Below are 72,089 nucleotides of genomic sequence, written 5' to 3'. Positions count from 1 at the left end.
TTGGTTCAGGACATAATTTGTTTCCTTTTTTTTTTGTTCTAATTCTTTGGTGTGAGTTACTGATTTTTGTATGTTTTAGATTTTATATAATGGAATTAGGTTATGATATTAGAATTCAATTTGTTTATTTGTAGCAAGATTCAATTTTTGTTAGATGAAGTATCCAAAACTTCTTCAAAAATTTCCATGTATTATTTGTGCCTTAATTTATTCTTCTTCTATTTTGTTTAGTTGATATTCTTTGTTATGATTATCCGAACAAATTTTGATTTAGATCTTAAATAATGGATTTTGGGTTGTTTTACTAGAAATCAAACCATTTTTCTTTGGTTAGTATCAAGATTTAATTTTTAATGGTTTTACAAATTATATTTTTCCTCTAAATTTTCCAATCTTTGCTATTGTTTCGGAACTGATAGTGCAGACTTATGGCTTAAATTGTAGCCCAAAACTGCAGATGTTTTGCAGCCAGAACAGTGCTGAAATTTTGTTTCATTTGTGCAGACAGGTTCAGCTTAAAACAGTCCCCGAACCTTGGTGAAAACTGGAACCAGAACTACAGGTTTGCTGTTAAATTGTTGATCACACACAGTTGATTTTGGACGGTTAAAAAAACTGGGCAGCAATCGGTTAAACTTTTGTTTTGATTAAGGTTGAAGCATTGGATAAATGTCCGCAGGAGTAGTAACAAAATTACTTTTGTGTCTTTTCCATTTGAAAAAAACTCCGAACCTTTGTTCAACAAATATAACGAAACCAAGTAGTTTTTTTTCTTAAACACACATAGTCAAACTAAACAAGTCTTGTTCATCTGGCTTCACATTTCAGCAGCTGAGCAGCCCTAGCAGCAGCCTGAGCACAGTTTGCAGCATCCCTTTGCCTTTTGAGGACACAATCATTCTTTAGGTGATTGGTAAGCTGGGTATGGCTTGGCATTGTGTGAACTTGACTTCTTTTTTCTCATGCTTGATTTGTTTATGTCCTAGTGCCATGATCTGTAAATCAAAACTTTGTCATAGTGTTTTTCAAGGTTTATTAGAAGTTATAGAATGATATCAAAGGTTGAAAACTTGGAATAGGTCATACAAGACTATATTTTTCTTTCCCGTCTTTTTTATATATTATGAGATCGATAATCAAAACTGAAATGCAAGAAAAGATCTGAAATAACTAAAGCTATAGTAGAAGCTAAGAGGACTATATATTCAAGAAATCTTAATAATACGATTCAACTCTAAGAACAATAAATATGGACAAGTCTCTGTAAGAGGACTATATATCCAAGAAATCTTAATAATATGATTCAACTCTAAGAACAATAAATATGGACAAGTCTCTATAAGAGGACTATATATCCAATAAATTTTAATAATACGGTAAAAAAAAAAGACCCAAAACACAGCTGAAACCAGCTGTAAACAGTCCCAAAAAAAACCGATTCAAATCCAGCTAAAACCTACGCTAATTACCACTTAAAGCAGGCCCTCACACGCCTCAAAAATGCTGCTTAAACGGCACCAAAAACGACCCCCATAACAGCCGCGAACCTGCCCCTTCTTCCATAAGAAAACACCCCAAAACCACCCCGGAAACGGCCCAAAATAGCCAGTAATAAAAGATTTGAAATAACTAAAGCTACAGTAAGAGGAATTTATATCCAAGAAATCTTAATAATATGATTCAACTCTAAGAACAATAAATATGGACAAGTCTCTGTAAGAGGACTATATCCAAGATCTTAATAATACGATTCCACTCTAAGAACAATAAATATGGTCCAATTCATGTTCCCAACAAGGAGTAATCTCACAAGTAAAAATAATAAAAAATGTTAGTCACACTAGATTTGAGTACATTTTGATCTATCAATATGCTATAATAGTATGAAGTTGGTTTTCAATACCTGCTTTTTCGGTTACAAGAATGTAATCTTATTTAAATGTATGCAAATGTTAGATAGCCTAAATTTAAAAAATACATAATTAAAAATATATTAAAATAATAAAATCAGTTGTTTACCTCTTTTCAGCTACTCTTTAACTTGTTCTCTATTGACACTAAATTATGGTTTTGATTGTTTTCAAATAAAACCAAAAAAATACCTCTCTTCCCCTTAGTCATTCTTTTTTCTATCTACAGAAAGAATCAACTATAGCTATAAATACTGAGGCAGAGTAGAAACTCTCTTGGAGCAGTTTAGTTATGTTTAAACATGTAATTCAAGAGTTTATTAGGGTCCATGAGATGTAGGCTGGCAAGGAAGTTAAATAGATTGGACTTAGGTTATACCTGATGGTTCCAAGCTAACCATCTCAATATTTATAGGTATTTATATAATATCTTTAGTATGATTTTTGGCATTTACAATTCATTTATACCTTTAGATTAGCTTGTATGAAAGTGTAATTACAAATATGTTTTGATATAAAATATTTTACGAATTCTCTGAATAGATGGATATTAACTTAAGCCTAAATTTCTTCAACCAGGGTGAATGATAAAAACAAATGCCCTCAAATTCGCACCACACTCAACCTCAAGTTATTGCTAACCCTGATCCATAGCTACTTAACTTGCTCCTCCCCATCTGTTCTATAGGAATTCCTAACGATGTTAAAGAAGAAAAAATATGAAATAAAGCTCACCCTTTCTTTGATAGCTAAATTGTATATTTCTCTTTTCCTCGATCTTCGTTAACTTTTTTATTACTGTATCTACAGGAGAAACAAGATAATTAATAACGCGGACGCTGCATGTTGATTTCACCTTAAGATTAGATTTGAATCTAAGAACCATGAGATTTCTCATAATAGCCGGGCAGTTCGGGTGCACTAAGCTCTTGTTATGCGCGTGATCCGGGGAAGGACCGGACTACAACGGTCTATTATACGCAGGAGCGGCTCAAGCTCATATGTGGCCTAAAGCCAAAGTTTAATATGAGGCCTAATTTTTTTTTAAAAGATTATAATATATATTTATGTTTGAAGTCTATTCTTCTAACCTTTTGAAATGCAAAGTTGTTAATATTATTTTTATAATCGATCTCTTCCAAAATATCCCTTTTTTTTAAGGAAAACACGGAGATAATATTACTAAACAAAAGATTACATAGTCATTACATAGTCCCTGAGGACGTTACCATTGCCTAACTTGGCAAGGCTATTACAAACACCGGAAAGAAGATACTTAGTACTATTACTAATTCCATGCTTGTCCTTGGCTAATTGAGGATCAACAAAAAGGGTTGGACGAGCGTGGTAAAAATATTTAGTAGGGATAAAATTTCACTGCTTCCTTCGCCAGGAGGTGCACGACTACATTTCTTTCTCTGAAGTTATGTCTCAGAGTTGGGAGTTTCAACTGGTGCATTAACAACCTGCATTCAAATATAATGTTAGAAAGGATTTGGTTGTTTTCATAAAGGAGATTGATGATCTCCGTTGAGTATGTTTCTATCTCGATTTTGAGGAACTTCATTTCCTTTGCAATCTTTAAACCCTCATGCAGAGCCATTAACTCAGCTTGTATGGCTGATGCTGCATGACCTGATTTATGGAAACCGACGATCCAAACTCCATTGTTGTTTCTAAATACTCCACCTAGTCCAGCTTCTAAAGTGGTTTTTGAAAAGGCTCCATCAATATTTAACTTAACAGGGTTTTTCCCACTTGATCTCAATCATGATCTTCTTTACCTTGAAAGGATTTTTTTTTGTGAAGAAGTTAAATTCCCTAGCTTGTTGAATAACTTTAGCGGCATGAAGATCAAGGTCTAGGTTGTTAAAGTTGTTGTTGTTCCTATTTTACCAAATGTTCCGGAGAGAGAAAGGAAAAATGGTCTTCCAGTTTGTAGAATGGCTACTATTCTGAATAAATAAATCTTTTAGGTTGATCAGCTAGTGAGGGTTATTCTCGATAGGTTGGATTGGAATACCTATACTGTTCCAAAATCGCCTAGTAACTGGGATGTGTATAAAAATATGTTGCATGTCTTCCACATTTTCTCTACAAACCGTACAGGTGGCATCAATATTAATGCTAATATGGGCTAGTAACGCTCGGCATGATATACGGTTATGCATACATTGTCAAAGGAAAATTTTGATTTTGTTGGGACAGTGGAGGTCCCAAATCTAGTTAAGATGAAAATTGAAGTGTTATTGGGATTTAAGAGGTTGTAACAGGACTTGATAGTAAATAAATCATTTGTATTAGGGTTCCAACTCATGATGTCCCTTTTTAGGACCTTATTAGGTATTGGCGTTGAGGCAATATTGTTTATAATATTAGAAGGCAATTCAAAAGAGATATGAGAGACATCCCATTTGCCTTACTTAATAATATTTTTTATGGAAAGGTTTTGGTCATCCTTACTAAGAGGGCCATATATGGAGTTTCTAACGGTGTTGGAATTGTATATCCATTTGGAGGTCCAAATATTAATTTTGGAATCAATGTAGGAATGACATAAAGTGCCTTCATTACAAATTTTCCAACTTTTTAGAATAATCTTCCAAATGAAAGACGTGTTAATAATATACCTTTTTCTGGCATATTTGTGAGAAATAAGTTGAGCCCATGGGGTAGTAGGATTTTGCAAGAGTCTCCAAGTGAGGCTTGTTAATAGGACGATGTTTTTTGGAAGCAGCTGTGCGTATGCCAAGACCACCCTCAACTTTATTTTTCGTGACCATTTACCAGCTCACCAAGTATAATTTCTTAAAAGAGTTGGTAGATCCCCAAATGAAATCTCTTTGGATTTTATCAAATTGTTTAAGTATTTTTACTGGAAGTGAATTGTATTGCATGGAGTGGGTGGGAATAGCACTTAAGGTACTTGTGGCCAAAGTTGTTCTTCCAGCCATATTTAGGAAGGAACATTTTCAATGAGACAGTCTATTACGCAATTTGTCTAATAAAAATTGAAAATCTCTAGGTTTTGGATTGTGGTTTAAAATTGGGAAGCCAAGATATTTCCCAAATTCATGACTCAATTTTATACCAAAAAGGTTTGTGAAATAAGAAAAAATTGAAGGGGCAATTTTTTGAGAAGATGATTTTGTATTTTAGGTAATTAATGGAAAGTCTCGATTCTTGGCAGAAAAGGTCCATACAAGATTTTATGCATTGATCAGTTTTTTGTTAGCCTTTCCCATTAGTGTAATATCATCCGCAAATAGAACATGAGAGAAGGAGGGACCTTTATGGTTGGTTTTAATCGGATCCCAATACAAAATGTCTACTTGATGATTAATGAGTCTTGAAAGTAACTCAAGGCAAAGGATGAAAATATAGGGAGATAATGGGTCTCCTTGGCGAATGCCCCGACTAGGACTAAAGAAATCTGGTCTGGTACCATTTACTAGGATCCTCATTGAGCTAGTGCTAATATAATGCATAATTAATTTAGAAATATTTGGAAGAAATTTGAAATATCTTAGAGTTCTATAAACAAAAGACCATTCAAGTCTATCAAAAGACTTTTCTAGGTCTATCTTAATTAACATGTCAAAATTTAATTTTTTTTTTGAACTACGGAGATTATTCATTATTTTCTGGATAATAATAGCGTTATCACTAGCTCTTATATTTTTAATGAAGCTGGATTGAAGAGTACTAATAAGATATGGAAGGAAAGGCTTCACCCTATTGGCGATGATTTTTGTGATAATTTTATAGGATGTATTACAAAGACCAATAGGCCTAAAGTTTTTGAGGTTGTTTGCATTAGCAAATTTAGGAATGAGGCATATAAAGGTTTCATTAGTACCAGTAGGCAATACTTGGGTTTCAAACATATTATGGCAGTAATTTATGACAGAATTATCAATAACGTGCCAATATTTTTGATAGAAAAAAGGATGTATTCCATCTGGACCTGGGGCTTTGAAGAAGAAAATAGCCTTAGTAATTTTCACATTTGATAAAGGTATGTCAAGGCTGGTTAAATCTATAGTGTTGTGGCATGTGGGGTCTTTAAGGATGGCAATTTTGTGGGTGATGGATTTGAAAGTTGTAAAAGCATTTTGAAAGAAAGTGAGGGTATGATCTAGGATTAATTTAGGGTCTGTGATCCATTCACTATTATCATTAGTGAAGTACATAATAGTATTACGACGTTTACGATTAGAGGCCATTAAGTGATAGAATCTTGTGTTGGCATTACCGTCATTTAGCCAAGAAATTCTATAGCGCAGTTTCCAAAACTCTTGTTCCATTTTAAGAATATTGTTGTACTCTAGTTGTAATTGAGTTTCTAAGTCTTGCAAGAAAAAACTCATTTGGTATGAAGGAGAAGATTGGATCTCGTTTAGCCGAGCTAATAATCTTTTTTTCTTTTTAAAAATATCCCCAAAAGTATCATTTTTCCACTTGATAACTGTCTCTTTGAAAGTTTTGTGCGCACTAATAAGGTTATTACTAGTCCAACATTATTTCACAATATTAATAAAATCGGGGTGTCTACACCAAATGGTTTCCAATCTAAATGGTTTACCCCTATAATTCACATTTTTCAGAGTGAGTTGAATTAATAGGGGGTTATGGTCTGAATGAGTCTTAGAGAGGTGTATAACCACAGCCTTAGGAAATAAAGATAACCAATTATTGTTAACAAAAATTCTATCAAGTCTTTCCATAATTAATCCCCTAGATCTTTTTCTATTATTGGATCAAATATATTTGCATCCTTTATATCCTAGGTCCATAAGGTTACAATTGTTAATGCTATTCCATAAAAAGTTACTACGCCTACGATTGATGGGATTTCCACCAAATTTATCAATTACACTAAAAATGTCATTAAAGTCTCCTCCTAATAACCAAGGGCCCTTATAATTTTTTTGAATATTTTCAATATTATTCCATAATTCAAATCTATTTTCTAGTTTGGTGCTAGCATAGATAGAGAAAAATAACTAAGTAGTTTGAGTAGGGATTACCTCAACAGTAGCGTAAATTTCTTGGTTCCTCCTAACAAAGTTGTGAACTTTCACTATACTAGCATCCCACATTATCACCATTCTACTAGCTTGACCCTCAGCTAGAACCTCAATCATTTCCGAAAATGAAAAGTCACTCAAGAGGAAAATATGATCTTCCATACGTGTTTCTAACAGTGTAACCATGCAAGGTTTATGAGTATCAATAATTTTCATAAAATTGACACGAATATTATCGTTGTTACCACCACGTATATTCCAGATAATGATATTAGTTGGTCGATACATCATCGGTGCATGGTTGTTGGTCGAGCCATTCTCCATTCTTGCATGGAGTATTGGGTTCTTCCTTAGTGAGGGAATAAGTATCATTGCATGGCTCCCCACTGTTGGGTCCTGTGGTGGCTGATATCCATTGAGCATTTGTACAGAGCTGGGGGGCAACTGAGAATATACCTCTTCTTTTGCATTTCCCTGAAGAGATATACCTTTACTTCGTTTAGGCTTGAAAATTCTATTATTTTCTCCGATCCTAGTAAATTCATCTCTTCTACATTCCCTACTTGATGACCTTCTGGTTCTGGCATATTGGGATTGGGTGCTTGAGGTAGTCCATTATTTACTGGACGTGGTACATGAGCCTGACTCTGGGCATGATGTGGAGTTGTTGCCCAGGGCATGAATATTGGGTTTAGATTCGAGATCTCCCTTGGTGGGAAGAAGGGGAGATCGATTGTCATATTTTGTGGTTGTAGAGGGTTGAAGTATGGAGGCAGGTTCTACTGATTCCTCATTGCCTGGGCTTGGTTTGCATTCATTGTGGGGATTAGTGGGTGGAGAATATTGTTCAACTAAACATGGTTGAGGTAGTTGCTCATGGCCATGTGCATCCCCTCAGATACTAGTTGGGCTAAGAAGTGTGAGCTTTGGAGGATGATCACTGTCTCCTGACCGTCCAGGATCATGTTGAATGTGATTGCATGACCCATCAAAGCTTGTTCTATCCATGATAATGGTAGGTGGTCTTGGGGGAGGGGTGGTTGAATAAAGAAGATCGTTTGATTTCCTGGTTGATTGTTCAACTTTAGTTGTGGATTGGCCATTGTGTGGGCTCGTAGATGTCTTAAAATTTGCACTAGTCGGAATCTTCTCCTTTGAGAAATCGGTATTCTTGGCATAGTTGTTACAGGAGTGGTGGTTTATATTAACTCTAGTAGTTAAGTTGGTGGGAGGAGAAGGGGTTTGAGTAGTAGAATTATATAGGTTGGTAATGATTGAATCTATTTGCATGCTTTGGTTGCTTGTGGGAGATAAGATTTTAAAGGGATTTGGTGTAGTAGTAAGGTTAGGCACGTGTTGGTCTTTTTTGACCAATTGTGCAACTGAGATAGTCTTGTGGGACAGGTGTTGTGGGACACCATCTTCCTCCATGCAATAAATATTATCATTATCAATATTATTGATGATATTAGAATAGTTAATTTCATATATTAACGGATCTTTTCCACTTTGTAGGTTTGTGCTTTTAGAAGAATTAGCCTCGTTATTATTATCAGTAGAAGATTTAAACTTTTGCATGTTAGATAAGCTAGTTTCCTTCATGCAAGACACGTTGTCTTTTGAATTATTTTGTGGGGCCACGTCATTAACCCTTAAGTCTAAATTTATTTTTGAATTAGGAAATTCTTTAGCATCTAGTTCCATTGGCGGATTGACCAAGGTAGTAAATTTGTTTCCACTGGTAACTTAATTTAGTGTAGAGAGATCGTTATAATTAGTGTAGATCTTTGTTCTGCTCATACTTTGATTTCTAAGAGAGTTATTGCTAGTGTTAGGGTGTTGAGTAGAAAACTTACCTAGTATTCCATATGGAAAATTTGTGTTTGTACCTGATTTTTGAATTGCTTCGTTTCCCCTTCCAATGGCTCTCTTTTTCTTGGAGAACTTAACCGTCTGCCACACTTTACCAATGGCATCTTGGACATTATTACATTCATACAGGTGTGAAGTTGGGTTGCTTGGTAAAGTGTTTGTCACGGTTGGCGAAGCTTTTCTGTATTGGCACTTTACAGGCGCATGGCCTAGTCTCCCATACTTTTTACATAAAAAAATTTCGCCCTCATATTGGATGTGTTGTTTGTGATTTCCAATATGAATGAAGGGAATAACAGGTTCTTCCGGTGATAGTTCAATACACAGTCTAGCATAACGACCCCTTAGAGTAGAAGATGTACAAGCATCTATTTTTAATAATCTACTAATGGTATTTCTAATTTTTGCTAGTATAATACCATCGTAGAATTCGGTTGGCAATTGTGGTAGACGGACCCATACAGCTGTGAGTGAATTGTTTACTTTCGTTGCTACAAAGTTTGGTTTCCATCTCTGAATTGAAAGGAAGTGGCCAAAAATAAACCAAGGTCCATGATGTAAAACCTTGAACATGTGATCCTCACAGTTGAATTTGGTAATGTATCTACTCCTAGATTGATTAAAGAAATATTTTCAGAGATTTTTCAAATTTCTTGTATTTTCCTTTTGAGAAGATGGTGTTGGATTTTTTTAGCATGGAGTTTTATAATAATAGAATATTTCCATGGTTGATAGATACGTTCTTGTTCTTCCAAAGAAAGATGGATTTTGTGGTTTCCAATTGTACTTGAGTTTAAAGATGGCGGGTTTGATTCTTGTGACATTGAAGGGAGACTATCATATGGAGGGGTGTGTACATTAATTACGGAATTTTGCACACCTTCAATTAATTTATCTTTAAAACTCGAACCAGATTTATTGTGGTCTATGCTAGTGGTTTTTGTTACTATATCTGGTGGTTTGGGTGGAATTTGGAACATTCGGTCTTGATTCTCCATAGCAACCGGAGTAGGTTATAGCAAGTGTGATAAACTTGGCTTGTTTAGTGAGAGGCAAGTATGATAATCCTTTTCAATTAGCCAATCTTGAGACATTGTTGATCTTAGCTAAGATTTGTCAATTTTAATTTTGAAAAACGTATTTCCGCTGAGGAAACTATTATAGAAACTGATTACACTAATCTTTAAGCAATATAAACATTTGAAAAAATCAAGCCTTTTTATTCGGTTGAGTATATAGTATCTTCTAGTAATACTATTTTTCTTCTCAAATCAATTTCAATTCACACGTTTGAATAATTATTCATACTACCATTTTTAAATAAGTCAAACGGTTACTTTATTTACATATTTAAAAAAAATACTTTCCTTTTATATGAAAAAGTCTACTTTTATACTAAAAAATCTATATTTTATTCTATTTAAATAATTATATACCTATTGTTTCTAATTAAAAAAAAAGGCACAAGCCTTACTAGCTAAAGCATTAGAGTCGGTCCTGATTGTATGCAGCCTTACCCTGCATTTATGCAAGAGACTGTTTCCACGGCTCAAACCCATGACCTCCTGATCACATGACAACAACTTTATCAGTTACGCCAAGGCTTCCCTTAATTCTCATAATAGTTGGTCACCAAGAAACCATTCTGGATAACTAACACAGCGAAAGTTGCAACCTGAAAAGCTTGTTCATAAGAAAATAAAAAAGTAAAGCTTATTTAGACTAAGAAGCAACATGGGTACAATAATATACACATCTAACAAAAACAAGCAAGTACAGAGACCTAAATAGTCTTGAAGAAAGAATTCCACAAGTCAGTCGATCCATGAATCACCAACCACGAAATTTTGGTTGTCATTTCGTCACATCGCTTGATTTACTAGTGATTTTGTGTCACGACCCAAAACTAGCCCATGTCGTGATGGCGCCTATCGTGGAACTAGGCAAGCCGACTCATTTCCAAAACAAATCAATATTTTCATTTTAAAGATAATTTCAAGGTTATTTAAACATAAAACCTCCATTTAAAGAGTACAAATTAAAGAAAAACAGAAGTGCGGAAAAGAAAAGCCCGAGATCAGGGTATCAGTAGTCATGAGCATATACTATAATCTGCCTAACAATATCAAGGCTAACTCAGCCCGGAAAATAGCTAAATACAACTAGAGGAAGATAAGAGGGAGAAGAGCAGGGGTTGCGATCGCCAAACAGCTACCTTGCTATCTCCAAGAAAATCTGCAACTAGAACACTCAAGAACCGCTACCGTGTCTAGCTACACCTGAATCTGCACACAAGGTGTGGGGAGTAACGTGAGTATGCCAACTCAGTAAGTAACAACAATAAATAAAGAATGAGCAGTAGTGACGAACAATAAAGCATATAACGTTCATATCAGGAAATCTTAGTAAAATACCACATGCTTTTTAAAAATCAGGATTTGAATCAATTATCTAGTTTAAACCCAGTTCCAATAAAAATCATTTAAAGATATTTTTCCAATAATTTTTCAAACAAAGGCTCAATGCAAAGGTGAGAAAAAATGATAAAATCATAAACAGCCCCTCGGGCAAAACAACACTCATATACAGCCCCTCGGGCAAACCTCACAGTCACTTGTGCCACTCGGGCATACCTCACAATCACTCTTGCCACTCGGGCATACCTCACAATCGCTCATGCCTCCCAGTCACTCAGCACTCGGCACTCTCACTCAGTAGGTACCTGCGCTCATTGGGGGTGTATACAGACTCCGGAGGGGCTCCTTCAGCCCAAGCACTATAATTTGCACGGACAACTCACGTGCTATAATAATAAAGTATGCTGCAGGCGGGCAGCCCCTATCCACACTCGTTCTCACAATCAGGCCCTGGGCTGATATCAAACATGTTGCGGCGTGTAGCCCGATCCTATAAATATTCTTACAAATCAGGCCCTCGGCCTCACTCAGTCATAAACCTCTCAAGCCACTCAGGCATTTCAGTAAAATATGGCATTCGACCCAAAATATTTATATGCATGAAAATAGAGTCATACAACTGAGTTATGAGGTAAACAAGTACAAACATGACTGAGTATAGATTTTCAATCGAAAATAATGAGAGGATAGTAAGAAACAGCCCCTAAGGGTCCAAACAGCATTGGCGCAAGGCCCAAACATGGCATTCAGTCCAATTTACAGAAATTCTTTCTAAAACATATAAGTATCATATGGTTTCAACAAAGTATGCAATTTTACGGTTTCTACGGGACGGACCAAGTTATAAATCCCCAACAGTACATGCCCACACGCCCGTCACCTAGCATGTGTGTCACTAAAATAGTAGAATGATACAAAATCCGGGGTTTCATACCCTCAGGACTAGATTTATAATCGTTACTTACCTCAAACCGGTCAAATCTCTACCCCGCAATGCTCTTGCCTCTGGACTCGGCCTCCAAATGCTCCGAATCTATTCACAATCAGTACAATACCATCAATACGCGCTAATGCAATGAAATTCCAGGCGGCTGCCAATGTCGCCAGACGAGTCGAGATGGTTATTGCCCAGGGAGGTCAGGGGTCTAATAAGTGACCTCGTTATTTCGGTGAGTTCAGCGGTGCCTCATCTAGAGGCAGGGGTACTTTTGGTAGAGGCCACCCTCCCAGGACGCTTCATTCAGCACTCCAGGCATCCCGCGGTGCCTCAGGTGGTCGTGGCCCTCAGATGCATTATTCCAACTAGTTAGCCTACAGTGCACCACCAGCTCCTATTGGTGCACCTCCACTCCAGAGTTATCAGGGTGGTTACTCAGGTCTACAGGGTCAGTTTCAGGGTCAGCAATCGTAGTAGCCGAGGTTATGTTATACTTGTGGTGATCTGAGGCACATTGCTAGATTTTGCCCTCGGGCAACGGGCAGCTCACAGTATCACAGTTCTCGTGTCATGGTTTTGGCACCAGTTGCTGCACCACCTACTCAGCCAGCCAGAGGCAGGGGTCAGGCAGCCAGAGGTAGAGGCCAGACTGCTAGAGGTGGAGGTCATGCCATTAGAGGTAGAGACTAGCCATTTAGAGGCTGTCCCAAGGACGTAGTTCAGAGTGGTGGGCCCCAGCCCCAATGTTATGCTTTTCTAGCCAGGCCTGAGGCTGAGTCATCTGACGCTGTTATCACAGGCTGTTACAGTTTGCAGTAGAGATGCTTCAGTTCTATTTGATCCGGGGTCTACTTACTCCTATGTGTCATCCTATTTTGCTTCATATTTGGTTGTGCCCCGTGATTCCTTGAGTGCTCCTGTGTATGTGTCCACACCAGTGAGAGATGCTATTGTTGTAGATCATGTTTATCGTTCGTGTGTAGTCACCATTGGGAGTCTTGAGACTCGTGTAGATCTTCAACTTCTCGATATGGTTGATTTTGATGTCATTCTGGGTATGGATTGGTTGTCACCTTATCATGCTATACTAGATTGTCACGCCAAGACGGTGACCTTAGCCTTGCCTGGGTTTCCTCGATTAGAGTGGAGAGGGACTCTTGGCCATTCTACTAGCAGGGTTATCTCTTATGTGAAGGCTCGGCATATGGTCGAGAAGGGGTGTCTAGCTTATTTGGCTTATGTCTGCGATTCTAGTACGGAGGTTCCTTCCATGGATTCAGTGCCGGTTGTTCGTGAGTTTCCAGAAGTGTTTCCTGCAGACCTGTCGGGGATGCCACCCGACAGGGATATTGATTTATGCATTGATTTGGCTCCGGGAACTCAGCCCATTTCCATTCCACCATACCGTATGGCCCCGCCAGAGTTGAAAGAACTGAAGGAATAGTTGCAAGATTTGCTTGATAAGGGCTTCATTAGGCCTAGTGTCTCGCCCTGTGGTGCACCTATGTTGTTTGTGAAGAAGAAAGATGGATCGATGAGGATGTGTATAGATTACCGGCAGTTGAACAAAGTCACCATCAAGAACAAGTATCCATTGCCGAGGATTGATGATTTATTTGATCAGCTTCAGGGTGCCCAAGTGTTTTCGAAGATTGATTTGAGATCTAGCTACCATCAGTTGAGGATTAGGGCATCTAATGTCCCTAAGACAACTTTTCGTACTCGGTATGGGCATTGCGAGTTTCTAGTGATGTCATTTAGGCTGACAAATGCCCCAGCAACATTCATGGATTTGATGAACCGGGTGTTCAAGCCCTACTTTGATTCTTTCATGATTGTGTTTATTGATGATATCTTGATATACTCCCGCAGCCGAGAGGAGCATGAGCAGTATCTTCGGATCGTTCTTCATACTCTAAGAGACATCCAGTTATATGCTAAGTTCTCAAAATACGAGTTCTGGTTGAGTTCAGTTGCCTTCTTGGGTCACGTTGTATCAGCAAAGGGAATTCAGGTGGATCCTAAGAAGATTTAGGCAGTTCAGAACTGGCCTAAACCTACATCAGCTACAGAGATCCGTAGTTTCTTGGGATTGGCAGGTTATTACCGTCGGTTTGTGAAGGGGTTTTCATCCATAGCAGCCCCGTTGACCATGTTGACCCAGAAGGGTGCCCCATTCAGGTGGTCAGACGAGTGTAAGGCGAGCTTCCAGAAGCTCAAGATAGCTTTGACTACGGCACCGGTATTGGTGTTACCTACAGGTTCAGAATCTTATACAGTATATTGTGACGCATCTCATATTGGTCTGGGTGCGGTATTGGTGTAGGGTAGCAAGGTTATTGCATATGCTTCGCGGCAGCTGAAGGTTTACGAGAAGAATTACCATGTTCATGATCTAGAGCTAGCAGCTATTATTCATGCGCTGAAGATTTAGAGGCACTATCTTTACGACGTGCCATGTGAGGTATTCACGGATCATCGGATCTTGCAGTATTTGTTCAAGCAGAAGGAGCTCAATTTGAGGCAGAGGAGGTGGTTGGATCTATTGAAAGACTATGATATTACCATATTGTATCATCCTGGGAAAGCCAATGTGGTGGACGATGCTTTGAATAGAAAGTCAGCTATTATGGGTAGCCTTGCATATATTCCAGTTGGTGAGAGACCACTTGCATTGGATGTTCAGGCCTTGGCCAATCAGTTCATGAGGTTGGATGTTTCTGAGCCCAGCCGTGTTCTAGCATGTACAGTTGTTCGGTCTTCTTTGTTTGAGCGTATCAGAGATCGGCAGTATGACGATCCTCATTTGCTTGTCCATAGAGACACAGCGCAGCATGGTGGTGCCAAGCAGGTTACTGTTGGAGATGACAGAGTTTTGAGGATGTAGGGTCGTATTTGTGTGCCTAATATGGATGGACTTAGTGAGTTGATTCTTGAGGAGGCCCACAGTTCCCGGTACTTTATTCATCCGGGTGCTGCCAAGATATATCAGGACTTGCGGCAGCATTATTGGTGGAGGCGAATGAAGAAAGACATAATTGCATATGTAGCTCGGTGTCTAAATTGCCAGCAGGTAAAGTGTGAGCATCAGAGACCTGGTGGTTTGCTTCAGAAGATATAGATTCCTGAGTGGAAGTGGGAGCGTATCACTATGGATTTTGTTGTTGGACTCCCACGGACTCATAGGAAGTTCGATGCAGTTTGGGTCATTATGGACATGTTGATCAAGTCAGCGCACTTCATTCTTGTGGCAATTACCTATTCTTCAGAGAAGTTGGCAGAGATTTACATTCGTGAGATCGTTTGTCTTCACGGTGTGCCCGTGTCTATCATTTCTGATCAAGGTACGTAGTTCACCTCGCACTTTTGGAGGACAGTACAGCGTGAGTTGGGTACGCGGGTTGAGTTGAGTACAGTATTTCATCCTTAGACGGACGGGCAGTCCGAGCGCACTATTCAGATCTTGGAGGATATGCTCCGTGCATGTGTTATAGACTTCGGAGGATAATGGGATCAGTTCTTTCCCCTTGCAGAGTTCGCCTACAACAACAGCTACTAGTCGAGCATTCAGATGGCTCCCTATGAGGCATTATATGATAGGCGGTGCTGGTCGCCAGTTGGATGGTTCGAGCCGAGAGAGGCTCGGTTGTTGGGCACAGACTTAGTACAGGATGCCTTGGATAAGGTCAAGATTATTCAAGATCGACTTCGCACAGCTCAGTCCAGGCAGAAGAGTTAAGCCGACCACAGAGTTCATGATGTTGCATTCATGGTCGGGGAGAGAGTGTTGCTTCGGGTATCACCCATGAAGGGTGTAATGAGGTTCGGAAAGAAGGGCAAGTTGAGCCCTAGGTATATCGGACCTTTTGAGATTCTATAGAGGGTAGGAGAGATGGCTTACAGGCTTGCGTTTCCACCTAGTTTAGTAGTTATTCATCCGGTATTCCATGTGTCCATGCTTCAAAAGTATCACGAAGATCCGTCTCATGTGTTAGATTTCAGTTCTTTCCAGTTGGACAAGGATTTGACTTACGAGTAGGAGTCGATACCTATTCTAGCCCGGCAAGTTCGCCAGTTGAGATCAAAGAGTTACCCTTCAGTTCGAGTGCAATGGAGAGATCAGCTTGTTGAGTAAGCTACTTGGGAGTCTGAATCCGATATGCGGAGTAGATATTCCCACCTTTTCACCAGCTCAGGTACTTTTCTATGTCCGTTCGAGGACGAACGGTTGTTTTAAAGGTGGAGAATGTGATGACCCTAAAGGTCATCTTATGTCTTAGAACTTGATTCTGCGATCTTAAGCCTTAAAAATCTCATTTTTCACCCTCCTCGATTTGCGTGCGTAGTCCGGGCGTGTTTCCGAAAAGATGTTTTTGTTGAAAATTGAAGAAAATAAGAATTTTTGCCTTAAAAGTTGATTTTAGTTGACTTCGGTCAATATTTTTGGTAAACGGGCCCAAATCCATATTTTGACGATCCGGTGGGTCCGTATCAAATTATGGGACCTGGGCGTATGCCCGAAATCAAATTCGGAGGTCCCTAGCTCGAGTTATGAATTTTTGATGAAAATAAAAAGTCTGAAAATCTAATGTTTTTAAGAATTGATTGATGCTTGGCATTGTTAGTACCGGGTCCGTATTTTAGTTCCGGAGCCCGATACAGGTTCATTATAATATTTAAGACTTATCTGTAAAATTTGGTAAGAAACGGAGTTGGTTTAACGTGATTCAGACGTCCAGTTGAGAAAATAGATATTTAAAGTGTTCTTGAGAATTTCATTTGGTTTGGTGCTAAATTCGTCGCTCTAGGTGTTATTGTGGCGATTTGATCGTGCGAGCGAGTTTGCATGATATTTTTAGACTTGTGTGCACCTTTGGTTTAGAGCCCCGAGGGCTCTAGTGAGTTTCGAATAGGCTACGGAGTGAGATTTGGCTTGGAAAACACTGTTGGTGCATATGGTATTATTGAGGCATCGCAATTGCGACCTCTGAGAGGTTCGCATTTGCGAGCTTCCCATTGAAAATGCGAAGAGAAGATGGGCCAACAGTTTTCGCATTTGCAAGTTTTCTTTCGCATTTGCGAAGGGAGTCGGGGAAGGGCAGTGATCGCAAATGCGATCATTTAGTCGCATTTGCGAAGATTCTAGGTCGCATTTGCAAACTTATCTTCGCATTTGCGAAGGCAGCATAAGTGTGAAGGGCTTCACATTTGCGATGACTCCTTCGCATTTGCGAAGCTCAGGTCACAAATGCGATATCTGTAGCTGATCAAAATGACTTTTGGACGGGAATTTTCATTCATTTCCCTAATTTTCAAGACCTAAAACACAAGAGGCAATTTTCCAAAGACCATTTCTTCCCCAAATCATAGGTAAGTGATTCTAAACTAGTTTCTTTTAATCTTTCACTACATTTGATAAGATTTCAACCTAAAATCTAAGGTTTTCATGGTAGAATTAAGAGTTTGGGTAGAAACTAGGGATTTCAGAAATTTGGGGATTTAGACCTCAATTTGAGGTCAGATTCCAAAACCAATTATATATCCGGGCTCGGGGGTGAATGGGTAAATAGATTTTGGTCCGAACCTCGGGTTTTGACCAAGCGGGCTCGTGGTCGATTTTTGACTTTTTGGAGGAAATTTTGGGAAATTTAATTTATGCAATATAATTAATTTCTTTAGCAATATTTGAAGGTGAATTCTAGAGGAAAAGCTGTGATTGAGAATTAAGTGGCCTTCGGAGCAAGGTAAGTATTGTGTCTGACTTTGACTTGAGGGAATTAGGAACCTCACACTATTTCTTATGTGAAATTCATGTGAGCGGTGTATATGTGAGGTGACGAGTACTTATGCGCTGCCAATTTACCTGTTTTCCCTGTTTCTTTCATTTTTCTTATATTGTCTCTTTCATATGCCTAATTACTATGTGTTTATACTAGTGTTGTTAAATTGATCGTTCTTATCATGTTTACGGATTTTCTGGTGATAATCGAGTATTTATTTCAAAGTTGAGATTGATATTGTCGAACCAAATATTGAAGTAAGGTTTGTACTTGATATTCTATCTCCCTGTTGTTATTTATGCATTGCATTATGGTAAGGGAGAGTGTTAATGCACGAAGGGTGATGTTGTGTCATATTGTAAGTGTTAATGCACAAAGGGTGATGTCGTGCCATATTGTGAGTGTTAATACATGAAGGGTGATGCTGTGCTATATTGTGAGTGTAAAAGCACGAAGGGTGATGTCGTGCCATATTGTGAGTGTTAATGCACGAAGGGTGATACCGTGCTATGATATGAGAGTTAATGCACGAAGGGTGATGCCGTGCCATTTCTATTGATTTTATGGTGAGATTGAGAGTAAAAGCACGAAGGGTGATGCCGCGCATTTTTCTTTCCTTTACTGTATTCGTTATTTCTGTTGATTCATAGTATATTGATTGTTCCAGTTATCATTCTACTATAGTTCCTTATCTCGTATTTCCCCCAGCATGCCCCCCCCCCCGATATTTCCTATCTAGCTCTTCATTGCTGTTATTTGTATATACATTGTTAAATTGTACATGTCGATTTGTAGGTGCCTTGCCTTAGCCTCGTCACTACTTTAGGCTCGACACTTACCAGTACATGGGGTCGATTGTCCTGATACTGCACTCTGCACTTTCTGTGCAGATTTGGGTACCGGCTCGGGTTGATCAAGATTTTGCTATTGGACCGCTATCCGGAGACTCAAGGTAGATCTGTCGGCGTTCACGGACCTTGAAGTCCCCACCTATCTTTTCTGTTCTACTGTTTCTTTTATTCAGACAGTTGTATTTCTTTCAGACTATTACTTGTAATGAATTCTAGAATGCTCGTGAATTGTGACTCCAGATCCGGGTGGTAGAAATTAATGCAGTTTTTATATTATTCCGCACTCACTATATTTCATCTTAGCTAATTGTTGTTATTTACTAAATGGAATAAGGATTGGCTTAATAATTCTCTAACGTTGGCTTGCCTAGCAAGTGAAATATTAGGCGCCATCACGGTCCCGACGGTGGGAATTCCGGGTCGTGACAAAAGCGAGCTTGCCTCTCAATATGATTGTTAAGATAATTGGAGAAACTCATATTGGATTATATTGTTGTTGTTGCTATTGTTGGTTATTGTTGTTGTTGTTAGGCTGTTGCTGACCCTTAATTGTCTTTGTGATGTATTAAAAATAGGGGAGTTGCTGCCCGATTTTCCTTAAGCCATACGACTAGCCAAATACAATGGTACAACATTATTTGTTAACGGCAATATCATTTCACTTGTTATAGACACAAGAAGTTGTGTTGAGATTGGTTGAGTAATAAGGAAGAGATCATACAGGTATGTTAAGGCTATCCCTTCTTTCCTTTTGGCATGATCCATATGATACAACGAAACGAGCAAGCACGCCACTTTCACGAATAATTCTATTCCTAGAAGTACTAGGGTTACCTATGTTCTTGATTCCCCATATGTCCTACTATCATATCGTCTGTTCATGGGTCTCATGACATTCCGAGAGATATTATTGACTTATTTCATTATGCACTACATTCATTTATACATGTATATTGACCTATGACCAGATGGCGTTATATACGCTTATAGTATATGTATATGTGGTACGGGGGAAAGGTTATGGCGTTATATATACACCACCACCTGATCAGTTGGTATACGTTTATGATTTCGCCCACAGAGACTGAGATAATATGATGGGATGCCCTCACGGGCTTGATGATGTTGCGTATGCATATACCTATGCATGATATGACATTTATACCCATACACATAACATTATAAATATTTTCATGATTCACAGAGCTATTCAGACTTACAGGTTGAGTTCTTTACTCCATGTTTCTTTCATGCCTTTTATATATTAATTTTTATGCCTTACATACTAGGTACATTATTCGTACTGACATCCTTATTGCCTGGGGGTCTGCGTTTCTTGCCCGTAGGTGTAGGTAGACAGGCTGACGGTCCCCCTACTTAGGATCCTATCTCAGCGAGAGTTGGTGTGCTTCATTTGATCTGGATCTGCTATTGGGTTTTGGTACGATACTTTTGTATACATATAAGGGTATGACGGGGCACAATCTCGTCCTTTATATAGTTTTACACTCTATTAGAGGTCTGTAGATGGTCATCTATAGTTAGATAGTATGTGGCCTTGTCGGCTTGCCCTACTGTATTCCTCATGTATGTATATATGTATTTTGAGTATGTGTCCTCACGTATGTTATCAATTCAGGCTTTCGAAGCTCTGACGCTTTCTGTCGCATTTGTTCTCTCTTTTGTTTACCTTTTATTTTCACTTTCTTTTTATAGAATGTAGTGCCCAACAGTTTAAAGGAAGGGGTAAAGTCTCGGGATCCGCTCTAGTTGAGTTGTCAGATGAATCTCTCCTGGAGTCGCTCCTCTATCTTTCGTGAAAGCCTCACATGATTCAGCAGTTTAGGGGCAGATGTTATGCATGACCTACACTTATTTCATATTTATATCTTAGATGTATTCTTATGGGTGTTCGGTAGGTAGAACTCGGGCACTCGTCAAAGTCTATCTGTTTGGGTCGTGACATATTCAACTTTACAATTTATGTATTAACTTTCCTATATGTGCTAACCCCTCTCTAATTGTTTGTGTAATTATTAGGTGATGGGCGAGTTCACTTCTCTACGATCATTGATCAATGAAAATTTCAAAAAGCTTTCTCAACATGTTAAAGCCAATCATAATACAGAAAGGGTATATCAAAGAAAGAAATATACTGGGAGACATGATGGTGGTATTCAAAGGTCAACCGATGCGATAAGAGACAATGAAGCACCCGCAAAGATTGTTAGGCAAATCATAAATTCGTATACTTCTGTGAAGATAGTTTTAGAATAGTTTTCTGTAAAACGGATCGTATTTGCAGCTTATTACTGAATACATCATGGTTGTACGCAATCTTTTTTGGTTTTGAATACATGAATGTCTTCTTGTCTTTAAGATGTTAATGATACAATCCATAACAGTATTTAAGTTATGTTGTTAATTCATATTTACTTGTCACTACCCCCAAATTCCCTCCGTAGAATGTCGTGATGGCACCTAGTCTCTAAAATTAGGTAAGTCTATCAATACGAAAAAATAATAAATATCTGAAATAAATAAACTATAATTCAAATAATTTCAACTCCCAAAACCCAGTAGAAATAAGTCACAAGCTTCTAAGAATTTATCCTCAATGTCTCTATATAACAGAGTCTAAGAAAATAGAGAAATCAACACAACAATAATAGAAGGGGACTCCGGAGTCTGCGGACGCTGGCAGATATACCTCAGAGTCTCTGTGCACAGGTACTCACTGATGTCTGAGATGGTAAGAAGTACATGGATCTGCACAAAAATATGTGCAGAAGCGTAGTATGAGTACACTACAATGGTACCCAGTAAGTGCCAAGCTTAACGTCGGTAGAGTAGAAACGAGGTCAGGTCAGACCCTACTGGAGAATAAATAATGACATATAAAATGTTTAAACAATATAATAAGATAAAATGACAATGGACATGAATCAAGTAGTATGTCACATTTAATTTTACCAAATAATGGCAAATAAATACCTCGTGGAAACAAAACAGAATTTCTTTTCAACTTTAGGAAAAAAAAATCACAACAAAAATCAAGGCAACTACGGCCATAATTCAATATCAACAAGGGCACTCCCAAGGTACCGCCTCGTAGTCCCAAATCATAAATAAATTCACAATATCTCATTTCCTTATCTCACCGCGGGAGCCTTCACAATTTATTTTAAAGAAAATATTTTTCCCGAAATAGCATCCCGTATTTTAGCCATCCTTATCACACCGCATGAATTCTAGTAGTTCTCCCTACTAGCCACGCATATCAAGCCATCCTTATCTCACCGCATGCGTTTCAATACCCAAACCTTATACCACCGCATGCGTATCAATATCACAATATATCACAATTTGCACCTCAAGTGCCCAAATATTTTAATTTGCCAAAATAAATCAACAACGATATTTTTTCACAATAAAGAGCTCACGGCTCATGCCAACATAAATCATCAATAATATTTTTCCACAATAAAGAGTTCACGGCTCCATCACAATGAGTACAAAAATCTTACAAACATATTCAGGGATAAATAATTTAGCAAAATAATATTTCAAATCTTTAATACGTTGCTTCAATACCAAATTTAAAATGTCAAATACTTCATATTAATAATATTTAATTTAAAAAAATCAATTTCAAATAATGCACAGAGTAAAAGAAACCAAGTTTCAACTAAACAGGTAAAACAATTAACAGGAGAACCCCCTTATTTTTATAACTTACAGATCTGTCCAGGGTGACCTCGATTATGGAGTCCGATCATAGACCTCGATATAGGAGTCCGATCATGGGGAGTCCGATCATGGGGAGTCCGATCACATGGGGAGTCCGATCATGGGCTGCCTCGATCTTGGGCTGCCTCGATCTTGGGCCTGCCTCGATCTTGGGCTCGATCACAGCCCAGAATTTCCAACAGCAGAGAAAAATTGCAGCAGTTGTTTTAAGTCCAACTTTTGATCCGTTAACCATCCGAAACTCACCCGAGACCCTCGGGACCTCAACCAAATATACCAACAAGTCCTAAAATATCATACGGACTTATTTGAAATCTCAAATGACATAAAACAACGCTAAAACCACGAATTATGCTCCAATTAAAGCTTAATAAAACTTAAAATTTCCAACTTCTACATTCGATGTCGAAACCTATCAAATCAAGTCTGATTGACCTCAAATTTTGCACACAAGTCATAAATGACATAACGGAGTTGTAAAAATTTTCAGAACTGGATTTTGACCCCGATATCAAAAAGTTAACTCCCCGGTCAAACTTCCAAACTTTAAATTCTTATTTTAGCCGTTTCAAGCCTAATTTCACTACGGACTTCCAAATAAAATTCCGATCATGCTCCTAAGTTCAAAATCACCATACGGAGCTGTTGGAATCATCAAAATTCTATTCTGGGGTCGTTTATACATAATTCAACATCCGGTCACTATTTGAACTTAAACTTTTAATTTTTCATCAAAATTCCATATCTCGGGTTAGGTACCTCGGAATTTGATTTCGTGCATACGCCCAAGTCCCAATTCACAATACGGACCTACTGAAACTGTCAAAATACTGATCCAGGTCCGTTTTGCTTAAAATGTTGACCAAAGTTAACTCAGTTGAGTTTTAAAGCTCTAATTCATATTTTAATCCATTTTTCACATAAAAACTTTTCGGAAAATTTTAGGGACTGCGCACTCAAGTCGGGGAATGATAAATAGTGTTTTTCGAGGTCTTAGAATACATAATTAATTATTAAATTTAAAAATGACATTTTGGGTCATCACATCTGTTGTATTTATGTATTAGCATAATCATCCACATAGTTCTATTATGTATTTATATAGTTGTATTCTGCTGATATATATAAACTTCTATATTCAGCATAATTCAATGGTTTTAAATTCATGCTATATTCTACTATATTTAAATAATATGCAGTATTGTATTCAGTGGTTGTTTTCACTGTTTTTTGTGGTTGTATTCATCGTATTTTACTGTATTTATTATATTTCGAACTTAACTATATTCAGTGATTATATTCTATTTTATTTCCTATGTTTGTATTCTGTTGTATTTACGTATTAGTATAATCATGTACATAGTTGTATTATGTATTCAGAAGTTTGTTTGGAATTGAATTACATATGTATTCAATTCTTTTTGAATGTACACTTCTTTATTTTTATGTATACATGTCCTGCTATACCTCATACATGTATATACATCATAATGGCGTTCTAAACTTAAAAAAATCATCTAGTAAGAATCTAATACACCAAGAAATCAATATGTAATAGAAAACTTGAACAAATCTATGTCATATAGTTATTTCAGTAATTAAATCAGAACATGAACTAATTCCTACGTGGAGCATTTCTACAAGTATGCTTATTATGTCCTCCCTGCCCACATATACTACACTAATGTTGATTTTTCTTCTGAAGCAATTCACTTAACGGCTTATCGCGCTTCTTCTTTGGCCTTCTGGAGGTCTTTTCCATTTGGGTGGTAAGACAACTTCCTCTGTACCTATAGTTGAATACAACATATTGGTGAAGAACATAATGAATACACTATCCAGCCATGAATACACTATAAAACTATTACGAATACATATACATATTGTTGAATACAACATATGTATACATGTCCTGCTATATCTCATACCTGTATATACATCATAATAGTGTTCAATTTAGTAATCTAAACTTAAAAAAATCATCCAGTAAGAATCCAATACACCAAGAAATCAATATGTAATAGAAAACTTGAACAAATCTATATCATATAGTTATTTCAGTAATTAAAATCAGAACATGAATTAATTCCTACGTGGAGCATTTCTACAAGTACGCATATTATGTCCTCCATGCCTATATATACTACACAAATGTTGATTTTTCTTCTGAAGCAATTCACTTAACGGCTTATCGCGCTTCTTTTTTGGCCTTCCGGGAGGTCTTTTCCATTTGGGTGGTAAGACAACTTCCTCTGATATATGTGCTGGTATATTCCATTCACTTCGGTCAGGCAGTGGATACACGGGCACCTCGTATGCCATTACAACAGACTTTAGTTTGTAATAGTCCAAGCAATAATCTTCCAGCATCAGAAACTTACTTTTCAAGACAGCCCAAGCATGTAGGCATGGTAATTCGTCAATTTGAACCCGCCCACAACTACAAGTTTTCTCTAGGATGCAAACGGTATAATGCCTTCCTTCATCGTTCACCATGTGCTAGTGCTCAGTCGATGGTACAACCTACATTAAACGGAGAAATATAAGTTGCGGACATTTGTACAAGACATGTATATGTCAATGACTTAACGTATTAAATACAATATACATGAATACAAGAAAAAAATATTTGAAATACTTTGAATTCAAATACTATTTATCATAGAGAATATTAAAGTGAATACATTTATTTGTGAAATACATTGAAATACAGTACAATACTGTCAATACAAATAGAAAATCATTGAATACAACCAATGAAATATACACAATATAGCTGTAGTAACATGTATTATGAATATATATAATATACAGTTAAATACAAAAATACATTTGAATATATTGAATACAACTGTTAGATACAATAGAATACATGCACTAGTGTTATTATAAAAAGGGAAGGCAGTAGGTTACTAATACAGGTTGTATCAGGCATAGATACATGATGTATTCATATATCTTAATTTTGTCAATGCAAGTACTTATAGCAAATAAAACTTACAAATATGCGTGTAGACAGTGCCTCATTCAATGTAAGGATCTACTGATATTTTTTCCCAAGCATTGTGTATGTGTGTGAAGCTTCTTTTCGATTGCTGAAATTCCAACGTCCAAACATCTTCCTAACTTCTTCTAGGAAGTCTTATATTGGTAATTCTCTTGTTGATACAAGTGTCGAATTGATTGACTCAGCAATATTTGACGTCATGGTCTATCCCCGGTTAACATATGCATATAACTTAGCTCACTTTTCGTATCCACCTAATTCCAAGTAATCTTTCACCCAAATATCTACCTTCTCCACCTTTTTCATTAGACTATCAAATGCATACTAGGTATATGCTTTTGCCATTGAAAAGTATACCTCGCTCAACTTTGCATGACTCTTTTTGAATTTCTTATATACGTTGTTCCATAGATGTTATATACAAGCAAAATGGGGTACTGTAGGATACACTCTCGATACAGATTTGATTATGCTCTCATTCCTATCTGAAATGATTCACATATTTTCCCGCTCGCCATAATCCACCTTAAATTTCTCAAAGAGCGACAACCAAGCAGCATCATTCTCTGAATCAACAACACCATATGCTAGTGGCAATATATGTCCTGTAAATACAATTGCATACAGATAAAAAAATATCATTCAAGCTGTATTAAAACGTCAAAATAGCATATTTTATGTTAATCAAACTTATATGTATTTTTTTTAACTGAATAACCTACACCATCCAATGTGCTAGCCGAGACGAATGTCCCTGTGTATGCTGATTTTAGGCGGCTTTCATCCACAACGATGATGGGTCTACATTAACCGAACCCCTTTATAAAAGCATACAACGATATATATAAATACATGAACTCATTTGTAGGTGATTTTTTCATTCTAATATGTGAACCAGGATATGTCATATCCAGTGTATATAAGTACCCTGGTAATTTATTGTATGAATCGGTTGGTTTATCCCTTAGAAAATTCACTGCCTTTTTTCTAGCGCGCCACGCCAACATGTAACTAACATCTACACCAAAGTCCGATTTCACATCATCAATTATATCCTTTGGCGTGTATTTCCTCTTATGATTAGTAAACTTGGACCTAATCAATCCCCCAATCAACCTACTGGTTGCTTGACGTTGCTCATACATCTTATCCTTCAACGGACATGTATGTTTATCATTGAACTCCCTCACTTTGAACATTTGTGATTTGTTAATACTAGAAGCCTTAAATTTCCATTCACAATCCTCAGAAATACATAACAATGTATAACTACAAATACATTTGTGTTATAAATACGATTGGTTATGTATGGATAAAACATATACAGATCCTACAGCTGATTCGGCTACAGACACACAACATTTTTATTTGTCAACAAAGTTTTAAACATAGAAACATACAATGAAATACAATGTATGTTATATGAATATAATATAAAAGATTGTTGAATACATTGCATAAAATAATGTATTATGAACACATTAATATAAATAGTCCAATTCTCCTATAACTGTTTCAGAGCATTCAATAAAAAATACTGATACAGAACATGGATACAACAACATATAAAATTCAGAATACACTTATATACATGTGAATACAGCGTTATATTAGTGAATACATTTATAGAATACATGTGGCTACATTTACAGAATACACGTGTATATACCTACTCTGAATTTGGTACTTTATGTTTATCTGATAATTTGATAAACATAGCATGAAGGAGAGCATATATTATGAATACAACATTATACTTGCTGTATTTATAATATGCTGCCATGAATACACTATAAAACTATTACGAATACATATACATATAGTTGAATACAATATATTGGTGAAGAGTTTGTAAGTAATAACATTCGAACCTGATAGTATTTGACCTATCAACCTGGAATTGAAACCTTTCAGCAATTGCATATTGCTCCATCACCGCCTTCAACGCGGCTTTATCCTTATATACTTGTCCAGCCATTGCCTCTTTTTGATTAGTTTTTGAAACAATCAAATCCTTTTCCGGTTCGAAAATCTCAATTGGTTCACCTGAGTTTAAAGACTCAAGTGCAAGTATATCAACTGTATCAAATTTACTCACCCCATCGGTTTCGTCAAGTTGCATTAGGTAACTTTGAATTAAACGTCTTCCAGCTACAATTTCTTTATACATTGTAGTTATACACAATGCATACATCCCTAATTCTCTGTTCTCCCTTTTCAACTCTACATACACTCTGTAACCCATGTCGTTGTGTATTTCTATAGGCGTACAATTTCTTTCCACTTTGTATTCAATTTTAATTGACTTTGAGCTCAAATCTATGCCAAGTTGCTTCGAAATTGAAGCAACCAAATCATTGTACGATGCATACTCCTTTATCAGTATCCCATCAATCGAATTGACATAAAAAATTTCAATGTTCCACTTGCCAGAATGACAAATTAGCACGGTTAAACTTGCCATCTAGAAAATCAAATTTTAAACTATTTATTTAGATACTTGTATCACTTCCTAGCAGAATCTCGAACAATATCAGTGGGAAAAAAATCTCGAACGATACCAGGAAAAAAAAGGAGTGAAACTCTGAAGATGGCTCTGTTTTTTGGTGTTTGTCGTCTGAAAATTTTCCTCATTAATTGGATTGACAATGTTGCGTGTTATAATGGTGTTTGTTGAGTTATATTAGGAGTGTATCACGTTAATTGATCCACTTTCTGTTTTTAAACAGCCAGAAAGACCTATTTTTAGGTTGATTGTCGTTACTATATTCATGAATACATGTCGCGAATACATATGAATACAGCTTCGTATAGCTGGACTGTCCTATTTTTAGCCGAGTTTTGCTACTGTATTCATGAATACAGTAGCGTGAATACATTATCATATTAAGTATATGGTAGCTATAGGAAGTAATTAAGTATATGGTAGCTATACGAAGTTAATAACCACTAAACAATAGTGATTTCTGAAAATTTCTCAAGCAACAGAAAAACAACCCAGAATATTCCTCGAAGAAACCAGAAATACAGAAGAACTAGAGGAAAGTGTGAGGGGGGAGTATCTTTTATAACTAAAAATCAGGGCTGCTTTCTTATTTTTCTTTTCCTTTCAATCCTTCCTTTTCTGTTTTTACCTCTAACATCCCCCAATACCCAACCTATTTCCCTCTTCTTTGGTGTTAAGTCCTTTTTTTACCTTCTGGAAGCTTCAGAAATAGTTACACAATTATTCCCTCAAGTTAATCCCTCAATTACCACTGTAATTCCCTACTATTTTCTCTATAGGCAATACCCATAGGCCTGGGCTTAAGCCAACAGGCCCATAATCCATATTTCATTTCCCAGCTGGAATCTAAACTTTGTGGGCCTGTCTTTCTGATAAAACAAGCCCAAAATCTCTAAAGCTAGACCAGTCGGGAAACACACTTAAAATTCAAGTTGGGTTGAAAATAAAATTAACTAATGATTAAACTAATTCAAAATAATTAAAATAATTAACATATACAATCGACTAAACATGAACAATTAATTATCAACGAAACCAAATGGTTAACTAAACATGTTCAGACAGAAATCACGGAAGCACAACAATCAGAAAAAAATACAGAAAAGGGGAAGAACAATATATAATTCTGCTATACACCCAACGGCGTCAAAGAAATTCGGTAAGCAACGCGAACTCCGACAAGAAAGGACTCCAGCCAGTAATGGGGATTCTAACATGAGAACTGGCCGGAATTTCTTTGACGGCTAGTGTTGCATGTCACAATTCTCATCACACGCCAAGAGAAAACGGGAGGAAAATCATGTTCAAATGGTAAACCAGTCGGTCAACGGATTTGACCAACCTCCGGCAAACAATGAAATAGGCTAAGACTGGCACCAATCAACAACTTTCGTTGAGAGCATTCGATTGGTGTAAGTCTCAACCCCAAAAGAGGCAGATTCAAGGAAGAATTGAAAAAGGGATGATTTGGATTTTCTTGAATTTTTAGATCGACAAATCGTTGGGTTTGGTGGGTTTTTCGGGGGGGAGGGAAATAACGATGGATTAGGGATGAGGATGGTATAAGGAGTGTGTGGTGAAAATTTGCGGTCGAATAGAGGTGGCCCGCCGCCGTAGGGCGAATTCCGGTGGCGGTCAACAGTGGTTAACGTGGCGGCGAGTGGTGGTAGAGTGGTGCTGGGCGGCGGAGACGATTTCCGGCCGCCCAGGAGAGGAATTGAAAAGGTGGCGATTAATTTTGGTGTAAAGATCAGATTTTTAATCTTCTATTTTATTAAAAAGGAAACTTTGATGAAACGACGTAGTTTAGATTTCAAACTACGCCGTTTTGGGGTCTCTGGGGGCTAAAGACTTGGACCAGGTATTGGACTGGGTACATGCAATCCTGGGCTGGTGTTTTGTATAGGGATTGGGCCTGCATCAAATTAGCCCAATCGTTTGGTGGAGTAACAGCGGGCAAAATTAAAAAATAGTCAGATTTACAAGTGGTAATTGAAAAATAGCCACAGTTTCAAAAGTAATTGAAATTTAGCCACTTTTTATGTAAAGATAAATTTGAACGAAAATACTTCAAAATCCGGAAAATATTCCAACATAATATACTGGACTTCCAGTGTAATATATTGGAGTTCCAGTATAATATACTGAAGTTCCAGCATAATATACTGGAGTTCCAGCATAATATACTGGAGTTCCAGTATAATATACTGGTTCAACATAATATGCTGAAAGTTCATACACATAATGTGCTCCAATCTCTAGTATATTATGCTGGAACTTTCCGTGTGTTGGAGTTCAAGCATAATATGCTGGAATTTCATACACAGGTGCACCAATCTCCAGTATATTATGCTGAAATTTTTCGTGTTGCAGCAAAATAGTGGCTATTTTTCAATGACTTTGCAAACGCTAGCTATTTTTCAATTACCAGTTCGAAAACTGACTAGCCCATGCTATTTTTACAGTAACAACAACATGCATTTTCCTCATTTTTTAAAACTAATTTCCCACTTTAAGACACCTTCATTTAATCAACCTAATTAAATTTGTAAAACTAAACTAACTATCTATTTACCTAATGCTTTATTAATTAACCGATTAGCTAGTTAATTATACCTAAGAATGCACAAACAAGACAAAAGCAACTAATGCAATTTTTGTGATTTTTATGTATTTTAACAATGCCAAAAAAAAAAGAAGGAAAAAAGGTGATTAAATCCTAAAAATGCAATTAAAATGTTAGAATTCCATAACATGAAAAAAATAAAAATTATTTTTGATATTTTGTGATTTGAGGTACTTCTAAATATGCATGGAAAAACAAAATAAAATTCCAAACAAATTAACCAAAATATAGATTCCTAAAATTTTATAAAAATAATTAAAGGCTATTTGGAATGTTTCTTAGGAGCAATTTTCATATCGAACAAAAATTACATGCTCACAATCGGTACTTCTCTCACAATGTAAATGAAAATAGCAAAAAATTTGTCTCTTAAATTACAGCAACAAAGGGTTTTTCATCAACATCCATTAAAATTTTGAAACTTTGAATTTAATATTCAAAATTTACGAATTTGTAATTTGTTTGGATTGGATATTCTTGCAAATGATGAAAAATATACCTTGTAGTTTATATCTCAATTTTGAGGAAAAATTGGTTAAGTTTATATTTCAGATTGAAACTCGAAGAAAACAAAGTTGCATGAATTGTATGACAAATTTATCACAACTGTTTTAGAATTGTGTCACAATTGTATTAAAATTGTATGTTACTTGTATATGATACATTAATATCTAAAAAAAAATACTTATCTGATAAATACTAATACAATTAAAATACAATATTATACAATATACTCGTATCCGTTTTGCAGATCCAACTAATCTAGCCATCAGGGGTAAAACGCTTCTTACCAAACAAAAATTCATTGAAGCGCTCGAACTCGAGATATCTGATTAAGGATGGACGAATCTTGTTCATCTCACTACTAACTCTTGATGTGTTCGCAATAATCTCTTTTTCTTTTATTGTTTTAAATCACGATGATTCAGTAATTTAGATTCAAAGATTACATGCTCATTTGCGCAACTCAAACTTGTTACACCGTAATTCTCTCAAATTATAAGATTTTAAAATTTTATGTTATAAGTTATTATAGTGGTAATCAATAGTTAATAAAATGGAGAATATTTAGGGATTAATTATGGGATACAAAATAGATTCCCCTTTTAATAGGGAATTTATTGTATTTTTAGAGTATATTTTTATATATTTTGTTGTAAATATGTTATTCTGTTATTAGTTGTAGATTATGAAATATTTTATAAATCCATAAGTAATTATGCAAAAATTCCTATAATATATTCTTATATATTTTCTTCGGATTTTTCTTTGGATAAGGATTCTTTCTAAGTATGCTAAAAATTTTGGGTCCTCTTAATTCGATTGACCAATTTTCGCACGGATAGAGAGAGATGAGATCTTGTTTGATATATTTCTTGTATCGATTGTAACGTGAAATGTTAAAATTTTCTGTTATAAGTTATTATAGCGGTAATCAATAGTTAATAAAATGGAGAATTTTTAGGGATTAATTATGGGATACAAAATGGGATTCCCCTTTTAATACGGAATATATCGTATTTTTAGAGTATACTTTTATATATTTTGTTGTAAATATGTTATTCTGTTATTAGTTGTAGATTATGAAATATTTTATAAATCTATAAGTAATTATGAAAAAATCCCTATAATATATTCTTATATATTTTCTTCGGATTTTTCTTTGGATAAGGATTCCTTCAAAGTATGCTAAAATTTTTGGGTCCTCTTAATTCGATTGACCAATTTTCGCACAGATAGAGAGAGATGAGATCTTGTTTGATATATTTTTTGTATCGATTGTAATGTGAAGTGTTATAATTTTGTGTTATAAGTAGGGGTGTTAATGGTTCGGTTCGACTGATTGTTTTATAAAATTTGTACCATACCAATTTTTCAGTTATTCTATTATGTATAACTAAAATTAGACTTTTCGAAGCCGTCCCAATCATGTCGGTTTCTCTTCGGTATCGGTACGGTTCGGTTAATTTTTGGTATTTTTTTAAATATTATGTAAAATTACTAGTAGAAATAGAATGCAATAACATATGTTCTTTTATAGGACTTAGCAAAACTCTCTAGATATTTTTATTGTTTAAAGGCTGATGAATTAAAAAAAATGAAAGATGGCTAGAATATAGATCCATCAATTATTCTACAACAACGTAAAAGAGACCAAACAAAGGCAAAGAAAATATAAATCACATGAGTAGAAAGATATTAACCAAGTTGGGACTCAAGAATAAAGTCTATAGAAGATTAAATATTCAAAAACCTAAATCTAAATTATATGAAAGGAAACATATTCAATACATTATAGTTTGCTACTCATAATCGCTAGAATACTCTGTGTCTTGCTAATGAAGATACTTGAAATAACTTAGTTTAATTAGAAGTAGCATAATATGTTTTAGGAATTAGTATTTTGAGTTTAATTACTTGTTGGCTTGTAACAGTTTTCATAATTCCAAGGCCCAAAAAAGAAAATTTAATGCATTATTATTCTAAACTTACTATATAAATATATTTTCCATATGTAAAAAGTTTTCGGTACGGTTCGATATTTTTTCGGTTTATTTTTATAAAATAAAAAGCCTACCTCGATGCAGTTATAAATTTATATAAAAACCTATAATTTATTTTAAAAAAACCTAAAAATCGATTCGGTGCAATACGGTTCGGTCGGCTTTCGAATATCCATTGACACCCCTAGTTATAAGTTATTATAGTGGTAATCAATAGTTAATAAAATGGTGAACTTTTAGGGATTAATTGTGGGATACAAAATGGGATTCCTTTAACAGGGAATCTATCGTATTTTCTAGAGTATACTTTTATATATTTTGTTGTATAATATGTTATTCTATTATTAGTTGTAGATTATGAAATATTTTATGAACCCATAAGTAGTTATGAAAAAATCCCTAGTTTAAGAGTCTTGTGTGTAATGTGCACGTAGGCTTAAAGCTCATTTGGATTAATTGAATAAAAGTAGATTTTAAGCATTAAGTACTTTTTAATGCTTAAAATCGTAGTTCTTTATTTTGGTAAAAGTACTAACGGTAAAAATAAATAGTGACATACTTGGTAAAAAAATGGTAATAAATATTTTTTTAATTAAAATTACTGAAATGTTCATAAATTTATTAACATTAAATATGCTGTTTTAGGAGAATTCTCTAAAATAAGAGAAAAATTTATTTGTATTTTGGGTAATATTTAGTGCTAAAAGTACTACTCATTTAGTTTCGAATTTTCAATTTTTTTTTCTTTTTGCTAATTCAAAATTTTTGTCACTAAGCAAGAAAGTTAAAAAAAAAAGGGAGAAAAGATACTTTGTCGGTAACATTATTGAAAAGCTTTTTATTGACCCAAAAAAGAGAGAGAGAGAGAGAGAGGAGAGAGAGAGAGAGAGAAGAAAAGCTTATTTTTCTCTTTTTCTTTTTTCCCTTCTGTTGATTTGACCAGATGTGAAACGCAAGCTTCGCTTCCGTAAGAATCTAATTGGTTAATTAGTTATCGTCATACGCATTCTGCAATGATGGTGTTTTTCTGTTAAGGAATCGGGTCAATAATTAAACCCGTTAACCCATAATCATATCCCCAGCTATCTCACGCTTTCTCTCAGTCATTTTCCTCTCTAATCACATCGCTCGTATTAACCTTAATTATCCGCCATGAGCGAACCTCGAAAACACCAGGTTTGCATATAATTAATCATTTTCTTTGCATGATTTTGGATGCTAATTTGAGAATTTGGTTGATTTTTTTTTTCTGTTTCGATCAGGTATCATTGCGAGGCGCAAGTGCGAAGGAGATTTCGAGGGATGTGCTTTTGGAAAAAGTTTCGCAAGAGAGAGCGTTGAGGAATTTTACTCGCCGAGCCACTGCTGCCGCTCGCTTAATTCAGGTCAGTAATTCGGGGTTTATTAGTTTAATTATATGGTTTATTTTGAAAATAAGAAGATTTTCTTTTGTCTGCCTACATGAGTTAGGATCGATATAAAGTGCTTGATTGTGTAGTATGATTTTTGTTTACTATACTGTATACCGAATGTGTCATTTTGCTAGAAATGTTCGTGCTAACTTCTACATTTAAAAACTAGGAGATAATCATATAATTGTGTGCTAGTGGTTTTTCATTGTCACAATGGTTAAATTACTGTATTTGTTTTTAATTCAGTGTGTGTTGGAGCTTTACTCTCTTTGAATTGATTGTATTACCTGGATGATCCAGCCAATAGTCATATGCTCGTCTCATACGTTAAGCTGTGCATGTGTAAGTATGAACTAATTCAGATTGTCACACTGTGAATTAATAACTAGCAAAGAAGTTATTATGCTCTGATTTTTAATTGTGCTTTTTTAAAAATCCTTTTTGTAAGTTACCTATAAAAGTAAAGAAAAGGTTCCTCTCAGTGAGGTCGATATGTTTCACAAAATGGTTAGAATGTACCTCAGTACTAGTAACAGTCAAATACAGATAGTTGGGGGCTGAAATTCGGTGAACCAAGTCAATAATTGGGAGAAAGATCAGGAGAGGCTATTCAATTGTATTTGTTGGCTATCTTTTTGGTTTACATGTATTTAGCTATTTGGATGAACTTGAAAAGTAAAATTAAAGCTTGAATAATATGCTGTCAAGGTGGACTAGAAATAACAACTAGAATAGTCGGAATTCGTAATCTCTTTCTAATTGCAAATATGATAGTAATTTTTTTTTGTTGATCTGTGGTTTGAAGGTTTATCATTCATTTATATGCATACACATTGCAAACTTTTATTTGTTGGGTTCACTTTTGTGTAATACGGCAGAACTAGTGTTGTGCTTTCTTTCATTATATTCCTTTTTTGAAGTTTCCGTTACAAACCAGTAACGTGTTGAAAGCCTTATAAGAAAACAATGTTATATATTGAAAGAAGACATTTTATGATCTCATCTTCAAGTATGATTGACAACTATGAATGCGACTGCTTAAAATATGTGCAGAGAGCTTGGCAGCGTTATAAAGTTAAAAAATCTGTAGCCCTAGAGCTTCAGCAGCAGTGGGAATCAATGATAAATAGTCATCTTGCTCCTCTAAAGAAATCATATATATCCAGCCAAGTCCTGAGGCCTTTTATTTTCTTTACTACATTCTTGTTGGCACGGTATAGAAGAATTCAAGCCAGAGAAAAAGATTGCATTAGGAGTTGCTTTAGAGTTATCTTGGAGAGCATAAACTCAACCGGTATGCTACTCTTATATTTTTTCTAGCTTTTAAGTTTCTATGCAATTTTATAGTCCTGATTGTCTTACTATAACTATTGTGTTTTGCAAGTCTTGGCATGAAAAGTATTCCTTGTCTCATTCTACTATTATGATTTCATACAAAACATGGTTATAGAATAATTCTTCACTGTCAGAAAGCTGTCTGAATTTCTATGCTGCACAAGGCAAGTCCATTAATCTAGTCCTTTTTAATTTTGGGGAAAGTTATGCCAGGTAAAGAGAATTGCTTATAATATTTTAACTTTGGCTTCATTTAGGCTATGATTCTTTTGCTGCATTAAATATTTTTTCATCATGCATTTTACAGTATTTCATGTGAAATGATGGACTATACTTCTAGACTGAGTGCTTGAGTAGTAATTAGGGCCTTGTAAATCACTCTTCTGAGATGCTTGTGGCGGGATATTCAAATAACCCATGTGCTGGCACAGTTGTGGGTCAGATAGGATAATTGTTTTGTTCTGTCATAATTTCTTCTATCCTTCGCTTCATTATCACCCATGGAAGCAATGAAAAAAGAGAAGAATTCTTTAGCATTCGGAAGTAAGTAAAGCTTTTTTAACCTGATTCTACTTCTTGCCTAAGTTATTTCTAATTTGCTAACTCCATGACGCACAACTTACTTTCTTTCGGTATTAGTTCCCAAATTTGGAACCATAAGCACAAATATCAGCTATAAATCCTTGCTCCTTGCCCAATCAAAAAAAAAAAAAAAAAAAATCCTGCCCCTTGCATGATCTGCGTTTATCTTGTGCTATTTGTTAGTTAAGTTGATTAGGTTACAGCATGTGTTGAATTTCTCTGTCTATTTCTTTCTTTTATAGATCCTCATGGAAACTTTTGCTCAATGGCTTTTGGAACCGTGGAAGAGAGAAAAGTTTGGAATTATCAAGCAAAGAAGTTGATTACCATGTGCTTGTTTATTTTAACAGAATATGATATGTCCTGTCACAAGAATAACGATGTTTTATTTACATCGTTAGCAATGCGTTTGGCAGTAATTCTGACCGATGTGAAAGGTTGGAGGTGCATCAGCGATAACAATATACAGGGTGCATTAGTGGCAGTTAGGGATTTAGTTCAGTTCATGGGAAGTATTAGAAGTGGACTATACAATTCTGTAAGGAGGTACATTTGTAAACTTGAAGCTCCTTGTTCCTTTCAGGCGACAGATGAACGGTTATTGATAACTGCAAGTGCAATTACTTTAGCACTACGGCCATTTCATGTTGCGAACTTAGTTGTGGATAAAAATGTCTTACTAGAAATGCAGAGTGCTGCTGAGCAATACTGTGTTTATCTACTTACAATACCTTGGATTGCTCAACGGTTACCAATGGTGTTGATTCCGCCTTTGAAACACAAGTCTGTGTTAACACCTTGCTTGAGGATTCTATTGGTAAGTTTGGCATAGTAAAGGAAATAATTTACTGTTTACTGTTGCAAAAAATTATAAGTGTATATGCTTGTAGTTACATAATTTTAAGGCAACATGCGACTATAGGACGGTATTATTGTCAGCTGTGGGCTAGAAAAATCTACCAGACAATCACAAGAATGAGTCAATTTGTTCCACTTCATTTTAAACATATAGAAATACTTTTCTCCTGAATAAACTATGCTAAGGCTGAGGTTTAATTTGTCTTTCTTTGGCCGTATAATTTCTTTTGGATTTTAACTGTTTTTTTTTTTTGAAATTTTTGGGGTAATACTTGGTTGCATTTGCAACTTATACACCTAAACTATGAGGTGTTTGTATTACTTCCTTGAACTTCTTCTTTTTCCGTATCTATGTAGCAGCCTAGAACAAGATCTAGTGGAAGTGATAATCACACACTAACCACGTGGATTTCTTAAACACATGACATCTTTTTAATACTATTAAATAATATTTTCTTATTAAACTTGCATTTTTAGGACCATTTTTTTTTGGCAAGATCTATATATAGTTAGGCTGAAATCTTATCTTTTCTTTTATCGTAGCTACAATTCTACATTTTAAACGCGTGGCATTTCTTCCAAATTAAATAATTCTATTTTCTGTTAAACTCGTGCATTTTTTTGGGATTCATTTTGTCAGGGCAGATCTGTAACAAGCTTGGTCAGAATTTCATTTTTTGGGTGTTGCTACAGTTGTAAACATTTTACTTTAAATTAGATAAACATTTTGCGTAACTCAAGCATTTTTTGGAATCCATTTTTTCCCATCAGATCTGTGAAAAGCGTGGCTGCAATTCTATTTCATTTGGGTCAGATCCAACACTCTAAACAAAAGAACAAATAAATGAGAGAAATAAAGAAGAAAAAGCAAGAAAAGTTTACACAGTTGTATATAACCATGTGACAATTAGTTGTAGGAAGAAAAAGCCAGTGTAGCTTCTTTATATTATATTTCTTTGCTCTCACGCACCACACAAGAGTTGGACCTACTCTATGCCACTTGACACTTTAGGGTGGTAATAGATAGGTAAAATGGAAGTTCAGTGGGTAAAGTAAACACTGCATAGTTTAGGTGTGTAAGTTGCAGTGGAGCCAAATTTAGAGAAGTTTTATGTATTATTCACATTATTAGCTTTATTATTTTCTTTGTTGCTTGTGGTGAGTGATTCATTGGTACTTTCTTTTCACCATGTTCTACAAGAAGAGTTGATCAGTTGGACCGTTGGATGATTTCTAAAAGCTTGGCACTTCATGCTCATGGTATGATGCATAACAAATATAGATAGTGGTTGCATGATATTTGTACAATATCACCCCCCTCCCCCCCCCCCCATGCCATGAAGAAGGCAAAAACCATTACTATATGCTTGTCAAATTGATATTTAAAATCTCAACTGATTTGGTTCTATTGACAAGGGGAATCTATGGAAGCATGCGATTGAGGATAGATATGGAATGAATGTACAATGGTGCAGTAAGTAGTCATAGCTTGCTATGGAATTTCAATCTTCAAGCAAATCAGGACTCGAAATGACCACATTTTATTTGATGATGAGATTATAGGTGGAAAATGGCAGAAGAATAAGGCTGTGGCAGGATGGATGTCTAGAAAACGAGAGTCCAATTCGTAAACCTATACATCTTGTCTGTGACAAAAATTTTACTATTACAGAGGATTGAAAAAGGAAATGGAATTGAATATTTCATTAGAAGAAATCTTCAAGAAGAAAAAAATGGATAGTATTAGGTTTCTGCTCGTTAAATTAGACGGAATGGTGCCAGTGGACCATTAGCCTGACTCTCTTCAATGGTTTATCAAGAGTGGTGAGGATTTTTCAGTAAAGTCATGCTATGACTAGCTGCTAAAGAAAAATTTTGGAGAGCTATCTCAGTGGACATGGAAGATGATTTGGATGCTCAGAGCACTTAGGATTCTTTTGGATGTGTAGCACATGAGGCACACTTAACACGTAATAACCTACTAAACAGGGGTTCCAGTTATGCAGCAGATGCTATTTATGCTATCATCTGCTGCGTACATGGAACCCCTCTTCAGTAGGTTATCACGTGCTAAGCGTGCTTTGTTCAATTGTATCCACCCAATAAGGATTCCACTTATTCAACAGATGTTACTACTGCATAAAATGTACTAAATTTGTAAACACATTCTTGCATGGTAAATATATATGATGGACATCATGCATGTTTGTAAACTTATTTTGGGGGATTATGGGCGAAGCTTGACAATCTATAAGCTGCAGTAAACCATCGCTAGAGACAAAGGATAAATAATAGCCAGAAGCAATATATGGAGAGTTATCCCTTACTGTACATTTGGACAATTTGGATGGAAAGGAACCATAGATATTTTGATAAGCCTTATCTTTGTCTTTTGTAGTACTTAGATGCTCGCGGATCATGTTTTCTGTGGTGTAGTAGAAATGTTGTAAATGATTTTGGTAATATGCTGAAAGTTATTGGCCCCTTAGACTTATCTTACCTTTTTCAGATAAAAAAAGTTATTGACCCCTTACATACTTGAAGGAGTGAATCGCAGATGATTTTGTAACACTCTTAGTAATCCTTGATGCTGTAGTTTGTTTACAAAATATTGTCTTATATAAAAAGCTGGACATTTGACTATAAGTTCCCTTAAATTGCTGAGGCGGCTTGCATTAACACTTACCGGTTTCATCTTTGTGATCATCTCTATATCAACAATTAGTTTGTGCAGATTACTGTATTGATACCTTTCCAGAGTTGGAGTACCATCTATATTTTGCATTATTTCTAATGCGATCAAGGATATTAGAATGTGAAGGGACTGATCATACTGTGACAGGTGATGGCAGATGTCAAAAGAGCAAATTCTAAAGGATATGTCAGATGTTGATCAGATGATGAGTTCTTCTCATAACAGGGTGATGCCACCAGTTGGTTGGGCTCTTGCAAATTTTATATACCTTTCTACAGCCAGCGAAAGCAATATCTCAGATTCTGGAAAGTTAGTGTCTGGTTTAGACAGTCAATCCTATGTCCATGTTGTGATTACTCTGGCGGAGAAATTATTGACTCAGATTGAAAGGGCTGGATGGGTGAGAAAGGAGGACCAAGAAGTTCAAGGTGACGGAAATTTTGTTGAAGCCAAGACAACTTTTGAATCCTTGAAGACATCATACATGGACCTTTTTAAGCCCGTTTGTCTGCAGAGACATCTGATGGAACTTTTAGTGTTAGAAAAAGATGGTCTCGTTCAGCGAGCTGAAAGTCTACCATCATGTGGAGCAGAATCTTCTGGGAGCTGTGAATTGCTTGATGTTTCTTACTACTACTCATGCATGCTCAGAATATTTTCTGCAATGAATCCAGTGCTAGGGGCAATGCCAGTTCTCAACATGCTATCTTTTACTCCTGGTTTTCTTTCTAACCTGTGGGGAACTCTCGAAGAATCATTTTTTCCAGGAAAGAATCTTGTTGGTAAGGGCAAATATTTGGATCAAAGTACAATTTCTGAAAACAAGATTCTTGAAGTTTCCCAGGGAAAGCAAAAACATTCTTCTAAAGATGTAGGCAGCAAATGGGCTAGTGTATTTCAAAAGATAACCGGGAAATCACAAACGGAGTTCAAAAATGTGGATCCGCTTGATGGGAAATCTAATACAGTGCACATTGACGATCTCTCTGATATATGGGACATTGAACTGCTAAGGCAGGGTCCTGATGGCATATCAAAAGATATGTCTTGTCTGCTACATCTGTTTTGCGCTAGCTATTCACACATGTTGTTAGTTCTTGATGACCTAGAGTTTTATGAGAAACAGGTCAGATTTCTTTATTACTTTAATATTTCATGCAATATTTGATATTCCAATGCCTTCGGCATGATATTAATAACGCCTGAAAGTGAGAGTTGCATGAATGTAGGTTCCTTTTACACTGGAGCAGCAGCGGAAAATTGTGTCGGTGCTGAACACATTGGTTTACAATACAATGTCCCACGGTATTGGTCCAAAAAGTAGACTTCTGACAGATTCTGCTATCAAATGCCTTCATTTATTATATGAAAGGGATTGCAGGCACCAATTTTGCCCTCCTACTTTGTGGCTTTCTCCGGGTAGAAATAATCGGCCGCCCATTGCTGTAGCTGCTAGGACTCATGAAGTTTTATCAGCTACTTCAAATGTTGATGATGCCTCAACCTCTTTTAGCATGGGCTCCATCATTACTGTTATCCCACACATCTTTCCATTTGAAGAAAGGTAGTTTTGACCTGAAAAGCTCATCATTAGCTGTAACAATTCGTCATTGATTTTCCTTTTAAGTTTATTATGGCACTTTTAACTCCTAGAGTGTACCCAAATGCTTCTTTCCCATGCTTGACATTGGCAGAGGGTAGAGGTTTTTCTCTGCAACTCAGCTGTACCTTTCAGCTTTGTTAGTTCTGGAGAATTAGTTAAAATTCATATCTATTTGTTCATATTTTTGTTGTACTCTTCCTCTTCCACCTTAAGATATATAGTAATTGACCAAATTGTCATACTTGCTACAGACTCCATGGAAGATCATTCCTTAGCTTGCTGTACTTGTGGATTTATCACATATCATCAACTACGCCTCAATTTTAACTTAGATGGGGTCAAATATGTGAATCCTCTTTATTCACTGAGTGTTATTCAGGTTTATTTCATTACAACAAATACCAACTACAACTGACTCTCAAACCAGTTGGTGTTGGTTCTATGAATCCTCTACATCCATTCCCATCCTTTATGGCCATTTTATTCCTTTACTAGATAATTCGTCCTTTAGGAGAAATTAGGGATTCTCTAAAAGTAGGATCCCGTAAATCTCGCACATATCTTGACACTGTCATGCAAGACCCCCTTCAAATACAGATAATGTGAATCTGCCAATAATGACTAAGCATAATTCCAACTAGAGTATTACCTATAAGGATACTTTGCTTTCATTGTATTTCGTTCTTGGATAATTTCACTTGGATTTCATTAAGTATTGCAGGTCTTTTGAGATGACATCCTTCTATTTGATTTTTAGGTCTGACTCCCTTTTTTTTTTTTGTAACACCTTGAATATGTTGTTTACAACTACGACCTGGTGCATTGAGGTCTACATATAACATGATCAAACTATCTCAAGCGACCTTTCTCACTCTTTCCTCTATATGTGCTACTTGCACCTTCTGTTCTATGTCATAATTTCTAATCTTGTATATTATTGTTTGGTTATACATCCATCTTAATATTCTTAAGTGCTACTTGCACCTTCTGTTCTCTGTAATCATTTCTAATCTTGTTTAATATTGTATGACTGTACATCCATCTTAAATTGTTGCCTTCGCTTCAGTTTTCTAATTGCACTACCTAGTGTTAGTTTTGTGTTTTCGCTTGGCTTTCTAATTAGTTTGCTTGTCATTGCCCCTTTCCTTTATCTTTCGTGAGCCGGGGGTCTACCGGAAAAAGCCTCTCTGCCTTTTTAAAGGTAAGGGTAAGGTCTGCGTGCACACTACCCTTCCTGACCCCACTTGTGGGAATACACTATTCCCACAGGGTTTGTTGTTGTTGTAGTTGTTGTACATCCATCTTAATATTCTGTTAGATCTCACAGTTATCCTGTACACACATACTTATCTCTAACTTGAGAAGAAAAACTCCTGACAAAATAATGACCTCATATAAGTGTAACAACAAAAGCAAATAAGCTTTAATTACAATTTCTTGGTATCACCTATATGGGTCTCTCTTCCTATTGTGTTCCCTTATGTGGAAGGGAACTTTATAAGGCCTTTGGGGGATATAAATATATTTCTTTGGACCATGATGGAATTTTTATAACGATCATCATGTGCCTTGGGTAGTTTCTTGATGCCGGGGTGAAGAAGCTAATAACACTAAGACCACCAAATTTGATTTGTGACATTAGTTTCTTCCACTGCTGACTGCTACAGCCTTTTGCACATTGGAGTATAAAATTCCTATCATTAATCAAGGTAGTTCTCGTCAGTCTTTCTGGTTGGATTTTTGTGGTCTAACCCTTCGTCTAAGATATAAATATATTAATCTCCTTTTTGTGTTGCCAATAAGGAACTTGTGAAAACTTCAAATGCTCCATCTTTTCAACATCTCAATGGCATAAATATATATATGTAACATGGTTGTGTGGAAATTTTGAGTATTTCTACAGTAACATGGAATTGTACTCATTTTTGGTCCTCTGTGTATGACGATGTTGCATATTGGCTCAAACCACTGAGGTTAGTCTCATAGGTCCAATGTAATTGTGAAAAGATTGATTTTTCTTTGATTTGTAGATAAAGAGATGTTAATTGTCCCACATTGGTGGAAGAAACTGGTTGTCTCCTTATATGGTCTTGAACAATCCTCACCTCATGAGCTACCTTTTGGGGTTGAGTTAGACCCAAGGTCTAGTTCTTATCATGGTATAGAGCCAGACCAATTCCTATCGTTGGGTTACTTAGTCTTGGGCCCCCATATTATGTTGTCCATGCTCCATATGTCCAGCCCTGGACGTGCGGGAAGTGTTAAGTGTCCCGCATTGGTGGAGAAAATGGGTTGTTGTCTCTTTATTTGGTTTTGGGAAATCCTCATCTCATGAGCTAGCTTGAGTTAATTTCTTATCAGCTATATCGACTTAATGAATTCAAATGTGTAGTTCTTGCATCAAAGGTAGCTTCTTGGAATTGCACAAGCAACTGTTCTTCTGGTCTAGGAGTGATCAAAATCATTTCTTGGTTCTTGACAGGGTTGAGATGTTCAGAGAATTCATCAACATGGATAAAGTATCAAGAAAAATGGCTGGTGAAGTTGTTGGACCTGGAGCACGTTCTGCAGAGATTGTAATTCGTCGTGGTCATATTGTTGAAGATGGATTTCAGCAGCTAAATAACTTAGGATCAAGGCTAAAGTCCAGCATCCACGTCTCTTTCGTGAATGAGTCTGGTCTTCCAGAGGCCGGCCTGGATTATGGTGGGTTGTCCAAGGAATTTTTGACAGAAATAGCCAAAGCAGCTTTCTCACCTGAGTGAGTGGCCTGTGCTTATGTAGTTATCCAGTTAGCCATCTCATTCTTTTCTCTCTGAAATGACTGGAGGTCTTTGTAATTGGCTCTATTTTGTAAGGTACGGGCTGTTCACACAGACCTCAACCTCAGATGGACATCTAATTCCTAATACAGCTGCAAGATTTTTGGACAATGGAATTCAGATGATTGAGTTTCTTGGTAGAATCGTTGGCAAAGCACTTTATGAAGGAATATTGCTAGATTATTCCTTTTCTCATGTTTTTGTGCAAAAGCTGTTGGGCCGCTATAGCTTTCTTGATGAATTATCTACACTTGATCCTGAGCTATACAGGAATCTGATGTATGTTAAGGTAAATTCTTCTATTCACTTCTAGGAAGTTCTGGTAAGAGTTACAGATGATATCTAGTAAAAGACAAGCAAAAGATAGTAACTAATTACTCCTTGTGATACTCACTTTGATGTGTTCTAGAAGAGCTGTGGAAGGGGCAGAAACTCCATCACCAAAACCAGCACTGATAGAGAAACAGATGTTTCTATTTGCATTTAACAGAATGTTCAAAAAACTCTTTAATCCCTTTAATCTCTACTATATTTAAGCGGATATAGTCCAAAAAGGTGTTTATACTAATCTTTGTTTCTATTGAGACCACTTCTTTCCTAAACACCCTCTTACTTTATTTTTTCTGAAATATTGCTTGTGAACGAAAAAAAAAATAATGTAGAACATCTATGGAATTCATAGGTATTCAGTTCCTGTATATGCTGAAAAGTGAAAGTGATTGGTCATTGAGGAGATTTAGCTTAGGGCTGAGAAGTAAGTAGACACCAACATTCATTTCCAATTTCTTTTGCGTTTAAGTGCCTTTCAGCGTTTTAAAGGCTCATTCTTCCTTCCTGTTAAATACTCAAATGTATCAAAGCACGTAGAGATTTTGGATTCGAATTTCACCATCACTCGTAGAAAATATTTACATGTGTTTGGCAAAAGAAAAAGAACTAAGCCCGCATGTGATGAATGTGTTGCAGACCTAAAATAAATTAAATAGAAGTACCCATTTGTAACTGTTTAAACCTTCTTTACTTTGACATTGTATTGATGAAGAAATAGCATTGAAAAAAAGTTGTTATAAAAAAAATGAGTTGTTACTAGAAATGTGATAGGAAGCTCCTGAGTTAATGACCTAAGGTTGAAGAGCGGAGGACTCGAAAACACAAGAAACAGGATTACTGATTTAAGTGGCATGTAATACTTGTGGAGACGACTGTTAGTGTTTGAAACTGAAGGAACTTAGTGTAAACTGCCATGTAGGCTCTATAGTTTGAATTGGTGGATTCCATGTCTTTAAGGATTACATAAAGATGACGCTAGAAATGTTGCAAATATAATCTGGTTATCAGAAATTGTAACAGTTGCCTAAAATAGTATCGGAAATAATTGGAAAGAGGCGACTGCAGGAATTGTAACCGGAAAGAGGCGTGTTGCTTCCAGAACACTCCTCGAATGAGGCATTGGAATTTAACAAAAAGATGGAAGATCGCTGAAAAAATGCATGGTGTTGCTGGAATTTTTGTGGGAAATAAGAGGGCTGCAGTCATAGCAGAAGTTATGTAGGTCTCTTATGAGATTGTAAAGGTTCTGATAATATGTGAAAACAAGAAAATAAATGTATTCGTGATTTGATTAATATGGAATATAGACACACCTACTTATAGTTATACTAATGATAGTCTTGTAATGAGGGACAGTATCTAACATAACCAACTAATCAGCAACACCCAACATCCATATTCATATCCATATCCAATTTTGATGGAACTATGCATAAGACTTATACTTTGTTTCTCTCTATGCAGCACTATGACGGTGATATCAAGGACCTTGCATTGGATTTTACAGTTACTGAAGAATCATTAGGGAAACACCTTGTCATTGAGCTTAAACCTGGTGGCAAGGATATTTCTGTAACAAAAGAGAACATGTTGCAATATGTTCATGCAATGGCAGATTTTAAACTTAATCGGCAGGTCTGGATATTTGTGCTCCAGCATTGAGATTCCCAATTTTCTGGTATTAGTGACTTATTGTTTCCAGCACGCAATTGCAGATACTTCCTTTCTCAAATGCATTTTATAGAGGATTGACGGACCTTATATCGCCTTCCTGGTTAAAGTTGTTTAATGCAAGTGAATTTAATCAGGTAATCACCTCTGTGCATATCTTAGCAGAACTCCATTTTCAGTTTTAGTAGCTTTTTGTACAATTTTCATGCCCTTTTGTTCACCCCTTCCACATATACTATAGCACCGAGTTTTGAACCTTGCGCCACTTTTCTCGATTATCAAAAAAAATATTCAAAGAATTTCATTGTATTCCTCATGCTGTATGAGATTCTACTATCAACTGACCTCTCCTTCTTTCAATACTAGTTTTTGGCTTATCCATTTAACGAGGATTGGTTTGTCATGCTTGTAAATGCCAAATGCATCGGCCACACCTCTGCTATTTTTGTTTTTTCTTTTTCTTTATCTTATCTGGTTCTCTACATTTCTCTAATAATTGAGGAAGTTATGTGACATGACATACAGACAATAGGATGAAAGGCATAAACAAACTACGTTGAATGCATATGCTTTGTTGAAAGCCGCATGTGCCACAAAGGCTTTCCCATACTGGACTGCATGCTTCTGTATCAGCTAATCCAAAGTGTATATCCAGTTGCTTTCAGGAGGAAACCATGATATTGACATTGATGATTTAAGGAAAAACACACGCTATACTGGAGGTTACTCAGAAGGGAGTCGGACTGTTAAACTCTTTTGGGAGGTAGACATGAATTTTCCCTCTCCTCTTTTTTCTTGTTATTTTATGAAACTACAAACGTGATTTCGATCAGTTGAATTTTCCCTCTCCTCTTCTTTCTTGTTATCTTATGAAATGTGATTTCCATCAGTCTACTTGAGCCATCTCAAATGAACATCTCTCAACATTAAGGAACTTGGTCTAAGCAGAGATCTTTTATTATTTTGTATTATCTAACCATATGTATGTGTTTGGTAGTGTTAAAGTGGGAGAATTAGGCATTTGATAACTAATTGTTCTTGTGGTTTAGGTATTTTCAAATTTTGACCCAAGAGAACGGTGTTTGCTGCTTAAGTTTGTGACAAGTTGTTCGCGAGCTCCTTTGCTTGGATTCAAACATCTGCAGCCAACCTTCACTATTCACAAGGTATGAGCCTTCACCCCTCTCTCTCGCCGCCCCCCCCCCCCCCCCAAAAAAAAAAGAATAAAAAAAACCAAATGAATCCATATACATGAAGATGAAAAACAGATAATGAGTTTAAAACTGAGAATTGTATTATAGACAATTCTAATTCAAAATGGTCAACTGATGATGGTGAAAGTATAACAAGGGGGCAAAGGTGTTGAGCTTAAACTAGCGACAGAACTCGGAAATAGGAGGGCAAGGAAAGTATGTATTGGCAGGTGAACTGGTGTGAAATTATTGGTTAACTGGCTCCTGTGCTTCATTTGGATGGAAAATGCAGGAAAGATGATTTTTATTTGTTTTATATATCTTCTTGTAACAAATTCCTGCAAAATCCTGGTAAAGAAACAGGAATCTGGGGCCAACTAGCAGATATTTTCTTCTTCATACAGAGAGACTGGAAATTTGTGTGGAAGTGAGCAGGACCTAAGTTTCCTAATAGAGTTTAAACTAATGTGTTAGTGCTGGGATAACTTCCTCCTGTAAGCCACTGGCCGATGAGGATCACAGCTTCAGAGTGCATCGTCAGATGTGTGGTGGATTTGAGATACATTCAGTATCTTGTGCTTTATGGAAGCTGAATGGAGGCAGTCTTGATTTTGGTTGAATTGTAGACAGTAGACCGTGAGAATGGAGAAATGCCAGTAAATGACTGTACTTTTTCTGATGGATACTATCTATCGTTGTTATGCTTCTCAGTTTGCTTCAATGATATGAAGAATGTGACGCAGAGAAAACTCTTGTACATTGTCCCCTCTAATAAAAACAAACTAAAACTAATCAGAGAAGCCCCTTCCTAAAAAGAAACCTAATTTTATGAAGTAAGCAAATAAAAAACGGAAACAATGCTTCACTTGATCTGGGGCACATTGTGTGTCATGCAGACATGCACTTCTGTTTAAATCAACATTCGGCAAAACCTTTCTTTTCTCTTTAATTTTCTATGCAAAACAACTTAATCAATTAACATATTTTACAACAACAACAAACCCAGACCTTACCCTTACCTTAATCAATTAACATATTTTATTAACTATAATGAGAGGAACATTTTCATTAACTTTCTGGCATTTATCTTTATCATGTACTTGTTCTCGTGTGTGAGTTTGCAATTGTGGCTCCTCATACATACTCTTCGTTGATAAATAACATGCTGTTCATGCTTCACCTCTTCCCAGTAATCACTCAACACCAGCATCGTTAAAAATCTAACACTTCTGGCTAGCTAATGTTTGTTGCACTTCCTTCTTCCCTCTCCTGCTTAAACTTTCACCTTCCCTTCTCTATGTTCTAAAGGCCTGTTTTGACCTTGCTCTTTTTCATTCTAGGAAGAGGGGGGAGATGAACATTGAAACAAAAGAAATACAAAAATGTATCAAAAGAAAGGGAAGGGGAAATTAGAGAAAACGCACATACCGATAGTTTTAATGGAATACCTTGATTAGCAGCGCTTAATATTAATGAAATTTCGTAAATATAGGTTTCATGTGATTTGCCACTATTGGCGACATTCGGCGGACAGGATGTTGATCGGCTTCCTTCAGCTTCTACTTGCTACAACACTCTCAAGGTACAATATCTTTAATTATTCTACGTTAACTTTGAGGTATCAAATGCACCAAATCCAACTCATATAGTCAAATGGAAAATCAAATTAGCTTTCAACAATAGGACATCTTTCTGTCAAACATACTGCAATCTGTCCTTTTTCTTCTGCCTTTGACAGCTTCCGACATACAAACGCCAGAATACATTGAGAGCAAAGCTTCTATATGCTATCAATTCCAATGCTGGATTCGAACTTTCATAGTTGTTGATCAGGTAAAGTGGTTCTCTTTGTTTGTAAACAAGCTAGTAGAAGATTACCCCCATCAAAAAAAAAAAGAAAAAAAGAAGCTACATACCAGAAGTTTAAATTTTTTTGCCTTTTTTTTGTCTCCTTTTTTTGTGTGACTAAAATGGAATACTTAGTGAACTTACTTTATATGAGTCTTCCTTTTTTTTTTAAATTCTGGGTAGGCAATCAATTAGAATATATAGAGTTGAATAGAGCTCGCCTCATGGGATAACTCAAAAGACTTAAATAGAACTGTTGTTTCTGCTGACTTTTATGTGGCAATGAGCCAATGATGGTGCATCAAATACTGAAAACATATTCCCAAGTTGGGAAGGTTGTCAGATGTGCGGTACTTAGCTGTAACTGCTTTCTTACGAGATATACTATAGCTTAATCCTCTTTCAAGTTGGAAAGCAACTATAAAACAATATCATGGAAGGGGTGAACTACAAAGTAGACAGTTTCTGCAGCTTTGAGGCTTTAAGAGATGAGCTCAAAGCCCTGTTCCAACAGACTTTGAGCCAATTTCTCATTTGCTGTTTCTGAGGGATGAAATCCATCCCAGAAGACATAATTTGTAGCATTGGAGCATGTTCCAATTGACCTGGCATTACAAAGGAACGATGTTTCTATCATACCAGTCCCGCAACAAGCCTTCCTTGATTCAAAAAATCCTGGAAAAGAGGAAGATTATTAGAGGAAATGTGATCAAGTGTCCTCTTTGATTCCAAAAGACAGTTAATCACCCCCCCTCCTCCCTTGCGGCTCCCTTCTTGTGCGGAAAAGGTGGACTTTCATAATTTTCTTCTGTGATTTTACAATGCTGAAAGAAATTTCCATTGCTTCCTTTTGTCAAATTTCAAGCTCCTTTATTATGTAAACGAGACACTGACTTCTTGTTCCTTTTTTGTTTTTGAACAATAAAATTCTGTGTTACATGTTTGTGCTTTCCAAAACTTTTGAAGGTTGGCCGAGTTTGAGAAAAGAAAGGAAAAGGAGAAGGGAGAAAAAGTTTCAGCACATACCATTCTCTACAGGTTTTGTGATCAGATCAAAGAGAGGCTGATAGATGTCGAAGACTACGAGCTTGATGCCAGGAAGCTTGCTCTTTAGATTTTGAGATGTCCTGTTGAGCTTATTGTTGAAGGAGATTGCGTCTTTGTTCAGTCTTGCAACGCAGTGGTTGGTTCCTGCACCGAACAAAGTAATGGCAGCTGGCAAACAACCAGTTGGTGGCAGAGTTGTGACCCCAATCTTCCTTGCTCCTAAACCATAGAGGTTCTGTCCATAGATCGCTGCTGATATTATAATGAGGACTGGCTTGTATATAATATAACAATTTACGTATAATATTTTTTAGTTCGTAATTTAGCAGCTTGATCTGATTTCTTGATGTGGCTTAGTATTTTGAGAGTACAGATTGTGATAGTGTCCAGCTTATTTTTTCAGGGTAAGTCTACCTGGTGCTGAAGTGTATGTCATCCATGTTCATCCCGTAACAATCCCAAGTTTCGGTATTTGCTAAGTGCTTGTTATTATTCAAGCATGGGCAAGCTTGCTCCCATTTGTCAAATGGGAGTTGGAACTTAAATTTATTCTACAGGGCTCTTACCACCGTACCAAAATACTAGGAAATTCTATTTTAATGGTGTGGCCAAATGAGCTTGAGTTAAGACATTATAATAGGTTGGTTCGAAATGCATTTTCATTTGACAATGCTCTTATGGGCAAGGGTTATGCCTAGAAATTCCATGCAGGTTGCCCGGATATTTGAATCAATAGTTTACGGATACAGTGAAAACGCTAACAATTAGTACACAGAAGAGGAAGTCAGACCTGAACAAATGTAGAGTATGACTGCATGAGGATATCGGAGAACTGATCAGGTGAGTAGACTCTGTTGAGTAGTGGATTTATATAATAGTTTTGAATAAAGTCACTGCTCCCTGCACTTATAAGATGTATACTTCCTGAGAATATGTTGTTAGCCTTGGTCCTCCCGACCAGATTCACTACTTTCCTTTGCCACACCCTGTAATATTTTAGTTGGTGTGGCAACGTTAGAGCACGCTGCAAAAATCATGACATTTCCAAGTTAGTCATACTCAACAGTCCACAGTTTTCTATTCTCATGCATACAGTTTAATACTTACATATAAATTAGCAGTCCTCTCATAATAACCGGAAGAAGCAGAGGCAAAGTTGATGCCAGTCAGAATTCTTTTCCCTCTAGCTTCTCGGCTCAGGTAAGCTGGTGGGTAAGAAGTGAACCCAAGATACTCAGCTGTAGATTAAGGCATGCATGTGTGAGAAACAATGGAGAACTTTTACTTTTTTTGTTGAGGAGACTTAGACATTACCTGTGAAGTCTGTGGCCAGCTTTCCGTTGCAGAACCTTCCGGTGGGTCTGTGGGTTACAAAATCTCTTCCATAAGGTGGGAAGTTTGCCTTGATGAGAGTGCTTAAGTTGTTATTATTTCCAACATCAACTACAGAATCACCAAAGATGCACAATGCTGGAACCAAAGGGTCTCCATCAGATACAAAAAATACCATAGCAAGAAGAAGACCACCTAATAGACCCCTCAAGAAACTCATTGTTCTCTTCTCCTATAGTGAATCTCTTCTTTTTTCTTATCGTTAGGAGGGCGGGGAAGAAAATTAGAGAGGTTTGATTGATGAGTGAGAGGAAGCTGGGGGAGCAGGTGATGAGAATGTAAGGACATTTAAATTCAAGTAAAGGGATAAAATGAAATAACTGTTGGATAGAAAGTTGCTCATTTCCAGGTGAGGAGGCATGTTTGGCACCTCCTAAAGCTAGTAATCAAGTGATATTATTGGGAAAAAGTATGAGTTCAAGTAAAGCTTGTTTAATTTTGTCCATTTCTGTGAGTTTATTTAGGAGTATGTGTGTTTTAATAAAAGCGAAACATACTTTGCAGAAAATTGAAGCAAAACTGGCGTGAACCACAAAGCATTCCTTTATGTATGACCTGATTCTTCATGCTACTTCATATATATTTTGATTGGCAAAGAAAGATGTCATTTCCTTTATGTTTTTTTCCTTTTTAGATTGGGGGAGGTGGCGGAGAGGGGGAGGCCAGAGAACCTAAACCGCAAAATTGGCAACAAATGCTAGTCAGAGGTGGATCCAAGATTTAAATTATCTAGGTTCAATATTTAAGGTTTTTAGCATTAAACTCATCATATTTTCAAAGTTATGGGTACATAATTATTTTTTTTTATAATTTTAGTAAATTTTTACACATAAATTTATGTCATGCCTGGAAAGTTTTGGGTTCAATTGAACCTGTAGTTGTAGTGCTAGATACGCCACTGGTGCTACTAGGGGTGGCATGTGGGCCGGGCCGGGCCCTAAACGGGTCAAGTGGGCCGGTCCAAACGGTCCAGGCCCCGGCCAGGTCCTTAACTAAACGGGCCAAACGGTTCCGGGCTAAACTGTCTTTTTCTAGGAACCGGCTCGGGACCGGGCTCACGAACTCATGGTCCCAGGGCTAAACGGACCGGGCCCGCGGACTAAGTGGGTCTAACGGCTAAAATATTTTTTTTTTAAAAAAAAATTAGAATTGAAATTAGAGACAAAAAGATGTAAAAAAAAATATGTAAGGCAATACCTTGTAAATTGTATTATAGAATTGTGACCTAAACTTTTTAATTCAAAATTTAAAGACAAAAATATTGTAAAGAGATATTCAAAGCAATACCTTGTAATTTTATTATAGCATTAAAAAAATATGGCAATATCTTTCTTAGTCTTCTTCCCCTATGGAATGAGCACAACAAGGTGCTAATACAACCATTGAGGAGAAAAAGAAACTAATCAAGATGTGCCAAAATACAAGTTACATAATACATACTAATTTTTGTTCATACAAGTTACATGGTATCTCTTACAAACTTCATAAATCCTTCAAGATTCGGAGGAATTTCTGTTGGTGGTGGCGAAAAAGTAGCTTGGTCATCGCCGCTTCCATTATCGGGCGAAGCAGTTTAGCTAGCAGTTCTTCGTAAGTTTCGTCTTCCTCTGGTTGTGATTCAGCAAGTCCAAAATTTCTTCTTTTTCGAAATGGATCCAATCTCTGAAAAGTACTGATTTTTCCAAGCTCTCCCTCACAGACGCTCTATAATCACCACGTTGAAATCTTGCTTGACTGAAAACGCTCTCCGATGCCACTGTTGAAGCTTGAATAGTTAAAATGCCTCGGGCCATCCTTGAAAGAACCGGAAAGTATTTTTTTTTGTCCTTCCACCATTGCAAAAGATTAAAGTAGCTGTCGGGATTCACTTCCTCAATTTGCTGTGACAAATAAACTTCAAGCTCACTTAGTTGTGAAAAATCATTACTACTAGAACCTTAAAAACCCCTAAATCCTGCCCAAGCACTAAGTGCTCTTACTCCCGCAGTTCTTTTAGATGATTGAGAATCAGAAGGAGTTGAAACATTTGGTCTAGCCTGATTTAATGCAACTTGATAAGCATTATAAATTGTTTGAGCATTTATTCTAATTGAGGCTATTGCTTCCGGAAGTCCAGCCAACTCAGCATCTTCAAGTGCTAAACCATTATAAACAGTTTCATACCAAAATTGAGGACCTCCTAATTTCATACAAGGATTTAACAAAGCAGCAACACCATAAATAAGGGGAATAAGGAAAAAATATTTTTTAAACTTTTTTCTCATAGAATCAATAGCAAGTTTATAAATTTTTCCACCCTCTGAAAAATGAGTAAACAAATTTGCAAGTTCTGCAATATAAACTAAACAATTAGAAATAGTAGGATAATATTGCCCAGAAAATTCATTTGTAGCAATATAAAACTTTTCTATAAAATCAATAAGCATTTTAACATTAGCCCAATCCAATTTCGTAAGGTGCTCATCATCACTTACATGTGCATTAAACATTGAGTTTATAGGGTTTCTATATTTATATGCAACAACCAAACTTTCATACATGTAATTCCATCTAGTTGGACAAGGTTTAGGAACCTTTCTTTCTCTTAGGCCAAATTCATCGCATCTTTTAAAATATTCTCTAAGTCTACTTTTACGGTTTGAATAAAAAAGCCAGTTAAGAGCCATTTTAACCTTTTCAATTTCAATATTTAAAATTCTCATACCATCGCCCACAATTAAATGGTAAATATGACAAATACATCTAACATGAAAAATGTTACTAAATGCAGGATTTAGCGTAGTAGTAAGCAAATCTATAGCATTTGTGTTATTAGTAGCATCATCCATTGAAATCGATATTATTTTATCACTAATGTAAAATTATCTGCAAATATCTGTAACTGTGCTAGTAATATTTATTAAAGAGAAAGATAAGCAAAACAAAATGGAAGGGGACTAGACCTTCACAAAGAAAATACAATTTGAGGAAGGATAATGTACCTTTGACACTTACTTGATACATATGAAAGATGCTCAAATAATATCCGAGTAATATCTAAACGTAACTTTCTGGGGTGCTGCAACGGCGAAGTGCTGCAACGTTCAGTTCTTTTTCTTTTAAAATCAGCTCCAATTTTTTCCCTTCCTTACACTCAATTTGTCTATTCTATCAAACAACAAGGTCATTGAATGATTTAAATTTTCATTCTTTTTCGTTTTATTTGTATTTCTCTTAGACTCCCACTTCAAATAAAAATATACTCGTATATAAAATTTTATTATATATAGTTAGGGGTCTGGTTTGACTTTAGTCCACCAATTTGCCTCGAATCCTCGGAACACCAAATCTCAGCAGGACACCCCTTATGCTCTTCCTCAACTATTTTGCCATACCGGACTCCTATAATTGCTGAAACTAGGGGTGTGCATTATTCAGATTAATACGAAAAACTAAATTAAATTGAATCTCTTTTGTTCTTTGATTCAGACTTTGATTTTGTTTCGAATTTTAAAAATAAAAACTAAAAATTTGATAAAACTAAATTATTTAATATATATGTACATACAAATATATAAAACATATTTGCTTCTTTGTATATGGTTAGTAAAGGAATCAATTAGCATGAAATAATACGCACATGTTGTTTTGATTAAAACATTAGGACGTGCAAACTTATTCTTGTTGGCTTGTTACACTATTAGGAGACTAGAAGACTTTGACTATCTAATCAAATAGTATGTATTACTATCTTGATTCTTGTCAATGATGTCCATTATTTCGCTCATGTGGAATGAATTTGAAATTTCTATTATAGAGAAGAGAGAAGAGGATGTCGACCAAGGGCATAATGGTCATTTCAATATATTGGTGCATTGTTTGCTTGTATACTAGGCTCAAAAGTTTGGTTGTGGGTTCTTAATAAGAGGAAAAACCAAAACTAACGTGGCCATAAGCTATTAAATTCTTTAGGTGGACCCCACTTTCCATTCAACCTTCACTATCTTCATTAAATGCATTACTTGATTGTTATTATTATTTTTTCAATAAGTACTTTTAACTAGAAAAATTATCTTTTTGGTAATTTTATAATTCAAATGTTCACCTGATTAAAAATACTATGGTAACATATATTTATATATGACAATTCTATTATCTCCTTAAGAAATATTATTTAATTTATTTTATTTATTAACTATTTCAGGTAAAGAAGATTTTATTAAAAAAAATTAGTGATAATTTATGTAGATTTACATTCATATGTTCTTATATTATTATCAATTGATATAATTTTATACAAAGTTCTCATTAAATTGCAATTTCAATTGGAATACTTTATAAAATTAGGAAAAGAATATTTAAGAATAAAATATAGTTTCAAGTCCCCCTTTTTATTATAGAATATTGAAATTTATTCAAATTGTGTAATAAGTATCCCCTCTCTAAAATATGATTTGAGAATATCTGAAGTAAAAATTAAGACAATTAATTTGTGGAATTTTTTTTGTTTTAAAAATCATTATATATTAGGAAGTATGAGAAGTATCGTCATACAGGATTATACTTCTCCCTATATGATCGAAGTTAGTTGGGTACTTCCTCTATTCAATAAGAATTCAACATTATATAAATTTCAAAGTACATAAATATACAATTAATTATTTTAAAAAACTCTCAACAAATAACTATTGTGATGAAAATTGTATTATCTATATTATTATAAAAGTATGAATACATGTCGGTTTACAAAAATAACCTTATAATATTAAGCATAATAACTCATAATAAAAAAACATAACCGGAATTCTAGATATTAGTCTTATAATCCAATTAGTTTTAGGACATAATTAGATAAAATTGTCAGATTTCAGATAATAATGCCCCTTAAGTTCGAACTTCTTAGCTATTTGCGATATTCTTTTCTACTTGTATTGAAATTCTTAAGTGAGTCCAATCTCATAAGGACAAGAACTTTTACTTATGTTGAAATTCTAGAACCATTCCAATCTTACTAGGAGAAGAACAATTCGAAGCTTATGTTGTCTGTATATAATAAAAGGTTTTCTTTATTTTGAACAAGCAAAAGTGTTATCGAAGAATCTTTAAATCAGTTCCTACGATGTTTAAAATTTCAAAGTTACACCAACTATGAACAAGCAGTACCTATGAATGTTGGAATGTTAGTCTTTCTATAGACTATAGGCAATTTATTTCCCTCAACACGTGAATTTTCTTTCAAAGATTAGTCTTGTGCGGTATTTTCTTTTATGTTGTAACAACTATAGTGAATTTTGATTTATTCTCTATCCTCTATTATGAAGTTATTCAATATTTTTGTTCCTAATTTGAATAAAGGACACACTGTAATTACATATACTTTTAGGAGTTAATTGAGCCACTCCGCCGATATTTTTTAGGTATCTGAAATCCATTCTTCAAAGCATATGTTAGGTAAGTTTCTACGTCTTTATGTTCTTTTTACCTTGTATTTAGTATTTACATTAATAACTATTATGTGCGTAGTATTGCAAATGATTTTATATTTGCATTGTATATTTAGTGGAATTATACTGGGTTGTTGTTGTTGTTGTTGTATGTTTCTACATTTAGAATCCAAACATACCCAGAACATATAGTTTTGTTGCATTGATTCAAAGTCATCCTGCTTGGTGCCTTTTATTTTTATTTTATTTTTTAATTCTTCATCTCTTATTAAGTTTTAATTTGGTATTCGTCTGACCCTTGTGTGTGCCTTCCTCTTCTCACCCAATTTTAGGTTGATCGGTTGTAAGTTTTAGAAACTAAACTTTTGGTTTTCTGGACCAGCCCTTCAAAACATATTTTAGCTAAGTTCTTATATTTTAATGGTGGCTATTTGCATTGGTTATTTATTTACAAACTTAAATTTACCTAAATTAGTTTGTTAATATACCTAAAAATTTACTTAGTGAATGAATAACAACTCATAATTTGCCCTGCATGGATATAAGGAGGTGGGATTTAGGAAACGACAGTTATTTTTTAACGTTGTTGATGCGTAGTGATATAAGTGTGTGTCAAAATAACAAGAACAATAATGACCCAGTGTGTACGCTGGCCTTACTCTTACCCCGTGTCAAAATAAAATAAACAAAAACAAGATCAAATGCAAAAGAATAATGCAAAAGAATTGATAAACCAAAGAAACAAACTAGAAAGCCTCGAGCAAAATCGGATGTGACTTGTGAGATTGACAAGATCAAATCATACTTCTCTTTAATAAATAAACAAGCAAATATTTTTGTGAATAGTAATATATATAATCTTGACTTCATATATAAAAGTAATGATTTTCATAATTCAATTTAACAATATTTTATTGTAATCAATCTATTACCCAAGAGAGCAATGGAATAAAAAGATTAAAAAATAATAATCACGAAATGGAATGAAAAATTAAAGTAGTACATTGATCTTTATAAAACATATTAATAGAAGAAAAAAAAAAGAGTCTTAGGCTTGCTTGATACAGAAAACAAGTTAGAGAACAATCTCTTTTTTATAGAGCCACTAAAAAAGGTATACGAGTCCGTATGAGAATCAATATGAGTTGTTAGAAGCGTATAAAACTTCACATAGACACAAAAACTTAGTTGTTTTCAAAATACTAGATAAGTAAATATTTGTGTAAAATCTTAAATATTGGAGTACAATTTTATCCAACATATAATTATCTTATTTAAGAAATTAGTTAACTTTTGAAGGTTATAAAAAGCGACAAAAGTTTTAGAATTATTTTTGTGTAAATCATCAAGGAAAAAGACATAATTTATAAGTGCACCTAACATTGACAAAAATCTAATCAAATACAAATAAAATATAGTTTCTTGAAAACTATAACAGTAATGAAATTTTGGAGGTTATTCCGGTTGTTCTTTCACAAAACATACTAAAGATTTACGTGCGAGGCACGTACATAGAGACTAGTACCCTAAATAATATCTCAATCATATCAAATAAAACTAGAAAAAACTTTTCACGACCCAATTTTCCCTCCGTTGGGTATCGTGATGGCACCTAGTTTTATGGACTAGGTAAGCCGAACATTTACTGAATAACAACAATAATTAAATAACATCTAATAATTTTTGAAATGGAAATCCCTATAAAATTTACAATTCCCAAAACCGGTAGTACAAGTCATAAGCTCTTCAAAGTTTGCTACAAATTTCTAAATACAACTGTTTGGAAATAGGTAAAATAGCGTGAATACAAAATAGGAAGGTGACTCCGAAGCATGCGAACACAACATCAGGTTTACCTTGAGTCTCCACAGCAACAATCCGCACAGTTAGCTAATGATCAACTGACTTCGAAATATCTGAATCTGCACAAAAATATGCAGAAGTGTAGTATGAGTACACCACGGCGGTACCCAGCAAGTATCAAGACTAACCTCAGTGGAGTAGTGACGAGGAACAGTCAAGACACCTACTGGACTAAATAACCTGAACAAGTATAAGTATAGAAACAACATAGTATGATATCTACATAAAGACTACGCGAAGTGGTAATTAATACGGTAAATTTCAGTAAGAAAGGGATACAACAACTATCAACGTAAGACCATAATAATGACATAGAAGAACAAAGGGAAACACAGTCTAAATCCGATGAACACAATTAAAAGAAGGGCAGGTAGCAACTAGATGAAAACAACCACTTTCACACCAGGTTTTAGTCAATAAACTCCACGAGGTAACCTCATACTATTCACAACTCACGGGTCCCAATACCTGAATCCTAACACTGGGCATCCTGTGCCCACATTACACTTCATAACCGCACTGACAACTCACGTGCCAAATAGAGCCATTCTCACATAGAAGGCTAGTAAACAAGGTTGTGCATTTATACTCATCAATATCAAGAAAACCTCTTAACCGATAAGAGTGCTCAACTACGTGTATGCTTGTGCAAGTGTCCTAACATGGTTCATGCCAGCTAGTAAGTATAGGAAAAGAAATAGACAACACGTAGAATATTTTCTCACAATTTTCCACAAGATAAAACTCACATAGGTAAGTGTACCACTACACAAACATCAACAACAAGAATGCCCCCAGGCCATCACAAGTCATCACAAATCAATCCCTGACATAGCCCACCTTGTCTCACCACGTGTGCAATAGTAAAATGAATGCCCGCCTTGTCTCGCCACATGTGCATAATAATGTTCCCACCTTATCTCACCACATGCGCAACCCACATATCCCGCCTTGTCACGCCGCATGTGCAAATATCAATAGTAACAATAGCACGACAGAAACCTCGTGCAACCCGATAATATCGCACGACAGAAACCTCATGCATGACAATAACAACCGCACGACAGAAACCTCGTGCGACAAAATAACAACCGCACGGAAGAAACCTCGTGCATCACAACAACAAGTACAACAACAACAATGATAATAATACATGAGTATGGCAATTAAGTCAACTCAGAAATTCTAGAACTCAAAGAAACGGAAGAACTAGTTCACAAGGAATAGCCACAATAGAGAATGCTAGTAATAATAAGAACAACTCAACAAGGGAGAAAATAATATGTAACAACGGTCCCACAAAGTACAGTTTAACAACAAGGGAGTTGTAATGACCCGATCGATCATTTTGAGCATTTGCACTTTGCTCGATAGTTTACGGGCGTGAGTAGCTTCGTATGATCTATTATGACTTATGTGAATCATCGGTTTTGGTTTTCAAGTTATTCGTAATTGATTTGAAAGAATGATTCTCAACTAGAAGCTTTAAATTTGAAAAGGTTGACCAAGTTTGCCTTTTGGTGAATTTGAATCCGGATCAGAGTTTTGATGGTTCTAGTAGGTTCGTTGGGTGATTTTGAAATTAGGAGCACGTCTAGATTATGATTTGGAGGTCCGTAGCAGAATTTGGCTTGAAATGGCAAAAGTTAAAATTTTGGAAAGTTTGACCGGGAGTGAACTTTTTGATATCGGGGTCGGATTTCGATTTAGGAAGTGGGATTAGGTCTGTAATGTCAAATATGACTTGTGTGAAAAATTAGAGGTCAATCAAACGTGATTTGATAGGTTTCAACATCAGCTGTGGAAGTTTGAAGTTTCAAAGTTCATTGATTTCGAGTTGAGGTGTGATTCGTCGTTTTGATATTGTTATATGTGATATGAGGCCTCAAGTAGGTATGTGTTATGTTATTGGACTTGTTGATATATTCGTACGGGGTCCCGAATAGATCGGGTGAGTTTCGGACGAGGTTCGGATCATTTCATTGCATTTTGGATTTTTGCTAAGCTGGTGTTTCTGGTGTTCCGCACCTGCGACTGGTATTGCGTAGGTGCGATGGTCGCAGAAGCATTAATGGAGTCGCAGAAGCGAAAAGAGGTTGGGTGAGGAAGACCGCAGACGCAGATTTTTGTAGCGCACCTGCGTGCGCGCAGATGCGAGATAGGAAGCGCAGGTGCGAAAATCTTCGCAGAAGCGGAATTTGATATCCGCAAGTGTGGGGTTTGCTGGGCAAGGTCATTTTTCGTAGATGCGATGTTTTTCCGCAAAAGAGGTGGTCGCAGGTGCGACGAATTGTCCGCAAATGCGGAAATCGCTGGGGCAGAACCTATAATTCGAGGTCTTTGGTTTCTTTCTTCATTTTCGTATTTTGGAGCTCGGATTGGGCGACTTTGGAGAGGAAATTGTCCACACAACTTGGGGTAAGTATTCTCTACTCATTTTTAGTCTTATATCACGAATCTACCTTCATTTTTGGTAATTGGATTGTGAATTTTAAAGAGAAAATTGGGGGTTTTGGCTTAAAGTTTTATAATATGAATTTTTGAGTTTTGAACATCGAATTGGAGTCGAATTTGAGTGAAACTGGTATGGTTGGACTCGTAATTGAATGGGTTATCAGATTTTATGAATTTATTCGGGTTCCGAGGTGCGGACCCAGGTTGGGCTTTTGGCTGATTCTAGGCTTTTGATTCAAGATTTGATCTTTTTCGATCGGGATTGGTCCCTTTAGCATTGTTTGATGTACTTGAGTTGTTTTTGGTTAGTTTCGAGCCCTTCGGAGGTCGGAACACGTGGGATGGCATCTTGGGAGCACCGCTTGGCTTGCTCTGCATTGGTATTGGCTTGTTCAAGATAAGTAACTCTTCTAATCTTAGTGTTGAGGGTATGAAATCCCGAAATACGTGTTATGAGATTGGTATTGAGGTGACGCACATGTTAGGTGACGGGCGTGTGGGCGTTCACCATGTGAATTGGGACTCTGTTATTTCCATGGCACTGTATGGTGGTCCTACTTTATTGATATCCATGTTTTTACCATGTGGTAAAGTAGTTAAGCTGTCAATCATGCTAGATATCATGTATATGCATTATATCGATATTGTTTGGAACCATAGTGGTCGTTTCTTACTATCATCTCACTGATTTTATTGATATTTCGTACTCAGTCATATTCATGCATTCATATCATATCTCAGTCTCAGTTATTTATTGATACATCATATCATTGTTGTTGGGCTAGTTTTATGACATTGTGAGCCCGTGAGTGAGACTGGAGAGATTGATGACTGAGTGAGGCCAGTGGCCTGTTTGTGAGGATGTTGTCACTATAGCACGTGAGTTGTCCGTGCGATTCCAGATGTTGATATTATAGCACGTGATTTGTCCGTGCGACACGTGAGTTGTCCGTGCGATTCTAGATATTGATATTATGGCACGTGAGTTGTCCGTGTGGATTTTAGTGCTTGGGCTGAAAGGAGCCCTTCCGGAGTTTGCACACCCCCAGTGAGCGCAGTCGACTATATATATGTGGATCTGGTTGCACGTCGCAACGGGCCTTATGGTCATATATGGATCGGGCTGCACGCCGCAGTAGGTATTGTACAACGCTGAGTGATTGAGTGTGCTGAGCATTGAGCATAGTGAGAGAGAATGCGAGACAGTGAGATTGAGTACTCTGAGAGTGTGAGTACATGAGCTCATCATTGAGATGCATTGTATTTGACATGCGTACTTGAGATACATGCATAGAGATGCATTTCCTTCTGCTACCCGGTGTTGGTGACATTTATGATTTTACCTGTATCTTGACATGTAGGCATAGAGACGTACTTTCCTCATGCTATCTGAAATTGAAACATCTTACTTATTATTGAAAGGGGTTTTGGGAAAAATCATAGTTTTCAAACTTACTCGTATTTTGGCATTTTCGGTAAAAGATTTGGGTTTTCACTGAGATACTTGAAAAGAAATGCCTACATTTCTGGAACTGTGAACGAACTGAGCATTTTATTTTTGAGATACCTCTTTTATTACTTGTACTATGTTGTTATGAACTATTGTGGAATATTGGTGTTGGACCCGACCTTCATGTTAGCTCGTCACTACTTTCAACCTAAGGTTAGGTTTGTTACTTACTGAGTACATGGGGTCGGTTATACTCATACTACACTTCTGCACCTTGCGTGCAGATATTGGCTGCTGATGTTGGTATGATTGATGGGAGCTGGATTGAAGATATACCTGCGTCCCGGTTGTAGCTGCCTCTTGTTCGTGGTAGCTTTAGATTTTTAAAACTCTGTTTATGTACTTTTGAAACAGGCAATGTATTTATTTTATTTCAGTTTTGTAAACTCTTTTCTTAGAAGCTCATGATTTGTACTACCAGTTCTTGGGAAATGTATCAGATTCAGATAATTTGTTTACTTAATTGTTGTATTGATTATTATTGGAATTTGTTAGTGGTTAACTGGCTTACCTAGCGGTTTGGGTTAGGTGCCATCACGACTAGTTGGATTTTGGGTCGTGACAAGGTGGTATCAGAGCTCTAGGTTCATAGGTTCTACAAGTCATGAGCAAGTGTCTAGTAGAGTCTTGCGGATCGGTATGATGACGCCCATACCTATCTTTGAGAGGCTACATGACATTTAGGATATACTTCCCATCTTTCTTTCCTTATCGTGCAACATTGATTCAGCTCGAAGCGTAACTCTTTGAATTCCTTCCACGCATTCGTATGCGCATGTGAGTGCTCGGTATCGGTGGTGCACCGACGGCTTGTGATTCCATAGTTGAGGTGCGAGATGTGATTTTGACGTGCTGATGATGGGCCAGTCTGGAGGACTTGAGGCCGGGTTTTGGCGGTAACTTGAGCACAGAGATTTTGATTTTGTGAGCACGTGCTTTTGGGACTTATATGTCTGGTAATGTCCCTGTGAGTGGAATTTGTGGCTTGATGAGCAGTAGAATGGCTTTGTGATGAGAATGATGTGACTGTGGGATGTGTTTGTGTTAAGGCGATTTGAATGTGGCGAGAAGTGTTTCCTTGAGATGTAGCAAGGACTATGGGGTGCCTGATTTATATCTTGATTTGGCGTATGGTCTCGAGTTATGGGTGTATTGAGGGATCTCTCATGTTGTTTAGTTATGGGGTTAAGTAGATTCTCATGTCTTATTGATGAGTTCAGAATCGAGAATATTAAGTGATTGCATAATAGTCGACTGTGGAAGGGTGTAGAGAGATGTCAGTTTGAGGCAAAGCAGGTGGGTTATCCCCTGTGAGGTTTCCTGAGGTTGTGTGATCCCTAAGATGTTTTGTAGAAAGTTCTCTTTTACCAGTGAATGATATATGTTTTAATTTGTGTTTGGATCGCCTGTGGAAGTTGGCTTAACCATCACGAGGATGAATGTGAGATTTGCAGATGATTTGAGGTACTTGATGGTTTGTGTTGCATGAGCGGATGAAGGATTTAATGAAATCTTATTATGGTATTATAGTAGTAATGGGGTATGGTTATTGTAAGTAGTCAGATGTTTTATTCCATGGCTTTGAGCCAAGTGGGGGAGTCTGCTATCGACGAGTTAATTGCATGGTTATATGTTGTATTGGTTTCGGTTCGGGGTATACTGGTGAATCAGTTATGACTTGTAGAGGTCGAGATCGAGGATGAATCGGGTAAAGGAATTTCTGGATACAGATTGTATTACACTCTATGGGTATATGGGAATCGCAAAATAATTGAGCGGTTATTCACGAAGGATGTAGTGTACATGGAATAGGAATTTGCTCGGTTGCTTAGGAGTGTGGTTTACTCTTTACTCCCTTGGGTATTGGTGTGCTAATGGGGAATATGTCGTTCGGTCCGTTTGGTCGGTTTAATTTAGATTTGAGTAGAGTGGATGACTCTCGAGGATGGTTCTAATGGATTCAAGATTTATATGTGGCGATTTGGAATTTTCAAGATTTGTTTATGGCTAGAAACTGGGAGTTGCGTTGGATGGTGTCGAGATATGTGGCACTTTTATATCATTATGGATTGTGCATTTTAGTATCAAGAAGGTAAAGGAAACAGTTTTAGGTTCACATAAGGTCTCTTTAGAGTGGGTGTCTCGGTTGTGGTGCCTTAGGGTGCTTAAGAGGGAAGTCAGCGGCTTATGGGCCTTAGGGAGTTGTGGTTTTATAATAGGGTCTCTTGTATTGTGAATTTTGGTTAAGTATAGTAGTGTTCTAGCAAGGAGAAGTATCAATTTGAAGGCAATTTGGAAGGGACTTGGAGAAATAGGACAGCGTGGTAGTAGGTTGGATCAACACAATAATGGATATAATCAGTTCTTTGGGTACTTATGATGTGGCTAGTCTCCACAGGTGTTTCGTGGCAATGCTCTTGAGTTTTGGCGACCTACGTGATTGGGTTGAGTTAGGGAGATTCAATTCTGATAGCTTGGTTATGTGCAAATGGGTTTCAAAGAGTTCTCAATGGTTTTTACCACGGTTCGAGGAGCATATTTCCTACCAGCGTGAGGGATATGTTGCTTATTGGGATTTTCTCCGGGATGAGATCAAATGGAAGGCTTCTGACTGATCGGGTATGTATTCTGCTTGGGACTCAGAGTTGATTACGAGATTCTTGTACTCTTCACAGGATGGCATGGTAGATGTGGTGTTGTGTGGGATTGATATTTGCATATGCAAGGTTGTAGTTCAGTTTTGAAGGGAAGGACATAGATTCGTAGGTAGCATGGACAATTTCAGATGACAAGGTAACTGATATTACTGATCGGTATGGCTTGATGATTTTTGATTTATGGATACTTCATTGGTATTGAGACACTCTCCTGGTTGATCGACTGCTGATATTCAAATTTTGCTTTGTGACACGGAAGAATTATAGAAGTATTCCTCGTGGAATGATCATGTATGGGAGATATGTTACGCATTCAGGCAGTGGAGTTGGGATCAAACATGGTGATTCGTGTGTTCTATGGATTTGGAGTTCTAAGGAGCAGATTGTTTCATGGTTGTGGACTATGAAGTTGTGGCCGAAGCTAGCCAGATGATAGTATGTGTTATGATTCAGTCATTGTGGACTTTCAGAGGTTATTTATCTATCTGTGAGTTACTCTTCTATGCTACGAGGAGTTGTGATTCGTTGGTTATATGCACATATGGTGCGGTTCTATTGGGGCCTTATAGCGAAATTTGAGCGAGAAGAGTATTGGGTATTGCTTGGTTGATGGAGTATTGGTTATGTTCTTTCGGGTTTTGTGTGACATTGTATTATTTGCTTCTCCGTGGTTATGGTAATGCACTTTGAGTACTTGATGTCGAATTGCGCATGATTATTGATTTTTAGCAGGGTGGCTTGAGGTATTTCATATGGACCAGTATTTGGATAGGGTCGCGCATTGCAGCGGAGCTATGTTGAGATATGATCCCTCATGTTAGATTCGTGTGTTTTGGTTCTATGGTGTGTGATAGGTTCTTAGCATTGCGTTGTGGTGGTACTTGTTGAGCTTGCGAGACAGTTCTCCCATCTGAATCAGTTTTCCATGATTTGAGTATATTTGGAAGGTTGCTTATTGGTGCACGGATTGCATGGGTTATGGCGTCAGATTGTATTGATGTGGCATGTCACTAGAGTGGTCGTGTTGGATGAGATGAGATCATTGGACCTAGAATGGATACTATCGGAATTAATTATAGCATGTTTGGAAGGATAATATCGAAATTCGGCTTAGGAATTTGCTATAGTTCTTGTCGAATGAGAGGGAGTTCCATGACTGGTTGATATGATGAATGGTTATGAGTTTCTGCGTGTTCCTTTCATCATCGGTAGTGTACGGAGGCTTCAGAATGGAGTCTTGTTTGATGTGAGGTTTATTACCGGCATTGGGTTGTTTTGAGTAGCTGTTGTGATTAGGAATCATTGCTTCGAGTATCTGTGTTATGTGATATATCATGCGATTGTATCTTGGGTTATGGTTGTGGCTTCGTACAACTTGTTCAGACTTAAACAGTATGTAGATGCGAGATTCTGATCTTATAGAAATATCGAATGTTGGAAATTGGATTCTAAGGCTTATGGGCTAGATTGAATTAGGGAAATCTTGGTTATGTTGTATTATCAGACCTATATGGGATAGGGTGATGTGACATCACCCCCGGGTATGTGCATGGTAAGGTTATATGGCGGTTTGGTGGCTTTGAGAACAACTCTGGACACGTTCGAGGACGAACGTATGTTTAAGTGGGGGATGATGTAACGACTCAACCTATCGTATTGAGCATTTGCACTTCGCTTGGTAGTTTATGGGCGTGAGTAGATTCGTATAATGTATTATGACTTATGTGAATCATCGGTTTTGGTTTTCAGGTTATTCGGAATTGATTTGAAAGAATGATTCTTAACTAGAAGCTATAAATTTGAAAGGGTTGACCAAGTTTGACTTTTGGTGAATTTGAACCCGGATCGGAGTTTTGATGGTTCCGATAGGTCCGTTGGATGATTTTGGATTTAGGAGCGCGTCTAGATTGTGATTTGGAGGTCCGTAGCAGAATTTGGCTTGAAATAGCGAAAGTTGGAATTTTGGAAAGTTTGACCGGAGTATACTTTTTGATATCGGGGTCATATTTCGATTCTGGAAGTGGGAGTAGGTCTGTAATGTCAAATGTGACTTGTGTGAAAAATTTGAGGTCAATCGGACGTGATTTGATAGGTTTCGGCATCGATTGTGGAAGTTTGAAGTTTCAAAGTTCATTAATTTCGAGTTAAGGTGTGATTCGTCGTTTTGATGTTGTTATATGTGATATGAGGTCTCGAGTAGGCCCGTGTTATGTTATTGGACTTGTTTATATATTCGGACGGGGTCCCGAGTGGCTCGAGTGAGTTTCGGACGAGGTTCGGGTCATTTCATTGCATTTTGAATTTTTGCTAAGCTGCTGGTTCTGGTGTTTCGCACCTGCGACTGGTATTGCGCATGTGCGATGGTCACAGAAGCGTTAGTGGAGTCGCAAAAGCGATAAGAGGTTGGGTGAGGAAGACCGTAGAAGCGGATTTTTGTAGCGCACCTGCGTGCGTGCAGAAGCGAGATAGGAAGCGCACGTGAGAAAATCTTCACAGAAGCGGAATTTGATATGTAACGACCCGACCGGTCGTTTTGAGTATTACAACCCCGCTTCCCCTTTACTGCTCAAATTGTACTTTACTGTTGTTGTGTGAATTGTCGGGGTAATTAGTTCGGGTCCGGTGAGGTTTTGGAATGAATTGGAACACTTAGTTCCAAGGTTTAAAGCTTAAGTTAAAATAGTGACCGGATGTCGACTTATGTGTAAACGACCTCTGAATTTAATTCTGATGATTCCAATAGCTCCGTATCGTGATTTTGGACTTAGGAGCGTCTCCGGAAAATTATTTGGAGGTCCGTAGTGGAATTAGGCTTGAAATGCTGAAAATTGAATTTTTGGAAAGTTTGACTGGGGAGTTGACTTTTTGATATCGGGGTCGGAATCCGATTCTGGAAATTTGGAATAGGTCCGTAATGTGAAATGTGACTTGTGTGCAAAATTTGAGGTCAATCAGACGTGATTTGATGTGTTTCGGCGCAAGTTATAGAATTTGAAGTTTCAAGGTTCAATGATTTCGAATTGATGTGTAATTCCTCGTTTCGATGTTTTTAGGTGTGATTTGAGGCCTCGAGTAGGTCCGTGATATGTTATGGGACTTGTTGATATAATTGGTTGAGATCCCGAGAGCCTCGGGTGAGTTTCGGACGGTTAACGGATCAAATTTGGACTTAAGGAAATGCTGGAAGTTCTGCCTAATGGTGTAATCGCACCCGCGAAGATTTTGATCGCAGGTGCGAAGCCGCATGTGCGTGAAATAAGCCGCAGAATCGGCCAAGAGTGGAACTGGGCAGTGCTTGCAGGTGCGAGAAATTTTCCGCATCTGCGAGGCCGCAGGTGCGAAGGCGTTGGCGCAGATGCGGACTGGGGCTGGCGTGAGGCGACCGCAGGTGCGAAGGGGAATGCGCATCTGCGAAGCCCACAGATGCGAGAATAGTGCCGCAAATGTGAGATTTTAGAGGGCTAGCTGTTTTCCGCAGGCGCGCATTTTTGTCCGCAAATGCGGATGCGCAGGTGCGAGCCCAGGCACTGCAGGTGCGGAAATGCCTGGGCAGTGTTTAAAAATGAGGGTTCCGAGATATTTTTCTCATTTTGGACATTTTGGGGCTCGGTTTGGGCGATTTGGAGAGGAAATTTTCCATACAACTTCGAGTAAGTGTTCTCAACTCCCTTGTGATTATATTCCATGAATTCATCTTGATTTTTGGTGTAAGATTATTGAATCTTCAAGAGAAATAGAAGGAAATTTCTATAATGTCACAAAACAAATTTTTCAAGTTTGAATACCGATTTGGAGTCGGATTTGAGTGAAATTAGTATGGTTGAACTTGTAATTGGATGGGTTGTCGTATTTTGTGAGTTTCATCGGATTTTGAGACGTGGGTCCCACAGGTGATTTTTGGGGCGTAATTTCGGATTTTTTGGAAATATTAATATTTTGATATGGAATTAATTCCTATGAATTGTGTGGACTGAATCAAATTAATTGTGGTAGATTCGAGCCGTTCGGGAGTTGATACGCGCATAATGGGATTTCTTGAGCATTGTTTAGCTTGCTCGACATTGGATTCGGCTTGTTCGAGGTAAGTAACTCTTCTAATCTTGGAGTTGAGGGTATGAACCCTGAATATATGTATTTTGTGAATTGTTGGTAGGTGACGTACATGATAGGTGATGGGCGTATGGGCGTGCACTATAGAAAATGTGACGTAATTTTTTATGTGGAATTTTATAGTTAAATAATCTTGACATTTTCCATGCGGTTTTATGTGTTAAAGAAATTGAGCTGAAAAGCATATTAGAAATCATGTTGAGGCCATGTGCCAGTATTATTGGGACCCTCAGAGGTCATATTGTTGTGAATTATTCTGTTAAATTAAAAATTCATACTCAGTCATATTCATTTCATTGCATATCATAACTCAGTTATATGACTCTATTTTGATGCATATAAATATTTTGGGCTGAATGCCTTGTTTACTGAGATGCCCGAGTGGCTTGAGAGGTTTATGACTGAGTGAGGCCGAGGGCCTGATTTATGTTGCATATTTATTGGATCGGGTTGCACGCCGCAGCATGTTGCATATTTATGGGATCGAGATGCACGCCGCAGCATGTTTGATATCGGCCGAGGGCCTGATTTGTGAGGATGAGTGTGGATCGGGGCTGCCCGCCTGCATCATATTTATGAATGAGTGAGGCCGAGGGCCTGATTTGTGAGGATGAGTGTGGATCGGGGCTGCCCGCCTGTAGCATACTTTATTATTATAGCACGTGAGTTGTCCGTGCAGCACGTGAGTTGTCCGTGCAGATTATAGCGCTTGGGCTGAAGGAGCCCCTCCGGAGTCTGTACACACTCCTAGTGAGCGCGGGTACCTACTGAGTACGAGTACCGAGTACTGAGTGCTGAGTGACTGGGAGGCATGAGTGATTGTGAGGTAAGCCCCAGTGGCAAGAGTGATTGTGAGGTATGCCCGAGTGGCAAGAGTGATTGTGAGGTATGCCCGAGTGGCACGAGTGATTGTGAGGTTTGCCCGAGTGGCCCGAGTTGCATTGCATTGGCATGCACATATGACATATATGCATAGAGATGTATTTCCTCGTGCTGTACTGTATCACATCATTCATGCTTTTTCACACATTGTTGACAGATGGGCATAGTGATGCATTTGTTTTTACACGGGTTATCCAGAAGGAAAATGAAACATCTTATTTATTATTAACAAGATTTTGGAAGAAATTTATTGTTTTCAAACTATTCATATTTTTTTTGGCAACTCCAGCAAACGATTTGGGTTTTCACTGAGGTATTTGAAAGAAAGAACTATAATTTTTTTTTTAAAATCATTATTTGGCTGAATAATTTATCCCTGAGTCACTTCTCGTATTATTTGCTTTATATTATTATGGATTGTTGTGGACTATTGGTTTTGGACCCGACTTGGTGGAAGCTCGTCACTACTTTCAACCTACGGCTATGTTTGTTACTTACTCAGTACATGGGGTCGGTTGTACTGATACTACACTTCTGCACATTGCGTGCAGATGTTGGTTGTTGTTGTTGTTGTGCTCGATAGTTGCAAGACTTGAAGATGTACCTGTGTTCCTGTTGTAGCTGCCTCTTGTTCAGGGTAGCCTTAGATTTATAAAAGCTCTGTTTATGTATTATTTAAACAGACTATGTATTTATTTTATTTTCGCTTTGTATACTCTATTCTTAGCAGCTCATGATTTGTACTACCAGTTCTTGGGGAATGTATAAGGTTAATATAATTATTTACTTAAATTTCTTTAATAATTGTTATTGGAATTGGATAGTTGAAAGTTGACTTACCTAGCAGGTTGGGTTAGGTTCCATCACGACTAGTCGGATTTTGGGTCGTGAAATGATATCCGCAGGTACGGGGATTGTTGGGCAAGGCCATTTTTTGCAGATGCAATTTTTTTCCTCAAACGCGGTGGTCGCAGGTGTGACGAATTGTCCGCAAATGCAGAAATCGCTGGGGCAGAACCTATAATTCGAGGTCTTTGGTTTTTTTCTTCATTTTCGGATTTTGGAGCTCGGATTGGGCGACTTTGGAGAGGAAATTTTCCACACAACTTGGGGTAAGTGTTCTCTACTCATTTTTGATCTTATATCACGAATCTACCTTCGTTTTTAGTAATTGGATTGTGAATTTTAAAGAGAAAATTGGGGGTTTTGGCC

General features: G+C 36.7%; 2 protein-coding genes across 2 annotated transcripts; one reads left to right on the top strand and one right to left on the bottom strand.

The window, feature by feature from the left end:
• Positions 1-34,049: 34,049 nt before the first annotated feature.
• On the top strand, positions 34,050-50,933 carry LOC107829835 (E3 ubiquitin-protein ligase UPL7). The gene is made up of 15 exons (XM_016657297.2): positions 34,050-34,366; positions 34,453-34,575; positions 35,656-35,896; positions 36,762-37,336; positions 40,230-41,198; positions 41,302-41,636; positions 44,158-44,436; positions 44,534-44,786; positions 46,292-46,462; positions 46,543-46,635; positions 47,154-47,261; positions 47,548-47,664; positions 49,184-49,273; positions 49,430-49,524; positions 50,506-50,933. Exons 1-14 carry the CDS (start codon positions 34,343-34,345, stop codon positions 49,511-49,513), a joined length of 3,462 nt encoding a protein of 1,153 aa, XP_016512783.1. The 5' UTR covers positions 34,050-34,342; the 3' UTR covers positions 49,514-49,524; positions 50,506-50,933.
• On the bottom strand, positions 49,927-52,255 carry LOC107829833 (GDSL esterase/lipase At5g03820-like). Its single transcript, XM_075230193.1, has 5 exons — positions 51,901-52,255; positions 51,694-51,824; positions 51,377-51,610; positions 50,566-50,821; positions 49,927-50,214 (listed from the first exon to the last, which is right to left on the bottom strand). The coding sequence occupies exons 1-5, from the start codon at positions 52,136-52,138 to the stop codon at positions 50,021-50,023; spliced, it is 1,053 nt and encodes a 350-aa protein (XP_075086294.1). The 5' UTR covers positions 52,139-52,255; the 3' UTR covers positions 49,927-50,020.
• Between the last annotated feature and the right edge of the window lie 19,834 nt (positions 52,256-72,089).

Source organism: Nicotiana tabacum, chromosome 2, assembly GCF_000715075.1.
Source record: "Nicotiana tabacum cultivar K326 chromosome 2, ASM71507v2, whole genome shotgun sequence".
Lineage (NCBI taxonomy): Eukaryota > Viridiplantae > Streptophyta > Magnoliopsida > Solanales > Solanaceae > Nicotiana > Nicotiana tabacum.
Note: the sequence above shows the minus strand (reverse complement) of the source record. Positions and strands in the feature narration are given on the sequence as shown.

Excerpts from the sequence above, each read along its gene's own strand:
- LOC107829833 (XM_075230193.1), bottom strand. The coding sequence starts at position 52,138 with ATGAGTTTCTTGAGGGGTCTATTAGGTGGTCTTCTTCTTGCTATGGTA. Across the intron at positions 51,825-51,900 it reads GCTGGCCACAGACTTCACAG|CTGAGTATCTTGGGTTCACT; the intron begins GTAATGTCTAAG and ends CTTAATCTACAG. Across the intron at positions 51,611-51,693 it reads AGAGGACTGCTAATTTATAT|CGTGCTCTAACGTTGCCACA; the intron begins GTAAGTATTAAA and ends TGATTTTTGCAG.
- LOC107829835 (XM_016657297.2), top strand. The coding sequence starts at position 34,343 with ATGAGCGAACCTCGAAAACACCAG. Across the intron at positions 44,787-46,291 it reads GGAATCTGATGTATGTTAAG|CACTATGACGGTGATATCAA; the intron begins GTAAATTCTTCT and ends CTCTCTATGCAG. Across the intron at positions 47,262-47,547 it reads CTGTTAAACTCTTTTGGGAG|GTATTTTCAAATTTTGACCC; the intron begins GTAGACATGAAT and ends CTTGTGGTTTAG.